Source organism: Mytilus galloprovincialis, chromosome 3, assembly GCF_965363235.1.
Source record: "Mytilus galloprovincialis chromosome 3, xbMytGall1.hap1.1, whole genome shotgun sequence".
In the NCBI taxonomy this organism is placed as follows: Eukaryota; Metazoa; Mollusca; class Bivalvia; order Mytilida; family Mytilidae; genus Mytilus; species Mytilus galloprovincialis.
This window is the reverse complement of record NC_134840.1, coordinates 52,279,543-52,349,244: the sequence shown is the minus strand read 5'-3', so window position 1 is coordinate 52,349,244 and position 69,702 is coordinate 52,279,543. Positions and strand designations below refer to the sequence as shown.

Genomic DNA, 69,702 nt, shown 5'->3' with positions numbered 1-69,702 from the left:
TTATAAAAACTAAAATAATCAGTTAAATCGCTTTAAAAAAATTGTTTGCGGGAAATGAAACAAAAGATTGACGAGAATGAGTTTAGGTTGAGCTTGGGCTCAATTCTATGACATGGGTACAGGCACACCTGGTTCTCCTGTATTCTTCATGGAATATGCAGGTGCTAGACCCAGGAGAAGAAGACTTGTTCCTGTTAAGGAGGAGCATAACATAAGAGTTACTTTCTCGCCAAACCTGATCGGGTCGAGAGATATAAATCTACTCCCCAGCGACTTCAATCACTACATAGTCTCATTAAAAAGGCACCTATTCCTAGCTAGGTATGAGAGTATCTATCAGGGGGATCAGTATGATATACCAGAGGTAACAAGAGTTTGGGCTGCTTTTGTGACAGTTCGGGATAAATATACAGGGAGTTCACAAACACGCTTTTCGTCACCACCGAGACTACTTCCGCGCTCGTTTAAACCCGCGTTGACAAGGTCACACAATCGGACAAATTGCCAAATAAGACATTGGTTAAGTCAATTTGAAAATTGTCGTACCATTAATTTGTGGACAGATGATCCGTGTGTTCGAATACTGTCGAAATTTTTTAGAGCTCAAGCTTTGCACTTATATAACATTTCGAGAACACTAGATTTTCTGACGTCAGAATTTTGCATTGTAATTTCCAAAACCGAAGGCCAATAAGGCCTTGAAAAACCGACCAATCGACTCAATGAACTACATTGCATTGTGGGCTACTACGAGTAAACTACTACTTAACACACGTGTAGTTAGAGGGGACTAATATGTTGTCTTGGACTGTCATTACCAATGTTTTTATTCTGCAAATATATTTAATGTAAAATATATGACATACTAGTAATCTTCAATTTGGATGCAAAGATTGAAAAAATACTGTTTTCGGGCTTCACGATTCACTTTCTTTTTCGCCTTTACAAATATGCAAGCTTTTCTTAATCCACGAAAATTGGTACTCACGAAAATAAATGAATCCACAGTAAACTATATGGCTCTTCCATTTTAATTTGAAAAGTGAATCATAGAAGGGTATGCTGCCATTCCTAAAATTTGATATTTCTTTTAAAATAAGTATACAGGAACTATTCAGCTGTGACTTAGTTCAATTTATTGCCTTGATAGTGCTGCAATGGTTTTATGTTACTCTGCGCATATCTTTTCATCACATTTTTTTTAAATTTCAGCAAGCTCAATAAATATGGAGGAGAAAATTATAGCATTACTGAAAGAACGTGGGATAACTGATACACAAATAAAAAACTTGAGTGATAACAAGTTGGTAAGTATTCTTAAGTTTTAACTAACACTTATTTTCGAATAACTTGGATGTAAACTTTGCAACCTAAACAATACAATACAATACAATAGTAAATTATATTGTATTACATTGCAGTGCATTGAAAAACTATACATTTGCAATACATGTATAATACAATATGGGATTATTGCATGAATATTGGGGATTATTCCATATTGATAAAATATTAGTAGGTTTTTCATATGAATGGGATTTTGAATAAATAAGCATATTCACCTGCGGAAAAAGGATATTCACCGCGCAAAACGTCGCGTGCTTTTACGTGTATAATTTTGGTAAAAAAAACGTTTGATGTACAATTGGTTTTGGTAAATATTTTCCATTACATTAATTTCTCTCGGAATATGGAATAATACATTTAATACTGTCTTTTGTTTCGGTAAATATGTGGTTTTATTGACTTTTGAAAAAAAACTAATATTCACTTCGGCCGTTGGCCTCATTGAATATAATTTTTTTCAAAAGTCAACAAAACCACACATTTACCTCACCAAAAGACAGTAATTGTATAATATTGTCCCTAGTAGAATTTTCTATCACGCGAGCTTGCACCAATGAATGTGTTTGTAGATACTATATGTTTTTATGTTCTGTTAAATTGTTCCTTTTAAAATTGTTATACGATGATGACTGATGTACCCATATTTTGACTATTTTATTTATTAGGGCCCCGCCTTTAGGCGGGGCGCCCTATAGTGATCAGTATGTCCGTCCGTAACACTTTGTGTCCGCTCCATATCTAGAGAACCATTATGATTTTATACTATATACTTTACATGTTTATTAACCACCACCAGAGGTGTGTGTCATGATGTATGTTCAAATTCCTAGGTCCAAGGTCAAAAACTTTGGTTTCAGTTGACAACCCCGTGTCCTGTGGTGTAGATCGTGTCCGCTCCATATCTTGATACCCGTTATGATTTCAAAGTTTATACTTGACATCCATTTTAACCACCACCAGAGGGCGTGTCATGATGTATGTACAACATCCTAGGTCAAAGGTCAAGGTAAAATAAACTTTGGTTTCAGTTGACAAACCTGTGTCCTCACAGTGGTGAAGATCGTGTCCGTTCTATTATATCTTGAGAACTGTTATGATTTCAAATATTATACTTGACATCCATTTTAACCAACACCAGAGAGTGGGTCATGATGTATGTACAACTTCCTAGGTCAAAGGTCTGTCTGTCTGTTGGTCTGTCCATCGCTAACAAATTTGATCCACACTATATTTTGAGAGGACAGCTGTTATTATTTCATACTTTATACCTGACAAACATTTTCAACTTAACATATATATTAACCAACACCAGAGAATGTGTCATAATATATGCATCCTAGGTCAAAAGTCAGTCCGTCGGTCTGTTCATCTGTTCTTTGCTCTTAACAAATTGTGTCCGCTCTACCTCTCGAGAACCGTTAATATTTCATACTTTATACTTGGTGGGTCATAATTCTAAAAATATGTGACAAATATCAATTGGGCAGCACCTTTAAACATATTGTTCAAACATCAATTCATATATCCAGAAGTCACCTTAGAGTAGTCAACAATGAGTTCACATCATGCAGTCATATCAATATTATACTATGAAAGTAAGTTGAGAATATTTATCAGTTTTAACTTAAAATCTTAGAATAAAATCACACATGAGACTATGTAATAACTTCAAATAACGCTTCATATCAGATTATCCATACAACTTATTTACCCCACCTTATTGACAGCGGGGCCAACAGAGATGGCTCCCATCTCAATGGTATCTAGTTGTGTCTGTTTAGTTAACGCATCAATGTAAATATAACGGAATTTGATGAGGCTGTCATTAAAGTGAGAGGGTTAGCGCTATCAAACCAGGTTTTTAAAATCCACCATTTTCTACATTAGAAAATGCCTGTACCAAGTTAGGAATATGAGTTCTTGTCCATTTGTTTTTTGATTGAGTTAAGTCTGCCAATTGATATTTTATCGTATGTTTTTATATGTTGTGATGTTATGCTATTGTTTCAGAAAAAGGGAGAAGGTTTGGGCCCATTAAAACGTTTAATCCCGCTGCAAATGTTTGCACCTGTCCTAAGTCAGGAATCTGATGTACAGTAGTTGTCGTTTGTTTATGTAATATATTCGTGTTTCTCGTTTCTCGTTTTGTTTATATAGATTAGACCGTTGGTTTTCCCGTTTGAATGGTTTTACACTAGTAATTTTGGGGCCCTTTATAGCTTGTTGTTCGGTGTGAGCCAAGGCTCCGTGTTGAAGGCCGTACTTTAACCTATAATGGTTTAATTTTTAAATTGTTATTTGGATGGAGAGTTGTCTCATTGGCACTCACACCACATCTTCCTATATCTATTTGTTATTTGATTTTGCCATGTGATTGTGGACTTTCCGAATAGAATTTCCTCTAAGTTCAGTATTTTTGTGATTTTACCTTTTACGAGTGCAATATCTGTTCTACGAGGGACAATATATTCACCCTTTTAATGTATAATTATATAATATTTGAAATTGAAACATGGTTTTAACTAAGATTTTGTCATTGATGACGTCATGAATTTTGAAGATAAATCACTAACTTTTGGTTACTTTCTGTGGGAAATATATTATATTCCTATGCAATAAAAAACAATATAATGCACAATGGTATTGTGTTGTATTGTTTAGTATCATCTTGTATTGCAATACAATACATTTGTACACTGCAATCAATGTAATACAATACATTACAATACAATACAAACTCGTGCAATTTGAATTTTCTAGGTCTTTTTTAATTTTATATTATAGATATGTTAATTATCAAATAAAGCTGGCTAAGAATTATTTTTTTGTGGATCAAATGGTTAATGCCTTGAATGTCGACATCCTTTCATCAAGAAAAATAACTGCTTCGGTCCCTAGTTCCACCGACTGACTTTAAAAAAAATGCTGATAAGTTCTTATGATTTTTTATTACAGAGATTAATAGTTTGGTTACTTGTTTGTATTTAGAAATAGACATACAATCATCATCCGTATATACATGTAGCTTATAACTAGATCAGTTATTATTTCTTTTACATTTAAAGAGGAAATGTTCTTTGTTACAATGTATCAGTTTCATGGCATATATTACAGTCTTCTTCTCTGTGAATATTGAAATATTAACCCGTCTCTATTAGGCCAAAATAAATAAATAGTGTGTTTCCGGTTTCCCGACCCTACCTCCGTTTCTGACGCCGACCCTAAACATTTTATTGACAAAAATAAAAAAAATATCAAAAATCCGGATTTTTCGGTCTGTCCGGATCCGACTCTTCGTTTAGATCTACAGATCTTCAAAACGTTTGATAGCAATGACCAATACGGATAAGTCAAGCGTTTCAAGAACCAAGATTTAAAATAAACAAGCATGGCTTTGACTGAACAACCGTGCAGCATATTAGCTGTCAAATATGCAAAATGTAATCACATGGTTGCAAAATATTTAAGAGTAAAATGAGTTCAATTTACTGTTAAAATCCACAGTGACTCGGTAAAAATCCTAGGATTTTTCAAAATACAGACATGGATAGTAAACTGCACACTGCAATAGTCGTGTCAACGTCAAATACAAATAGACAGGAAATACTAAAAATTGACGACAAGGGGCAGACAATGTGTAAAAAGAAATAGAAAGCTTTCTCCAGTAGGCAGACATGGTGTATGATTCATGTTCATTTATAAATGAATCTGCCCCTGCACCATGTCTACTTTTTATTCTTTTAAATTTTCTCAGGCTGGTCCCACAACAGTTTATAAGGAAAAGAAGAAGAAAGAGAAGGAAAAAAATCATGTCCTATTAAAATATCTACAATTTTTTTCCATAAATTTAATAAGAAAAATTCTCACTTTTCTCAAAACCTAAATTTTAACAATATTGTCAGAACCCCACTCTTCAAGATTAAATTCTGTCAACGGGTCAAACATCAAAACACATCTGTTCATTAAATAAAGAGGGTGCAAGAGTACTACCCCTCGAACAATCATAATAAGTCGCTGCTTAGCATCAATTTGCAGTGTTTTTACTACTAAAAAAAGGGGTAGGAATCTGTTCCCACATGTATACCCTGTGTGACAGAAAACAGAAAATTAAAAAAGCTGTAGATTTGAGTACTATTATCAAAGAAGCATGCAGGCACATCAAATGAGTTTTTCTGCTGTCATCGATAGAAAAAAATAAAAAGTTTTCATAAAATAAAATGTTTTACCTACCTACCCTACCTAATTTTTTTCGGGTTGAAATAGGAAACACGCTATTTATTTATTTTGGCCTTAGCATGATCAGAAGGTAATAATCATTCATCTAGAAGTTTTTGTGAAGGACTTTCTTATCTAATGGTCGTTCTGAAGAAGATGGAGTAGTGGTTGGTTCAGAGAGGAACATTTTGCTCCAGTACAATTATGTTTTAGCCGGTAGGGGACTATGTATTGTTAATTCAGGTTTTTCCAAGCTCCAAAAATGAAGCAAGCCTCTACATTTTTCTAGTAACAGATGTTGTTTATCCCTTAACAATGATAAATGCATGTCATAATTATGTCTGTTATTTTTTTTAGATTGATCGTGATATATTGCAAGCCATTCCAGATGATTCGTTGAAAGAATATATTCCATTAGCTGGCGATCGGTTTGTCTTAAGAGAATTTTGTAAGAAGGGACCGAAAACCAAAAAAAACACACTAATCAAGAAGTTGCGTAAAAGATTAAATATTCAGAAAGTGGATTCAGACTCCGATGAGGAACCAGTAAAAAAATCACATTTGATTGGGAACGCAAATGCCTGGAAAAAAACCAAAAAGGTCTCAATCGGCTGGCTGAACTATGACGTGTCTGCCAGCCAATTCCGACAACTGAAAATGCATGGTGGAAGTACAAGAAAATTCGATTTTCATAAAGATGATGGCACGGAAGCAGTCTTGGTAAAAGGCAAGTCCGTATTTTTCCCTGGTGGAGTGAGTAAGATAGGACACATAAATGATTTTGAAATAGAATTGAGAGATTTTTCACATGAATTGATCAAATCAGAAGACACCATTGAAGAATGGTACGACAAAACTGGGGTTTCCATGTTAAGGTTTTACATTTCAACCAAACCTATAGATAAAGAACTTCCATCTACACCTAAAAATAAAGAACTTTCAACTACACATAAAAATAAAGAACTTTCAACAACACCTAAAAATAAAAAAGCAAGCATAAAACCATCAGCATTGGACACAGACCAGTCTGACAATTCCTTACCAGATCCAGAACTTGATTTTTTCTTTGGAAGCATTGATAATATTCCACCTTTACCTCCTATTGAAATCTTTGAAAGTGATCATGAGCTATATGACCCAGAAATAGCTTTCCGCACTGACAATGTTCCAAGAGAAAACAATAATGATGTGACATTAAGATATGTCCCTAATACAAGTACGCCATTAGCAGACCGTGATATAAGTTCACATTTAACATTCCAAAATGTTGGACCAGATCTCGAAAATGAGGATATTCCAACATCTGCCTCTCTTAAAATACACAGAGGAAGTTTATCAATGATGGAGATGATATGTTATTTCAAAGATCCATCCTTGATAAACAACCCGGTTTCAATTATTCGGGTCCTTCCGAACGGGGAGAAGGAAATTGCAGAGGATACAGGTGGTGTGTTGAGAGATGTGTTGAGCGAATTTTGGGGCTATTTTCTAGAGAATTGTACACTAGGTAAGACATTTAAAATTCCAAGTCTCAGACATGATTTTGGCTATATGGAGTGGAAGTCTGTTGCCCGCATCATGATGTATGGATATAAGTTTAGTGGCTATTGGCCTATTCAATTGGCCAAGACATTTATGGAACAATGTATAGCTCCAGGTGATGAAATTGAGACAAAAGAATTGATGAGTGACTTTTATCAATTTGTATCGGTACCAGATAGAGAAGTGTTTAAGAAAGCTGTGGATGATTTTTCCAGTGTAGATATCGACGAACTGTTAGATGCACTAGAGACGCATGAATGTAAGGCCAGACCTACAGACAATAATATAAAGCTTATTTTAAAAGAAATCGCACATAAAGAAATAATCCAAGCTCCAAAGTATATCATAGATTGTTGGAAAACAGTATTTGAAGAAACCAACGCAAAATTTATAGACCTAAAGAAGTTATCTGCGCTATATGAAAAACTTCAACCAACTAATAGAAAAGTTGTTCAAATTTTAAAGTTTCCAGATTTTATGGATGCACCTTGTTCAGAAGTTTCCAATTACCTTAAGAGATTTGTGAAAAACCTTGAGACAGATACTTTGAAAAGATTTTTAAGGTTTTGTACCGGCTCAGACCTGTTGACAGCTGAATGCATCACTATTGAATTTAATAGCCTCACTGGTTTAGAGCGTAGACCAACAGCACATACTTGTGGTTGTGTTTTGAAACTGCCCAAAGTTTTCGAAGACTTTATGTCTTTTCGATCAGAGTTTGATCAAATCCTGGAACATAATTTCTGGGTGATGGATATCATATAGCTGCAACTGTTGATGAATTCTAGACATTCCTGTAGAATTTCAATACACAAATGACAATAATTTTGAGATAGAACATCTGAATTTGTTTCTGAAACTTAATCTAATTCACAAAAAGACATACTTCATTGAGAAGCAGTATCTTTGACTTTTTATAGAATATTGCAATAGTAATTTATCTTTACCTTTTTTATCACATTGTGCATAAAACCTGAAATCAGAAGGTTAAATGACATATAATAGGTAAAACAACATATACAATAGTGAGAAATTGGTTTAAATTGATGAAATCGCACTAAAATGTGATGGCAAATGAACATATGTAATGGGTCGCGGGCAATATAGATGGATACAGCAATGACAGCATATTATTTTCAGACAACTTTATGTGCAGGCAACCTATCAGATATTATGTTCATGAGCTAACACATTTTTGAGTATATATGTATATACTATTTGGGATTTCAGCTATTGTGACTAATTTTTTGTTCTTTCTAATGCTGAAACATAATTGTTTTGGTAGAATATGTAAAATGACCAACAAACAATTGCTTGTTTTATAGTAATTGATGAGATATCATTGTTTTTGTGAAGACGAAATTTTATGGTAAATACTATACTGTTTGTTGTCCATTCGTTGTCCACAGTTTGGATGATACTAAAAAAGGCTTCGATGGTAAATTATTTATATTAATTAATGTCAATTTCATTAATATCTTATTTTACCTTTTGGAGTTATAAGACTTGATTCGTTAAAAAGGGGAGCCTGTTTCCGAACCTAAACTAAAAAATATAAATTTCTGAAATCATTTCTGGATGACGGTCATATTATGACCATGAGCTGAAGGTACAGCTATTTATTTTAAAATGATAGAACATTTTCTGTTTGCTTAGTTTATATCGGTTGATGAAACATCACCATGTTATTGTAGAATGACAAAAAGTTTTTATTTTTATTTGTTATATTCTTTAATCTTAATATCAAAGGGTGTTATATGTGACAAGTTAAGCCGTTTCCGGACTTATTTGCTATTTAAGACATCTACAATATATCATATACTTGAATTACAATAATATAATATATTCGAAAATCCTGTAAGGCATATCTTAAAACATATTAATTCAGATGTCTAAATAAACATAACCTATAACATATAACATGTACTATACATGAGATGTTTTTATAAGAATTCAGATATATAATCACTGAGTTAACGAATTTATATCTGATGTACTATTTTAAAGATTTCTTTATGAATTCAGATGTCTTGTATAGCTAGTAAATATATCTAATATCAATCAAGATATATTAAATAGCGAATGAATGTTAAAACAGTTTCCCATAGCCAGATACAAATAGACTTGTGGATACTTTTAACTCTACATGTGTAAATCCTCAACTTATTTTTAACATGATTTATATTCAATCTAAGAAGATTGTTTTTTTTGTGTTCAAATAAACATTAAAGTTTGTTACATCTTTTGTTATATTGAATTTCAGGTAATATATATTGCAGTGTTTAGAAATGTGCATATATATAGAAATAATATGCTTCTGTCTGTTTGTTGCTTAGCTAGCGTGTCAAAATTCTTTTTGATCCCATTTTCATTAAACATGGTCTGTAGTATCAGAAACAGTCTTGTCACGGAACACTAAAAGGTCCATGGGAAGAACAAGAGCGACTCGTCCATTATATTTCTTTACAAATAAAAAAAAAAAAGCCGGTCCACACGAAACTCCAAATCCCGAGAAAATTCAAGATCCTCGAGTGACCTGTGCCTTTCAATCAAGCTGAGACTACTATTAGTTTCAGAATCAAGTCACAAAGACTTCTGCTGCACGCACATGTTTAAATGAACATTTGTAGAATCGATCAAAGATACAATTCAATGTTCTGATTAGCCGATTTTATTCTATCCTATTCTACCATATAGTGACCGCCTTTAACAAATTGAAGATTACATTGTATGTCTCAGGAGGAAACTTAAATTGATATATATATACATTTTTTTTAGAATATGAAAAATAAAAAAATGGTTTGTATTATTAAGTAAGATGTTATAATTGAGTTAATATTGATGCTTTGAAATTGAAGATTTGAAAGAGTCTACTGAAGTGCAGTTTACAATGTTTTCCGGAAGTTTGTTCCTCGGTAATAGTTCTTGGAATATAGGATCTTTTCTGTTCTGTGTGTTGCAGGATGGAATTTGGAAGCTGTTCGAATTATAATGCCTTGCTCGTCTTTTTTGTGGGATAAATTTATTATTTTTAGGTATTGCAACCTTTTTGTGTTCAATTTTATATAGCATTACCAATCCGGAGTCGTTTCTTCTATGAGAAAGACTGCGCCGTTCAAGATGGTGTAACATGTTACCAACGGTTGAGGTGTTTCTGATTTCTATGCCCCACCTACGATAGTAGAGGGGCATTATGTGTTTGGTCTGTGCGTACGTTCGTCTGTCCCGCTTCAGGTTAAAAGTTTTTGGTCAAGGTAGTTTTTGATTAAGCTGAAGTCCAATCAACTTGAAACTTAATACACATGTTCCTTATGATATGATCTTTCTTATTTTAAAGCCAAATTAAACTTTTGACCCCAATTTCACGGTCCACTCAACATAGAAAATGAAAGTGCAAGTTTCAGGTTAAAGCTTTTGGTCAAGGCAGTTTTTGATGAAGCTGAAGTCCAATCAACTTAAAACTTAGTACATATGTTCCCTATGATATGATCTTTCTAATAGTAATGCCTAATTATATTTTTTACCAATTTTCACGGTCCATTGACCATGGAAAATGATAGTGCGAGTGGGGCATCAGTGTACTTTGGACACATTTTTGTTTTGTTACAAAACGGGGAGCCCTCTTTTGGACCTTTCAAAGCTATCTATGTCTTGTTGTAAGTATGGATCACAAACAGAGCCAACATACTCTAGTGATAGTTTTACTAGGGACGTATATGCTTGCTCTTAAATTGATGTGTTCAGGTTTCCTCCTTAGAAAGCCTTATTTCGCAGAAAGTTAAACATAAAAATAGTGATATGGAGGCGGCGTGAGCAGACTTCTTTAAAGCTTAATAACTTATAAGGTGGAAGACCTATATACTTCATACGTTGATTATATATGCCTCATGGTACGAAGTTGCCATCAGTTACATGTCCATTGTCCTTGACCTCATTTTCATGGTTCAGTGACTTCTTGAAAAAAGTGGTTATTTCTTTTTAAAATGCATTTCTCTCTTATAATGAGTAGCATGATAAATATATTTGGTATGTGCGTACTTTGCAAGATCATCATGCCCGTCAGACAGTTTTCACCTCACCTCCACCTCATGGATCAGTAAGCAAGGTTAAGTCCATATGTTAGATACTATAAGCCATAGGTCTAGCATATTCCGTGTATCATGTATGGAATGATTCTAAGGTATTTCAAAGGGAGAAAAGTTTAACGGCTGATACTAGTAGCGGTAACAGGATGGACATGAACCTCCCGTACGCTGATTGAATTTAATTTGTAGATAATATGTTACGTATACAATGATAAAGAAGCTACGATTTTTCTTTAGAGTAATAATAAACGTTCTTAAAAAGTCTCTTTTGCAGATATCAAGGCGATCAGAAAATCGGGAAAAAAAATATTTGAATGGTCTTTTTCTGATACCGTACGCACACAAATACCCCCCCCCCCAAAATCGGCCTTAAAATAGATGTTAGGTGTGTTTATTATTAATGTTCTGAATCACAAATCCTACAAGCTTTCATTTAAAACCATTGCAACTGAAATTTCCATTGGAAATTAAAAAAAAAATTAGCATGGGTGTACTGAAAATTCGACATTTTTGGGAAATGACCGATATATATACAACCCAACAATGGTAGATCTGTAAATTTGCCTTTGGAAATTCTTGGTTCTCCTGTCGCCGGGATTCGAACCCATGCTACTGAGATTTTTTTTCCAAAATCGCCTGCACTGTAACCGGCGCGCTGGACATAAACATATAAGGTTTTGATTGGATAACAACACAGAGATGTCAGTATATATTCAGGAAACTGCCCGGGGTATATACGACGTTTTTATCCCCAATTGTAGTCAAAAGTTATCACACTGTCAGAGGCTCACAGAGGGAAAATAATGACGTGCTTCAGTAAATAATAGATGTTTGATACAAAATCACGCAATTAACGCTTTTAATACTTAAATTTAATGTTGAAATTGTTCTTATGAATTATTATATACACGATAAAATTATGTTCACAGCAAATTAGAAAATCCTTCACGTATGCCGAACATATCAGGTTGGGTTTTTCAACTTATATTTATGTGTTGTAATCAAATACCTGCACTGGAAAATAACATTAAGTCAGGGGTAATCCGTAATATATGTGTAATTCAGGTCTCAGAAAGGGTATATACTGTGACTTTCCCGGCTAAGGACTTAAATTCCCTTCGCCTTCGGCTCAGGGGATATAAACTGTTAGCCGGGAATGTTACAGTATATACCCTGTCTAAGACCTGAATAACATATAATATTTGCAAATTTTGTTCTTCCCAAGTTTGACCCATCATCATAGTTGAAATATATTTTGGGAAGCTATTGTCACCACTTGGCGTCCGTCGATTATGACCAACAAGCGACAACATGGACACATCTACTTAAAATAAACCGCATGAGCGAAGTAACAAGTTTTTGACTCGCCTGCTATGAAAGTCGTAGAAAGCCAGACATACTTTAACCTATAATGGTTTACTTTTTAAATTGCTATTTGGATGGAGAGTTGTCTCATTGGCACTCACACCACATCTTCCTATATCTATATATGAATTGCAATTCCTGCGACAGCGGCGTAAATATTTTTTTGTGATTCGGTCTGTTTCTCGGTAACTGCAAGTGATAGGCCAATGGTATTTGGTCTATGGAACACTTCGCAGGTTTGTTTAGGTCAGTCTGACACCTGTCATTGACCTCATTCATTTTCATGACCCATTGACCGACCAGGTTGAAAATTTTTATGTTTTTTTATTCAATGTAACTATGAGTGGTAAATGAATGTATTGATCTATCGAATCGGCTGAAGATGCACATGTCACCTGACCGTAACCTTATTTTCATGGTCCACCAACTATGTTAACAACCTGTTAAAGTCTGTTTCAGTAACTAAATGGTAGGTCAATGATATTTGGTCAATGGATTCATCCAGGGGTGTACTGCTACTTGCCGTCTGAAACCTCTCATCTGACACTGGTCTTCAAGTTCACAGCCCATTGGTTATGTTAAACTTTTTATGATTTGTATGCCCCAAATCACATAGGTCAAGGAGGCATATAGTATTGCCCTTGTCTGGTCGTCCATACATCCGACCCTATCTTAGACTAGTAAAGTTATGCCTTTCATGTTGTTTCACATATACTTTATATGGGATAGCAATGATATTTGGTCAGTAGATAGACCTTGGGTAGTTCACCAAACAAAAAGATCACTTTGATCTACATTTTACACATGAGTGACTCGGTAAAATTTTTGCGTTTTTTTTAATTTCTCAGATACTAGAATTTATATTACCTGTCCCAAGTCAGGAGCCTGTTGTTCAGGGGTCAGACCACAATTCACATCCCTATCTATTCTACCGATTTTTTTAATTTTCAGATTTATTACGATTTTTTTCTAAACTTTCTAACACCCGCTGCATTTTTTCGCCTGTCCCAAGTCAGGAGCCTCTGGCCTTTGTTAGTCTTATATCATTTTAATTTTAGTTTCTTGTGTAGAAATTGGAAATTACGGTATGGCGTTTATTATCACTGAACTAGTATATATTTGTTTAGGGGCCAGCTGAAGGACGCCTTCAGATGCGGGAATTTCTTGCTACATTGAAGACCTGTGGTGACCTTCTGCTGTTGTTTTTTCTATGGTCGGATTGTTGTCTCTTTGACACATTCCCCATTCCATACTCAATTTTATATCTTAAATTGTACATGAATCACCTTTCTACATATAAATTTTCAACCCATGTTTTAAGTCTACTACGAAAGAATTGCTTTCTGGAAGACAATAACTACTGAAATAACCCCTTGTTTTCTGGAAATCTTAAATAAGTTTACTGTGTAGAATGCATATACTGATATATATTTTTTTATTTTCATTTGTTACCTATTCTGACATCGGACTTCTTTTGAACTTAGTTTTACTATGCGTGTTGTTGTGTGTTTTTTCTCTCCATACGCTAGTAGTATTAGATGGTGGGGGTTGGGATTTCAAAATACACGTTCAACCCCTGCGGCATTGTTGCGCCAGTCCCAGGTCGAGAGCCTCTAGCCTTTGTTAGTCTTGCATGATTATCAATGTTAGTTTCTTGTGTATATTTCGGAGTTTACTAGTATGACGCACAGGGACTTGGTTAGCAGATTAAAATTTTGTAAATCAATGTTTTTAATTAATTTTCTTATTATTTCCTGTCTATTTGCATTACTATATTAACGTATTTGACGTTGCCATCACTAGGTTTTTTCAGTATATGGATATGGATAGTAAACTGCACATTGCCAGAAAACAAAGAAATAGTGATGGCAACGCTAAATACGTTAATATAGTTCTATCCATATCCATATACTGAAAAAAATCTAGGTTTTTTTCAGTATATGGATGTGGATAGTAAACTGCACATTGCCAGAAAACAAAGAAATAGTGATGGCAACGTTAAATACGTTCATATAGTAATGCATATGAAATAGACAGGAAATAATAACAAAAGTAATTAAAAACATTGATTTACAAAATTTTAATCTGCTAACCGAGTCCCTGTGGTATGACGTCCATTATCACTGAGCTGGTAGACAATTTTGTTAAGGGACCGATAAAGCACGCCTCTAGGTGAGGGAGTTTTTCGGTGCATTTATGACCCGACAATTATTCGTTCAAAGTTCATATTTAGGATTTTGTATATTTTTATAATATTTGCTTTTTTATCAATTATTCCGAGTCCTCATTGCGTTTTAATAATTTATCAGTTTATTGTATTCTACGCTATTCAAAAGTTACTTGTATTTTACACTTAACTATAATCCTTTCATTTAGATTAATTATCAAAGATTTATATCTGTCTTTAAGATAAAAGGTTTTGTAACAAAGAACATAGATAATTTGACACTAAGTGATAACTGCCGAAAGCCATTCTTGACAAACTTATACGAAGCATGTTTTTAATCCTTATTCCCGCTTTCGGCAAAACGCGAATTAATATTATTTATTAAAAGATATTTGATTGGTTCCTTTTCCGTATGTCAATCAGTCTTTTGTATTTCTATTTTGTATTTATTTTTATGTTGTTATTCAGTTATGTTTTGATATTTGAATTATATGGATGTGAAATAAATATGTAAACTTTCAAGCGACTTGGACTTTATCTAAACTACCGCTAGTTTCCCCCGAAACTAAGGAATATGAGAGAGGTGACCAACAACCTGGTCATACATTTAAGACCCATTGGTAGCCTTATAAATACATATAAAAGGTACCAGGCTTATTATTAGAATTACGCCAGACGCACATTTCGACTGTAAAAGACTCATGAGTGGCGACCGAATCGAAAAACAGAAAGGCAAAATATAGTACAAGTATAACGTGTTGATCGTCGGGAGTTACAGCTGAGCGGTGAAGCTCGTAATGTGACCTTTAATTGCTTACTTAAACTACACTGTGACGTAGGTGGAGAGTTGTCTCATTGGCACTCATACCAAATTATCTTCATTTTCTTTGTTCAGTGGACCGTGAAATTGGGGTCAAAACTCTTATTTTGTATTAAAATTAGAAAGATCATATTATAAGGAACATGTGTACTAAGTTTCAAGTTGATTGGACTTCAACTTTATCAAAAACTACCTTGACCAAAAACTATACCCTGAAGTGGGACGAACAGACGGACGGACGGACGTACAGACCAGAAAACATAAAGCCCCTCTAGTATCGTAGGTGGGTCATAACTTTGAATCCTTCAAATAATTGAATTTGCCTCATTTATCTTTTGGTCAACACAGAACGAAACATGAACTATCTAGAGACTGAAAACAGTATTGTAGTATTGTATTATTTTTTGGTTTTAAAAGCACTATATTGATTTTACTGAGTATACGTCTGATTTTCAATGCTTATTTCAAAATTTTACATGTTGAAACAGAACGAATATCAATATCATCATGTGGGCTTCTCGGTCATGGTGTTCACATTCACATTGTATCAGCTATATATCTTCATGAAATAAATCCCTCAGGATTTTGTACAGTGCAATTGCTGTATCAAGGCTGGTTGGTAATGAAAGAGCGTTTTCCTTCATGTAAATTCCACATAGATCCCATATGTCTTCATCACAAACTTGATCTTGACGAAAGATGCATTCAGTTTTACAGACATCGATTTTATCTTGATCCACTTCGATTCTGTAACTTCGAGTTTCATATGAAGTCGGAATCATATACATGACCATAGGTCTGCCATGTGGACAATTCTGGTTTTTTGTAGGGCGAATCTGATGTATATTCCAGGTTGTCATCACGTCATTCAATTCGTTCTAAAATAAAAATGAAAGACATTCAATAAAACAGATGATATCTCTGCTAATTTGTCAAAATCAACAATGTGAATCTGATTTAAATTTCGATTTCTTACAACACTCAAATTCAAAGAATAATGGTACACGGACTTATATAAGCTGCAAACAAGCAGCTTAAGAACGTCGTCGTTCGACCTGTTACAAACTATGCATGCACTTGAAAAGTACAAGTAACTTAAGGAGCCGATTATTTTAACTCTGAGGGGAGGGGTATGTTTTTGCCGTCAAATATAATTAGACAATGAAAAAAGAAAAAAGAAATATTCTGAGTAAAAATAACGTCAAAATACATAAAAAATCGGTCACGCCGCGTAAAAAAATACTTCAAAAAAAAAGGGAAATGAACATGAACTGCCCCCGTTCAATCAAGTTAAATGGGTCTGGCCTTTATCCTTCATTAAAAAAATTCGACAGAAAATTACACGAGTTTAAATCCATTTTTTTAAACAAACAATAAAAAGCAGCACAAAAGTCCACTCTGGCTTATTGACAAGTTATGTTAAACATATCTGGACTATGTTGAGATATAAATTAAATATGTCGGAGTTATTTCGAATCTTGACTATTAACCCCGCATGCATGACAACGAGGTAGCAACACACATATACCTTCCCAACATATTACCCTTGTATATGAAACCAGACAGCCTGCTGATTTGGCATAGCCAGGAACAATATACACTGCTCGTAAAGCTGGTTACCCGTAGATTTCTTTATGCTAATATAACTTATAAGCCCATTTTCCGTCTGAAAAAGGCATGCTCATAAGGATTAGCTTTTAATGTACAATTAACGTATACTCATTAAGCGCACAGTACCTGGTACAAATGGAACGATGAGCACAGGGAAAATTCTAAGTTTGGATGTAACACACATTCTGATTATCTGAAAGTGGTTTTTTTACTATAAGTCATATACATAATTTTATAAACGTGAACATGACGTCATCAGCGGTTTTGTTCTCATTATTTGCTTCTTATCGAAACAACATCTAACATGTGATAAGGTACTACGCGAGTTATTAGGATGGAGCACAATTTGTATGTTATTTCTAAACTATTTGGCAGAGAAAAAAAATAGAAGAGTAATTTCTTATATGAACGGGTTCAGTTAAGTCGGTTCACGTGATATGAAGTTTCAGTTTTAAAGACCATATTGATAAACTGTCAAAAATATTTAATTTATATACGCTCGCTTCGAAATAGTTGTTTTAAAAACGGTTCCACTACTCACCAAGACTCGCAAAATCTTACTGTTTCTAAAGTTTGTGCTAATGAATTATATATATACTTTGACAGTATGCGTATATTGGTTTATTATTATTATTATTATTATACCGAATAATTAAACTTCCAATCTCTTACATATTTGTAAGTCACTAAGATAAAATAGGAACTGTACTATTATTTTTCTTAATTGAAATTTTATGGATCTTGTACTGATATCCCTTATATAGTGCAATATAATGTATGCAATGTGGGCTTTGCTCATTGTTGAAGGCCGTATGATGACCTATAGTTGTTAATGGGTGTGTCATTTTGGACTCTTGAGGACAGTTGTCTCATTGGCAATCATACCACATCTTCTGTTTTATATACTTTGAGTCAACATATATCTGGAAAACCGAAGTTGTCAGCTGGTAACCTATTATCATTTCGCAACGATATTAAAATAGAATCGTTAGTAGAAAAAAATAGAGGTTCAGTTTTGTTAAAAATATGTAATTAGAGCAGTAACTTACCTGAAGCACAGACATGCAACAATACTGTATCAAATTCTTATCAAGAAGATCGCCATTATATAGACCATCATCTACCAAGACACCGAGCTTTTCAATCCAAACCTGACAGCACTGGCGTCTCAAAATGTACCAAAAACTCTCTATTCTTTGATTTCCTGTGCTTGGTCCGTAAATAAAACTTTCTTTTTCAGCTAGAAAGTTTTGAAACGCTGCTACATGACCATTTTCTGTTCCATGGTCTCCACGTACTCGAGAAGGACACCCTTTTATCTTGCTAACAGCCTCCATATAGTAGCCTGCAATAATTCTGGGATTACTACTGGTTGAATATGCATTTAGCCAAATAAGTTGTCTGGAGAATCCATCAAGGCAGCCATTTATGCAGAGACCATACCGTTTTAGTTTATCATACGAATCAAGATGCCACACGAAATCTGGGCCCCTTGCAAAATAATGTCTCCGTCTTAATCTTTTCTTTGAACGCATCTTAACGCCAACAGGATCAAGAAGCTTCATCATCATTTCAACTGTATCACGAGGAACATTTAGTCCATTCTGGGTGCACTGAAGGTGCATCCAGCGGTATCCGTAATCAGCACCACTCGAAATCTTGTCTTGTATGAAGAGCGCTGCTTCCAATACATCTGTCTTTGACTTGCGCCGCCTTAATCCGGCCCCCTTTAGTGTCCTCTTTAAGGTTCTCATACTAATGACAATCCCATGTTGTTCAGCGAGGAACTTTAAGATGTATTTGTACTCAAATCCCAAACGAAAATAGAATTTACAGATAGATGTTCTATCAATATCCATTTTAATCTGAAATAAAAAAAAATAGACAGAGATTAGCACTCAACCGTTAATAGTCCCGAGCAGCCAATAACCTATTCAAAACTGCATTAATTTTCATATTGGACCCCCGTTTTATTTTTACAGCTAATGCTTGTGTATGGGAAATATATGGTTTATGCTTAGCTGTTTAAGAATAGTGAAAATATCGACAAAGACAGTTTTAAATCTTTAAAAAAAATTATATTTGATACGTGTTTTAGCCGTTTTGTATCCAATTTGAAGTAAACAAAAATAAAATAACACATATACATTGTCTCATTTCTATTCACTATGTACTATATAGATGTAGGAAGATGTGGTGTGAGTGCCAATGAGACAACTCTCTATCCAAATAATATTTTTTTTTTAAAAGTAAACCATTATAGGTCAACGTACGGCCTTCAACATGGAGCCCTGGCTCACACCGAACAGCAAGCTATAAAGGGCCCCAAAATTACTAGTGTAAAACCATTCAAACGGGAAAACTTTTATTGAGTTCTTAGCTAAATTAAAATAATTAGCTAAACTATTCCGTAATAAAGGTTATTCTGGCATTTCTTAAAGAAATTTCTTAAATTAAACGGACGATAATGCTTTATATAAACCAGTCGCAACATTGCCCCCCCCCCCCTCCCCGCGCCTGTACACCCAAAAAACTTCTTGGTCTTGTATTTTTCAAGTTTTGTGAGTTTCCTTATTGAATCCTGTTCCACTCCGTGTCCATCCTCTTTTCTAGAAATCTTGTGTCTACTGACCATTTTCATAAAATAATTTGGCTATTTACAATGAAAATTCTTAAAAACAAACCTTTCTTCTTTGTACTGTCTACCATTTCCGGAAGGCAATATACACGTGACAATGTCAAATCGAACGCGGTAACGAGAAAACCATCTCGTAATTACGACATAATTATGTTGTAATAACGACATAGCATGTCGTTATTTCGACATATTATGTCGTTATTACGACATGTTATGTCGTTATTTCGACATGTTATGTCGTAATTTCGACATATTATGTCGTAATTACGACATCATTATGTCGTTATTTCGACAAATTATGTCGTTTGAACAACATAGCGATGTCGAAATAACGACATATTATGTCGTTCTTACGACATGTTATGTCGTTATTTCAACATGTTATGTCGTTATTTCGACAGATTATGTCGTATTTACGACATCATTATGTCGTTATTTCCACAAATTATGTCGTTTAAACAACATAGCGATGTCGAAATAACGACATATTATGTCGTTATTACGACATGTTATGTCGTTATTATGACATGTTATGTCGTAATTTCGACATAATATGTCGTAATTACGACATAATTATGTCGTTCTTTCGACAAATCATGTCGTTATTACGACTTAAAATTATGTTGTTATAACGACATACTATGTCATTTTAACGACATAGCGATGTCGTTATTACGACAAACTATGTCGTAATTACGACATCTTTTTTTTTTTTTTGAATGGCCCTTATCGGCTTCCGTAGATACATATGTGTTTTCCGAAATTCAAAAGCCTCAAAACTTTTGATAGGTAGGAAATGTGAGAAATATCAGGCGAATGAGCAAATTATACGCATATAATTTTGTAAAAGAAGTGAGGTCGAATGTTTTTAAAGAAAACTTCCAAAAGGTTGCAAAGGTACCATTTGCGGGGGATTATTATTATAGCTATTTGTAGGATATTACTTGATTAGCAGTAAAAACAGAAAATCACTCAAGCGCTCATTCATCTGAGTTCAAGTAAACTACATTTCATACAGGAAAAAAAACCCACGGGACAGTTGCTATAGTACAGGTATTTCAAATTGAGTACTCTCCCTTTGATAACTGTTTGAGTATTTATTAAAGTTTCTCTGGACATTGTCAGATGCCAACATAATCAATGACTCAAACCGAAGCCAATATTCTACCAATTTTAAGATACAAAATTGTTTTGTCATTGCTCTGACATTGTTTTCTTATTTTATTGTCCAAAAACATTGACAATAGGATTAGACACAAGTTTTGCAACTTAGAACGTCTTCTCCTTCAGACATTGTTTTCTTTTAAAAGATTCTATATTGAGATTACCATTGTTTTACTTTCACTGGATCAAATGTTCGAAACAGGGACTTCAAGTTGTATTCTCTCTCTAACACTGCATTAGATTCACAAATGAATTCCATTTTTCATAAGGTTGTAACTCATTAAAGTAAAGTTGACACGGTTTTTTGGTTATTTTGTTTTTCATATTATTAAGTGTTGTAGATATATATTTTTTATTTCGTGTGTACTTGATGACGGTTGCATCAATAATACATCATCATGTGAACATTGAAAATTATGCAAACCTAATTTCTTGACACGAATGAATCTGGGATTGTTGGAGCAAGATAAACATCCGCGTTCATCCTTATTTGGGGAGGCTTTTTTGTTAAATCAGTAGTTTGTGTGTGTTATTTCATATGATCATGGTGCTGTATGTTATGCTTCGACTTTTCGACTTTTAAATTGAGACTGTTTTTTTTATGTATCGTTGTATATTCTTCATTTCGAGACATAGTCAGTCAAACTATCAAGGCAATACTAAAAACATTTGGAAACAGAGATAAAAGATAAAAAAAAATATACTTGGAGGTAGATGAATATAACAAATACTTTATATAATAACATATTTCTATGCTAATCGATATTTCAGATTGTTGGCATCTCTCCCTGCCGACATCATTAACTAGTTTTCAGTACATAAACACTGGAACGATTATCATAGATAATCTTCACACCGTATGACATGTACAGGTATAACTTTCTACCTAGCACTTCTTCTAGATGATCTACACACCGTATGCCAGATAAGTATGACTTTAGATCGTACACCGCTTCTTTCTCGAAGATCTCGTTAGGAATTTAGTATTTAATTCTAAATTTGTCCTACCGGTACCTACATTTCTTGAATTGATCATTGTTTAGTTTTAGCATTGCGTATAGTTTCATTTAAAACCAGATGCTCCGCAGGGCGCAGCTTTATACGACCGCAGAGGTTGAACCCTGAACGGTTGGGGCAAGTATGGACACAACATTCAAGCTGGATTCAGCTCTAAATTTGGATTGTGATTAAATAGTTGACACAGCATAGGTTTCTGACACAGAATGAATGTGGTCTAATAAACTTAAAATTTGTTTTTTGCCTTTGAACAATTCACTATGCTGCTGAATATTAATCCTCTCAAAAAAATGTTTGAAGAAATTTTCTTTTTATTTATGAAATCTGAAATGAGAAAAATTGAACCCCCTCTCCAATTTTTTTTCACATCCCCCTTTCCCTTATTCCAAAACTGATCTCAATTCAAATTACTAATGGAGTTTGCAACAATAACTACTCATTTAAGTACATCATAAAATATCAAAATGTAAAAAAAGTGCTTGTTATCACTGATTGGTAAAGATTGTTTTAATTTATCAGTTGGTATTAAAAGTGAATATACATTGTATATTGTATAAAACAATGATTTAAGTTGATTCAACTACTAATCTGAACAAAGAAAGATAACTCCAATTGAAAATTTCTTGCTATTGCGCAATATTGTGCAATTAGATATTTCTTGCTATTGCGCAATACTGTGCAATTGAAAATACTTGCTATTGCAAAATACTGTGCAATTGAAGATTTCTTGCTATTGCGCAATACTGTGCAATTGAAAATTTCTTGCTATTGCACAATACTGTGGAATTGAAGATTTCTTGCTATTGCTGAATACTGTGCAATTGAAAATTTCTTGCTATTGCACAATACTTTTATATAATAATTTTGGATCCTGATTTGGACCAACTTGAAAACTGGGCCCATAATCAAAAATCTAAGTACATGTTTAGATTCAGCATATCAAAGAAGCCCAAGAATTAAATTTTTGTTAAAATCAAACTTAGTTTAATTTTGGACCCTTTGGACTTTAATGTAGACCAATTTGAAAACGGGACCAAAAATTAAGAATCTACATACACAGTTAGATTTGGCATATCAAAGAACCCCAATTATTCAATTTTTGATGAAATCAAACAAAATTTAATTTTGGACCCTGATTTGGACCAACTTGAAAACTGGGCCAATAATCAAAAATCTAAGTACATTTTTAGTTTCAGCATATCACAGAACCCCAAGGATTCAATTTTTGTTAAAATTAAACAAAGTTTAATTTTGGACCCTTTGGACCTTAATGTAGACCAATTTGAAAACGGGACCAAAAATTAAGAATCTACATACACAGTTATATTCGGCTTATCAAAGAACACCAATTATTCAATTTTTGATGAAATCAAACAAAGTTTAATTTTGGGCCCTTTGGGCCCCTTAGTCCTAAACTGTTGGGACCAAAACTTCCAAAATCAATCCCAACCTTCTTTTATGGTCATAAACCTTGTGTTAAAATTTCTTAGATTTCTATTTACTTATACTAAAGTTATGGTGCGAAAACCAAGAAAAATGCCTATTTGGGTCCCTTTTTGGTCCCTTATTCCTAAACTGCTGGGATCTCAACTCCCAATATCAATCCCAACCTTCCTTTTGTGTTCATAAACCTTGTTTTCAAATTTCATTGATTTCTTTTTACTTATACTAAAGTTACTGTGCGAAAACCAAGAATAATGCTTATTTGGGCCCTTTTTTGGCCCCTTTTTCCTAAACAGTTGGAACCAAAACTCCCAAAATCAATCCCAACCTTCTTTTTGTGGTCATAAACCTTGTGTCAAAATTTCATAGATTCATATTTACTTAAACTAAAGTTATAGTGCGAAAACCAAGAAAATGCTTATTGGGGCCTTTTTTGGCCCCTTATTCCTAAACTGTTGGGACCAAAACTTCCAAAATCAATCCCAACCTTCCTTTTGTGGTCATAACCTTGTGTTTAAATTTCATAGATTTCTATTCACTTAAACTAAAGTTATAGTGCGAAAACCAAAAGTATTCGGACGACGACGACGCTGACGCCAACGTGATACCAATATACGACCAAAAAAAATTCAATTTTTGCGGTCGTATAAAAATATCTTCTTTTTGGGTATTTGGCAATAATCTGCCAATTGGCACGGATCAAATGGAAAAGGTAAGTAAAGGAGGGATTGTATGTTACTAGAATAAACAGAACTATTTCGTTTCGAACTCCACAAATTATCCAAGATATCAAGCTTCATGTCTTTTCGGAGACCAGCAAGGACTTATTTGTGAGAGCTGATGTCTTCTCTAATATAAGCTCTGCTACTGCAGGATGGTGCAAATCGTGTAATAACAGACGATGTCTGACTTGTCAAAAATTACTGAATACTCAAACATCTAATTGCGACTCCACTGAGTCCGTATACACTATATACTGCAATGTACCTTGGAAAAAACAGAATGTTGTATACCTTCTTCATAGTCGATGTGGCATGCACATTGCAGTATCTTGGCGAGAAACAGAACAGCCTCTCAATTGATATTTTATCTTGTGTTTTTCTATGTTGTGATGTTATACTATTGTCTCAGTAAAAGGGAGAAGGTTTGGTACCATAAAACGTTTAATCCCGCTGCAAATGTTTGCACCTGTCCTAAGTCAGGAATCTTATGTACAGTAGTTGTCGTTTGTTTATGTAATTTATACTTGTTTCTCGTTTTTTTTTATATAGATAAGACCGTTGGTTTTCCCGTTTGAATGGGTTTATACTTGCAATTTTGGGGCCCTTTTTAGCTTGTTGTTCGGTATGAGCAAGCCCAACAGTCCCAAAAATCAATATTGAAAAAATTACCAGCGTATTGATTCGTGATAATTTATATAACGACCAAGATCATTATTTCAGTTTGACTACCACAATTCAAGATAAAAAGATTGCATGCCTCATGAGGAGAGAATGTCACTCTCTGTATATTGAAAACCCCTGCATAATATAGTGAGGGGTCTACAGGGGACCTGTTGCAAGGCTAAACCACGATATGTTCCTATCAAATATACGCTCATTTTACCGAGGCATTGTAAATTTCCGTCAATCATGCAGATCGATCCTCTATTGCATGATTTACATATTGTATTTATTGTTTGTGTTTTTTCTCGTACTGGACATGTATGAAATATTTGCCACTGGACGTTAAGTAAACAACAAAATCAAACAATCAATCAATCAATCGAGATTTAAATTGTTCTAAGTATGACATAAAATACCTTGAATTTAATACTGAAAATATTTGAGGTAATAATAATAAAGATGAACACATAACGAAAACCAACAAATAGAAAATCTAAACTATTTATTTTCTTAAATTCACTATTACACAAAGCAGATCTATTATAATATATAGTTAGCATAATAATACTAATTGCATATATTTGGTCAAAGATTTAAAATCTTTTCAAAATTGCACTGTTCATAAAGCGTTAATATAAAAATAATTACAAACAAAGTTAATAATAACATGAAGTGAGGTATAATATGGATGGATAGTATGCAGTCAAAAAACTTTTGCAAGACAGGCACATTTTCAATAAAAACTTGAGCTTCCAAAAAATCTGTTATTAAAAAACAATAAAAGAGTCATAAATCTTATTAATTTCAAAATGTTACATTAAAAAATATAATACTCGCTTTCTGACCAATGACCTTTGACTTATGAGTCGATCTTGGTCAGTTTTAAAATCTTAAATATTTATAAAGAAAGCAAAGTCATGAATGTAAATGCTGTAAATGCTGCCTATAAGCATATGAATATCATTATATTGCCCGTTTTTCAAAATTAGCAGTGTGTGGGACTATAGTTGTGTTTTTTCTTCTTCAGTTTCAGTGTGGACTGGATCACGTTTTTTCCGATTTATCTATTCATAGACCTAATTCCACATTCCACTGTTTATTGTTTTGTTTTTATCTTAAATAAAGTCGGATAATATAACACTTCCCTCCCTGTGACCTATTAATTTAATTGTAAATACAATGTCTTTTTCTACTTATATCTTTAAATTGTTTTACTTAAACCAATATCTTTCCTTTCTTTGTATTTCATATCCTCCGGGATTTTTTTAAACTAAAATGTCCTTAAAGTATATTTTTATTCATACAATGAATAACATAACCCCATTAGAAAAAATGATTTAATCAACTTTTTTTTAATGAACATGTGAAAAAGTTCACCACACTGTTTTATTTTCTGTGTTCACAAGGTTTAAGTGAAATGGCGATACCCACCTAATACTAATTCGACTATGAGCTAGTGTCATCACCTGAGGGTATTAGATAAACTATTATAACCCTATGCAACCCGGCTAAGGAGAGCCTCGCATGAATGTAAAAAAAAACAACCCACCCAATTTTAAAATAGGAACAAATTCAATAATATTTTTAAAAGTACATCTAGTATATTGCATCTATGTTTCAAAACAGCGTCTGGTTATGATAGACATTTACATATTTAATTTTGTCTATTGCATCAAATGATTAAACCTTATTTTTATACAGCATCCATAAATCGATGTCTATATGCTATAATATACCACCAGTTGTTGCCAAGGTTATCGCATTCTACATGCTAACTGAAACATGTCTTTATGAATCAATACCTGGGGCTCGATACAGGGTTAATGTTTTCTTCTCGACACGCATCATTCATAGAAATGTCAAATGTAATTTGCATTTTCATTTTTTTTTCAAAGCTGATTCATTCCTAGTCATATGTAAATTAAGTTAAAACAATTATCAGGTAATCGTTTTTACGTTGCTAGTTTTCGTTATTTTCTCAGATTTGTAGCAAAAGATGTTGCGGTAACTAGGGGGGGGGGGGTCAAATATATTTTGAGCTCGTATGAAACGTCCTTGAAATATTGCAAAATAACTTATGAATTTGACTGAAAAATCATACATCATCTAGAAGAGTTAAAAACTAAAAATGTTTTCAAGACACTATTAAAATATTGCAGCTTATCTGACGGTGACAGTTCTTGTAGTTGTAACTGTTCGGACGGTGCTTGCGCCACCAGTAGTTGTTCGACCAATCACTATAATCCTCCGTTCAGGGATAAGGAGTATGCCAGCGATTACGGCCAGTATCCCAGCAATGACACAAAGATAGAAGGCCCAGCTTAGATTATGATCATATTCAGACGCCCAGCAAATCACTCCTATAAACGCACAGGCAGCTGTAATAAATAATAAAAATTAGAAAACTGAAAACAGTAATTCAGCAAGAGAAAATGCATCGTGTAATCTTCTATATAATTACGGATTGGGTTAAAAATCCGACAAAATCCTCTTGGTCATTTTATTATACTACAATGTACATGTTTGACCATTTACACTGTCAGTATATGTTAAATTGTTTGGTCATTTATACAAAGATGTCGTTAAATGAAATTGGATACACTGCATTTATCATGAATTTTATTAACAAATGGTCAAATCACCGAAATACCCACCTCCTAAATTATTGAAAACTGTCATTTTGCTTCGACAATAAAATGTTGGAGTAAATGTAATACACTAACACCCCATCAACCTTTAATAAGAGCGCCCTCATACGTGTATCTTATACATACTTCTGGTTGGGAATCATATTTTTAAAATGGTTTTAGATTAAATCAACGTTCTATAATAGTTAATTACCGGAATAATTTTATGTAAATTGCTTCCATTTATATACAGTATTATCCTTAATATACATGTCTTACATTTAAGGATAAAGTTATTAAAATAAGTCTAAAAATATGTCCAACAACATAAAATGAAGTTGACATAATGACAAGATTTAATGAAAGTAGTTTAATAATAAAAAAAAACTTAACTAAGAAGGAGGTACTATATCGATCCGAGTTCCCCTTTTACTGCAATAACTTTTTAGTTTCTATAAATGAAGGAATAGATGTACAGATGTACATGTATAAAAGTGTTCCAGAATAATTGTTTAAAGTTTTGTGATAGTGACAAAATTGGCACTTCAGTGGAATAAACACACTTAACGCATTTTCTAGAAAAGAAGAAGATACTAAGTTTACAACAAAAAGGAAATTTAAAATAAATTTTAAATGCACTTTAAGGTGATAAACTCAAATAAACAAAATATCAACAAAACAAATTATTGATTACAATTTCTTTTCTTGTGTTTTATCATAATATCAAGAGTTTAGAAGCCGGTATCCACTTTGAAAAATGTATGCCCCCCCCCCCCCCCCCCAAATAAAAATTTCTCTTCTTTTTGTGCTGGTCACTATTAGAAGTTTAATTGCCCCACACTTTTTAACAACAGCTACGCCACAGCACTATTGAAACGCATCAGCTAAGTTAATGTCATTCAGTAATGAATTTGTTCTCACGCCAAAAAGCATTAACAATCTGATTATTAAAGTTACAAAATTATCCAAAAAGGTTCTACAGTAGCTAGGACATACGTGTAATGTTCTTGGTCCTGATATCTGTCTCATCAGTAATCATCAGTTAGAATGATCTAAATTGGAACCGTTTCTGACGTTGTTCCACCGTTAATTACAGTAATGTTACACATCAGTTGTTACTGAGTATGATGATATAGTTATTCAACATTGTGTTTGTTATAACCGTTGCCATGGGAACATAGGGTATAGTAGAGTATTTATAAGTGGATTCACAGCTGCTCTCCTGATAGCTTTTGCTGGTACATTGATGTTATAGTTAATAAGCACGGGTTGTACCGTACAAGTCCTTGGGAAAAAGATACAAATAATTCGAAAAATAATAATTACCATAAATAAGTAAAGTTAACCCTTCTCTCAAAACCTTGCGGGAAAATATACAGAAAGAGGGCACGTTGGGCAATGTTGGTTAGAAAGATAACATTTTAACTTGCAACCTCCCCATTTGGACCCTCGAAAGTTGTTGCACGGAAGCCATTATTAATACATGTGTTTTTTTCAGTTCATTAATATGTTTTGGAGTTTAATATGAAGTCCATTTTCACAAGAACCCCACTTTTTCTAACACTTATTTATTAATTATCAATAACTGAACACAGTTGAACGCAAGGTATTAGCAGTGGCATTAAATGGTAAAATACAAATTATAAATAGGAACTTTTTGGAAGTCATCTAGTCTTGCATGTATGGAGGTTACTTTTTTTTAAATTTAAATCATGTACTTTCATTGTTCGAAGATGATGAAATTATTTTTGTCTTAACCCTCACATAGCTTATGTTGATAACCAGACCGTGGACAACATTAAAACAATATATCTAATTGTAATGTAAATTTGAAAGTGATACTAGAAAGAGACAGATTAAAGATTGAAGGATGTTCGCTTGTAACCTTTTGGAATTTTTTGTCAGATTTTCGGAATCCTCAGGTTTTATCTATTAGTATTTGAATGCCTTAATATAACAATATTTGCCCATTCACCCCCTTTTTTCTTTTTATAAATCTTTTACTTGTATAATTATAAGCCATCTGTAAAAAACTAAAATCGTTTAATAGTTTTTGAGAACTTAAACTTGTCAATGATAAAGCATGACAAACCAAGAGAGACCATTTTCCCGCCAAAAAAATCAATGGCTATTTTTTTTTTAATGTCCTCCCCCTTTTTATAAGGTTTGTATTAAGGTTTTTTTATTGTCAATCATACGTCAGTCATTTGAACAAACATATTCAACAAACACCAACATCAATATAATGTGTTAGTTGGTTTATATGGTGGAAGCTGTCTGGTATGATCAGATTCACAGGCGCTTGGATATATGATACAGATATTTAAGGTCTTTCCCCTACGTGGGGAAAGACCTTACTGTTTTTCTAATGGTTTTTTTTCCAACATTTATTCTAAATGCCCTCCCCCCGTTTCTATTGATGTCATCAAGACCAAATATGGACCATCGATAGATCTCATCATGAGGTATTACCAGATGAGGCTGTGTAGGATTTCATCATCCCCTTTAGAAGTTATCTCCCAACATGGCCCCCCCCTCGTTGTTTTTAAAGATATCATGACCTTATTTGAACCAAAGTTAGATCTCATCATGATGTGTTACCATTTGAGGCTGCTAAGGATTTCATCATTCCCTATGAGAGTTATGTCCCCTTGAAGCAATTTCTTTCTTTTGCATTTTTCTCAAAAAGTATTTAAGATAGAATCGATTTGAAAACGGCAACATGTATAAGACCAGATGGCAATGTTAATAAACATATACAATCCTTTTGTTGTTAACCGTTATAAGGAGTTATTTCCCTTGAAAAAATATACACAATTTTTGAAAAATTGTATCTCCAGAACCGGAAGTCGTAAAGACTTGGGACCTACACCAATAATCTTAAGTTCATGTGACCTTTAATTTGCACCCAAGGTCAAAGGTCACCGAGTGCAAAAAAAAATTACGCTGCAATTTCAAGCTTTCATATTAAGAAAACGATAAGAGTTTGTTGCATACTTACAGCGTATAAAATGTTCCACTCGACGAGCTCTACATTTTATACACTGAGCTCAAAAGAGTCCGACTGTCTGTTCAAAAGTTACGACGGGATGATTCTTAAAAGTATAGTATTGTGTGTATATCTTTTTAAAGGTAACATATATCAACCTACTATAAACTGCAAAGATGATCAGTAGTTCAAGACCTTCAATTTGAGGTCAATGTCAGGTCATGATGAAATTTCACCTTGACCTTCACATTATACTATGACCTTGACCTTGTGATATTTGTAAGGTCAAGTGGTCCTGAGTTGAATGGTGATAGTCCACTGTCTCTACGACTTCCGGTTCTCAAGTTTTGTATTGCATCATATATTTGATGATTAATGTATTTCTGAATCATCCAGAGCTTACCACTTAAAATGTTTTAGAAATTGAAGAGGTTGACATAGTTATATGTTTGACCAAATACCAAAAACATTCCATGGAAAAAAACACCAAAAAATCAATTTGAAATTTTCAAGTTTTGCATTGACTTTGTAAGTTTCATAACTTCTATTTATATAGTTGATATTGCATCATTATTTGCACTTTGTCAAATGGGGTCATCTGATATATCAAATTGAAGGTCTTAATAAACTCTACTTAAAAATGAAAATTTTAAACCCCCTTTTCATCCCAGGGGGACGAGTGGGGTCATTTAGTGCAAACATTCAAATTTCTCAGATGGTAAGGTTGTTGCATATCAAATGAAAGAACATAAAGCGTACATTTCAAATTTCAAATTGACGTCTCCCAAAAATGGGTTGGATGGGGTCATTGAGTGCAAAACATCAATTTTCTTTTAAGATACTAGGGTTGTTGTATATCAAATGAAAGGTCATGGTGTGTACATTTCAAATATCAAATTCCTGACCTCAAAAAATTAGTAAGATAGGGTTATTTAGTGCAAAAATCAAACTTTCTAGAACATGGCGTTGTCGCATATCAAATCAAAGCTCATATACTCTATGTTACATATATAATAATTCCGATCTCAAAAATGTAGGCGGATGAGGTCATTAAGTAATAAAAGTGAAAAGTTTCAGAAGGTATGCTTGTCGTATATCAAACGAAAGGTCGTACAAAGTACATTACGAAAACATCACTTTTACAGGAAAGACCTTTCAATTGTTTTACAAACAATTGAGATACTAGTTTTATTTTGTTGTTGATTAGATTATTTAATTTTCTATATTACATATCTATCACTTCTGTGCATGTCTCACCTAGTTTCGAGTGATTGAAACGACCCAGAGAAAACACCAAATTATACCATCCATATATATAGATCCCCGATCGTGCAAGGACTGTATAGCCAGTCAATGTCGTTAAAAACTTCCGTTTGTTGTATATAGATCAGACTGTGGACATTGACACTAGTATATATCACCAACCACAAGTATAACTTACCCTCGATAAAACTGATGACGATACATGCTAGAATGAGATCAGACCGTGGACATTGACACCAGTATATCACCAACCACAGTATAAAGTATAACTTACCCGTGATAAAACTGATGATGATGCATGCCAGAATGAGATCAGACCGTGGACATTGACAGCAATATATCACCAACCACACTGTGATAGTAATAAGTATAACTTACCTGAGATAAAACTGATGATGATACATGCCAGAATGAGATCAGACCGTGGACATTGACACCAGAGTTGAGTTCAATATCGTAGCAGCTACGTAGACGTAGCTGCTATCAATATCTATGTAACAACTAGTCTAGCTATACGTTCAATAGTCAAAATCTACGTAGCACTACGTAGCCGCTACGACATTGAACGCAACCCAGTTATCACCAATCACAGTATAAAGTATTACTTACCCGTGATAAAACTGATGATGATGCATGCCAGAATGAGATCAGACCGTGGACATTGACACCAGTATATCACCAACCACACTGTGACAGTATTAAGTATAACTTACCCGTGATAAAACTGATGATGATACATGCTAGAATGAGATCAGACCGTGGACATTGACACCAGTATATCAACAACAGAATCAGCAGGACAACAAACAGAATCACTGCTATGGCAGAAAATGCTCTTGCAGCCCCAAGTGCTGTATCTGTAAAAAAACAAATTGTTTATTAAAATAATCATGATTTAATTATGTTAATTCTACAGTACGACTTTTTTCAATTGAATTAGGACTTAGAATTGAATAATGAGAAGATAGGCCACTTTTTTTCAATGCTCTTTTTTTTTAATGAATTATAGCTTGAACAGCTGATACCTGTGTAAATGATGTTGAAATTGGTATATAGCCTATGTTGAAGGATTGTATCCAGTCATGCATATGCAAATTCACAATAAAACTGCGAAATAATCACAGCATTGTGAAAGTAAATGGGGATTTTTTTTTTAAATAAACAGCTGCTCTTAGAACACGTGTTAAGCCCTTATTGTGCATATTGCAATTGTTGCAAGAATAAAATGGGATATTTCGAATGCATTTAATTTATTAAAGCAAATAAAATGCCAGCTCTATAGGAAAACACGCCTGAAAATTAAGGTATATAAGGGGGGGGGGAATCTGAGACAAGTGCCTGTGCTGATATCGTTTAGATCAAACAGTTTGTTCAAAAGTTCCAACAGTAAAGAAAAGTTTCAACCATAACAGAAGTCATGGTACCGTACTCACAATACTGTAAAATTTGGGAGAAATAATTTTAGGAATGCTTGAGTTAGTGCACGATTTGTAAAAATAAAATCGAAGGATCAAAGTTCCGTAACTCTGGCATGGCAGTCAAAAATTAAAAAAAAGAAAACAAAGGGAGCTTTCTTCCGTTAATTCCAATTGGTGTAACAGTTATATGACAATTGGTTAAATTGAATTTGAGATATCGTTCGAAGTGTTGACGGACGGACAGACATTGTTTTACCATAATATACAATTATGACCCGCTGAGGAAATGAACCATGAACAGTTGATGCAAGTTAAATTTAAAAACACAATATTCAAGCTTGATAATCTTTGAATTGGGATTGTAATAAAAATTTGACATAATATAGGTTTTAGACACAAAATAAATGTGGTCAAAGATCTTAAAAATTTGAAATGGGAGATTTATTTACCTAGTAAGGTCTGATATCCAAAATCCAACATCAAAGTTAGATTCAGCAAAGAGAAAACACAAAAAAGGGCCGATTTTGTTAAACACTTAAGTGTCTATTTCAATTGATTCAATTAGTTTAGGTGAAAGATTTTAACTGATTTTAAGTCATGAAAAAACGCTCCGATTCAAGCTTAAATGTAAACCAGATGCTCCGCAGGGCGCAGCTTTATACGACCGCAGAGGTTGAACCCTGAACGGTTGGGGCAAGTATGGACACAACATTCAAGCTGGATTCAGCTCTAAATTTGGATTGTGATTTATTTAAATAGTTGACACAGCATAGGTTTCTTTTTATTTATGAAATCTGAAATGAGAAAAATTTAACCCCCCCCCCATTTTTTTTTTCACATCCCCCTTTCACTTTTTTCATAACTGATCTCAATTCAAATTTCTAATGGAGTTTGCAACAATAACTACTCATTTAAATACATCATAAAATATTAAAATGTAACAAAAAGTGCTTGTTATCACTGAATGGTAAAGATTGTTTTAATTTATCAGTTGGTAGTAAAAGTGAATATACATTGTGTATTGATTAAAAACAATGATTTAAGTTGATTCAACTACTATTCTGGACAAAGAAAGATAACTCCAATCAATTGAAAATTTCTTGCTATTGCACAATATTGTGCAATTAGATATTTCTTGCTATTAGGCAATACTGTGCAATTGAAAATATTTGCTATTGCACAATACTGTGCAATTGAAGATTTCTTGCTATTGCACAATACTGTGCAATTGAAAATTTCTTGCTATTGATACTGTGCAATTGAAGATTTCTTGCTATTGCTGAATACTGTGCAATTGAAAATTTCTTGCTATTGCACAATACTTAATATAATAATTTTGGATCCTGATTTGAACCAACTTGAAAACTGGGCCCATAATCAAAAATCTAAGTACATGATTAAATTCAGCATATCAAAAAATCCAAAGAATTCAATTTTTATTAAAATCAAACTTACATTTGTAGTTTAATTTTTGACCCTTTGGTATTTAATGCAGACCAATTAGAAAACGGGACTAAAAACTAAGAATCTACATACACAGTTAGATTTGGCATATCAAAGAACCCCAATTATTCAATTTTTGATAAAATCAAACAAACAAAGTTTAATTTTGGACCCTGATTTGGACCAACTTGAAAACTGGGCCAATAATCAAAAATATAAGTACATTTTTAGATTCAGCATATCAAAGAACCCCAAGGATTCAATTTTTGTTAAAATCAAACTAAGTTTAATTTTGGACCCTTTGGACCTTAATGTAGACCAATTGGAAAACGGGACCAAAAATTAAGAATCTACATACACAGTTAGATCAGGCATATCAAAGAACCCCAATTATTCAATTTTTGATGAAATCAAACAAAGTTCAATTTTGGACCCTTTGGGCCCCTTATTCCTAAAAACCTGTTGGGACCAAAACTCCCAAAATCAAACCCAACCTTCCATTTATGGTCATAAACCTTGTGTTTAAATTTCAAAGATTTCTATTTACTTATACATAAGTTATGGTGCGAAAACCAAGAATAATGCTTACTTGGGCCCCTTTTTGGCCCCTAATTCCTAAACTGTTAATACCTCAACTCCCAAAATCAATCCCAACCTTCCTTTTGTGGTCATAAACCTTGTGTTTCAATTTCATTGATTTCTATTTACTTATACTAAAGTTATTGTGCGAAAACCAAGAATAATGCTTATTTGGGCCCTTTTTTGGTCCCTAATTCCTACACTGTTTGAACTAAAACTCCCAAAATCAATCCCAACCTTCCTTTTGTGGTCATAAACCTTGTGTCAAAATTTCATAGATTTCTATTTACTTAAACTAAAGTTATAGTGCGAAAACCAAGAAAATGCTTATTTGGGCCCTTTTTGGCCCCTAATTCCTAAAATGTTGGGACCAAAACTCCCAAAATTAATCACAACCTTCCTTTTGTGGTTATAAACCTTGTGTTAAAATTTCATAGATTTCTATTCACTTTTACTAAAGTTATTGTGCGAAAACCAAGAATAATGCTTATTTGGGCCCTTTTTTGGCCCCTAATTCCTACACTGTTTGAACTAAAACTCCCAAAATCAATCCCAACCTTCCTTTTGTGGTCATAAACCTTGTGTCAAAATTTCATAGATTTCTATTAACTTAAACTAAAGTTATAGTGCGAAAACCAAGAAAATGCTTATTTGGGCCCTTTTTGGCCCCTAATTCCTAAAATGTTGGGACCAAAACTCCCAAAATCAATCCCAACCTTTCTTTTGTGGTTATAAACCTTGTGTTAAAATTTCATAGATTTCTATTCACTTTTACTAAAGTTAGAGTGCGAAAACTAAAAGTATTCGGACGACGACGCAAGACGACGCAGGACGACGACGCCAACGTGATAGCAAGCAATATACGACGAAAAATTAAAATTTTTGCAGTCGTATAAAAATCTATCAAAAGCCAAAAAACGTCACTTTTCAGATATTTTTTGTCAAAAATGTAAGTGGCCGCATCCGTGTTCATCCTCAACCTTTATATATGTTGTGTATTATCATCCAATACAACTTACAGTTCAATATTATGAACGAACACGAATGTAGCCACTTCCATTTAAGACGGAAACCGTTTAAAATTTAACTAAAATGTTAAAATTGTGATGATTTTAGTAATTTAGCATGAGTTAATGATGCTAGTACCCGATATATGTGCATTGCCTATATTTATGTAGCAGAAGCATTTCTTTCCAGTAAATAGCTAAAAGATTACATTTCACAATTTTGTAAACCTGCTATATTTTGGGGCCAAAAAGGGGTCTTACTGAACCTACTCCTTTAATTTTAGTTGAAATCAAACAAACATTAATTTTGGACCCTTCAAACCTAAATATGGACTCATTTGAAAACAGGGCCCAAAAATAAAAATATCTTAATGCACTGTCTGGAAAGAGGCGGAGCTTTATCTATATTTAATTACTACATCACAGATGTTGGTCAAATCTGTGACGTCAAATTCCCGCCAAATGCCAAGTTAGTGTTGGGCAGTTCAAATATAATGCAAAATTTACAGTATTAGAGCATCAAAGACACAAAGTGTGTGGTTCTATTGATATAGTAATGGTATCAGACCACTCCTGGGGTGTTCCCAGTGGAATATTTGTGTTTATATTGACTTTATATGGGTTCTAAGGGGGAAATTCAGTTTTTAGGTCATTTCTCAGAACAATTTTTCATGAGAATTGTAAGGAAAAAATTAAAATAGAAACTTAATGGGTACCCCCTTTGGCTTGACTTTGATATATATGATTAAAGGGTGTATTTTCTATAATACCGTGTCCCAGTTTTTGAACAATTTGTTTCTAAATGAATTTATAGGTCTCCAAAGAGGAAAGGTGAAATGAGGTTTGGCACCAAGCAGTTAAATCAATATATCTTCTTACTTGAGGCATATGTCAAAAATCTAAGACACAGTTTTGGAGATTGTATATGGTTGATTAAAGGGATGAAAACAAATTTTCACTACCATTTGACATGAATGTGCCATTTTCATCAATGTTGGAAGACCACTTATTTGGCAATGTATATATCCTGCCATATCACATGTTTCAGTACTTGTTGCTTTATAAAAGAGAAATAATAAATATGAAAAATTTGGGGAAAAAACCACAAAAATTATGGAAAAAAAGTTTGGCCCCCCCAAAATATAATTTTTGAAAAATTTTGAAGAAACAAAAATTTAAACCCCCCAAAAAATCTGAACCCCAACTTTTGTTAACCCTCTCAATTTTTTTTTTATATTTTGAAGATTATTTCCTTTACAAAAAATGAACAATTTCAGAGAATTCCATAAACTTAAAACATTTTATTATCTGGAAACTATAAAAATGTTTGTTTTAGCCCTTTTTTGAACCTTAGTTTATAAAAGTTTGGGACAACAACAACCAAACTAATCCCAGCCTTCCCTTTGTAGTAGTACAAATCCAGATAGAGCTGCAGCATACATTTAAACACAGTTGTTGTCTGAAAACCAGAAAAATGCTCGTTTTTACCCCCCTTTTCGCTCTTTATTTCTGAACGATCGGGGCAATTACCCCCAAACTCAACCTCTGCCTTCTCTTTTAGATATTGAACCTTGTGGTACAATTTCAGAGAGATCCATTCGCTTACACACAAGTTTTTGTCTGTAAACTACAAAAATGCTTGTTTTTGGCCCCCTTTTGGTCCCCAATTCCTATACTGTTAGTACCATAACCCCCACAATCCATCCCAACCTACCTTTAGTTTCATTGAACCTTCTGGTAAAATTGTATAGAGATCCATTCATTTAAACTCAAGTTATTGGCCGGAAACCGACTGTGTCTTCGGACGCGACGTCGATGCCAACGACGACATCATATCATTACAAGAACGTATTTTTTTTTGCGGTCATATACAAATTATTATAGGGTATACAGTACCCAATTACAGGTAAATAAATAAAGTGTTGAACAGACTGCATTTTTCATACAGAATTTTCAAAATCGTTGCATTCATCTGCAACTTAATTACAAAAGATTTTGCCTCCTGTTTGTTCTAAGAAAATGAGAATTGAATTTCAAGGGTTCTTTATCAAACTTAATATTATTCTTTGGTGGTTTTCTTTTTCTTTCGAGAGATGGGTATGTGCACCAAAGGCGGATTTAGGGGGTTGGGGTCCGGGTCCACCCTTTAGTGTAAAAATTTTGGTTGGTTATATAGAGAATCACTGAAGCTTGACGGGAGCAGCCCCCTCTTAGCAGTCAGTCTGGATCCGCCACTGTGCACAGGTGCATATTAAAGCAACGAGATAACATAAGGATACTAAGTAAAACAATAGTAGTATGTTTTAAATATTAATAAATTTATATTACAATATAAATGCAAATCTTACCTATACGGCCGTATTTGTAGCATCGATCACCATGGCGTAATTGTTTATATTGGTCACTGCATTGCTGCCACAAACCATTATTTGTATCTCCATATCTGTTATCCCACGATTGCCAGTACGGAGAGGCAAATCCAATAACTTCAAATACTAATCCAACACAAATAAGTGCAAAAGCTACTTTAAAATACACCGAAACAATAAACATTTTGTAATTTAACTTTCAAATTAATATCGAAGACTTGTTGCACACAACACAAATGCTCTAAGAAGGATGAATAAATTATGCAGCTTTTGTGGGACGCTGAGCAAGATGCTGTCGAGGCACAACACAGGAAACACTGTGTCTTAAATGTTTGTCAAACAAAAAGTGTCGTCTGCTAGTAAATTGATTAATGTAACACCTATGTTGTCGGGAAAGAAAAATGTCGCTATATTTCAAAATAATATTTCATGGATGTATGAATATGTGTATGTTCTATCTAGGATAGGTGGAAAAAATAAAATACAGCTTTGAAGCATATTTAAATATCGAGGCACATTAAGGGTTAATCTATCATCAAACGCCCTAAAATGTTTGATGTATGACTAACAAAAACAGTTCATTCACACTATTACGGAAAATAAAGTGTAGTTGTTAATATTTTCTGACGCCCATGTCATACACTTATATTAGTATGTAATCTGAAGAAGAAAAAATGCCTCGTTGGATAGTGTTTCTAAATTGTAATTTCTAGTTACTTAAGTTTTAGAGAAGCAATTATTGAAATTTTAGTTTCTTTTTACTTTATTTTCTCAAAATTTAATATTTTATTATAACCTGAAAATATTAAGCTGGAGAACAAATACTTGTATTCCATGACAAATTTATACTTGTTTTGCCAATCTGTGTAAGAATCAGGCAGAAAAACAAAAACCCACTCAGGTTGAAAATCATTGATTTATAATAAATTGTAAAATTGTACAAACATATAACATTCGTTTCCTTCTGTTCTGGTAATTCAAGATATAATTTGGTTGAAATGAACGTGAAATGAACAATTAATTCCGTAATTTTCTATCATTCCAATCAAAAGTTATCAAGAGATTTCTAGAACTACGTACCTGACCACCAGAAAAGAAAGACCTACGATTTCTAACTTGGTACGAGGATAACTTCAAAATTGGATAGTACGGTCGGTGTTTTTTTTTGTCATGTGTGTTTTGAAAGTTTTCTAAATAACTTGATTCTTACAAAAAGACTGGCACTTTAAAACATGATACATTGATGCTGCCTGTAGTAGTGTTTAATCACTATTATTACTATTTTCAAATTAAAAAAAATATGTACTAGATGTCATCCATTTATATATTTAGGTGATTTCAAATTGTAAGTTTTATAAAGTCCTAACTGTTCTTAAAAACTTTATGACCAAACTCAAAACTCATCGATAAAATACAACATTTACATTATCTCTCCTTTAACCTTCAAGTTGCTTCACAAATAATTATCTGATTATTCTGCATACAATATTAGTCCTTCGAACATTGGCGTATTATGGTTACGGGTACGGGGTATAGCTATGTCCGTCCGTCCATTCGTCAACACTCCGTACGTAATAACTCAAATAAGCTTTAACCAATTCTCATACAACTTAAACAGAACATTGGAATTGACGAAAATCAACTCCCTTTCGATTTTTCAAATGTTTTTCTATTAGTTTTTCCTGAGTTAAGGACCTTTAACCCTAAGATTTATGGCAACGTTTAACAAATCGCTCACGAACTTAGTCATCCTCTAAACGTTACATTTGTATGGCGATTGATAAATTCGAAAGGAAGCTCCATATTTTATTTTTATTTTTGTTTCGGTTTGTAGTTCCAAAATAACGGAACTTAAACTGTTATATACAGGTTATTTTGCAATTAAACGCGCACTTATTACAGTATTCCTGGGTTGATTTCCTAAAAACTTTAATTACTTTATTGAGGAGATGTTTTTTGGATTTTTATAAACTCTCCGATTTGTGGCTGTAGAGTTATAGGACTTGAATTGCAAAATCTAAGTAAATTTGTTTGATTGATTCAGTATTGTTCGATTGGGTCAATATATGATTAAATGTCTTCAAAAAATCCTATTTTATTCTTGCGACACTTTAAATTTGAACAATAGGGGTGGATCATGCGGTCTTTGCACACCTGTAAATTGTGATTGTGGTCATGTTTACTTAAAAAAAAAAATATATGGAAAATTCCGCGGAAAAATAAGCATGCGTAGCAAAATATTAATACGTATTGGACATAAGTATGGACAATTTATTATAGTACATTTGAGATGATAAGGGTATTGCTCGTCGTGCAGTTTCCTATTGTGGATAGTGGTCTCATTCTAGTCATTGGCAATCATACCTCATATCAATAATTTTGCGATACAAATTTCTGAAATACGAATCAATAAAAACGAGCCTATTGGGAAATACGGTTTATTCCCGATTGTCCCACTTTTTAAAATTTTGGAGTTTTGATTGTCCCACATAAAAAGTTCTGATTGTCCCACATTAAGTAAAATGTTCTTAGATAAGGTTTACTCCTGGTTTGCCCACTTTTAATTCTATCAATTATCTATTGGTAAAGAAAACAAAAAAGACAAAAGGTTTAATGAGAATACAATTGTATAGTCTGTTCCAACTTTTAAGTATAATAATAGTTTGTAAGTGTTTTATATATATTCAGGTTGTCTTTTTGTATAGTGGGCAAACCAGGATGACACCCTTTAGTTAGATAAACAAGGGAACTGGTGTTTGTTTTGCTAAATAAACAAGAATTAATTAGTACTATTGAACATTAAATCTTAATTTTAAAAGATACAAAATAATATTTTCATAAAACTATTATAAAGTATTAATTTTATAAAAGAATATAGAAACAAATCATGTTTTTTTTCAAATCATTAGATAAAAAACACTTTTAATTTAAAACTAATATTATATCTCTGATTTATGAAATATATCTACAATGTAACGTTATTTATAAAACGAATGCCAATACCATTATTTTAATAACATTTTCTCTGTAAAGTTTTCAAAGAAATATAGAAATAATGCATGCAATTTAAAAAGGTATACACTCATTTACATTCTACCCTCTATCTGGGAACAGTATATCTAACAGTCAATGTATATGTTCCTGTCTCTATGTCAAATTGTTGATGGAGAAATGTTTCCACTAGTACCTTTTCAAGTTTACTAGAGAAGTCAGAGGACATTTTTACAACATTCTCTGCGCTATTGAAGACTGCTAACACCTAATGTTAGATTCGCATGAACCATGCAACAACTTTCTTTATTGATAACGAAGCTGTCGTCTAGATTTGTACCAGATTTGTCTTTCAAATAATCATTATATTAGAGATTGTTTTACCAATATTCCTATTGTCTTTGTCATAAAGTGCAATCAACAAGACCCATCACCAACTATATAAAGAAGAACCAGACTACAATCAAAAATAAGAAGATGTAGTATGATTTCGAATGAGACAACTCTCCATCAGAGACCAAATGACACAAAAATTAACAATTATAGGTCACCATACGACCGTCAATAATGAGCAAAAACTAACGACCTAAATTATGTACTAAATAATGATCGAAAAACAAATATGTTACGCAGCAACAAACTACAACTACCAAATTACAGGCACCTGACTTAGGACAGGCAAATACAGATTGTAGCGGATTTAAACATATTTGAAGGCCCCGAACGTCCCAATAAACCGCAACAGTTTTAAAACAGTACAACATAAGAATTAACTATATAACTCAGTTGAAAAGGGCTTATCTCTTCAGATGGGTACACACAGTAATGCATGTAACCAAAATACAGAGTGGACGTGGACGGCCGCACTAATACAACAAAGACACTACATGTATATAAGTACAGATCTGAGAATACTCGCATTTTCTGACAGCTAGTTCAAAGCCAATAATAACTATTTTTTTTTAAATTATGCATCTAAGACTAAAATATGTAGATATTATTTTTTTTTCTCAATATTTTATAAGTTAAATGAACTTATAAATTATTTAAAACAGAATTTAAGGTAGAAAATTACATTTGTAAAACTATTGCAGGGAAATATAGAAGTGCTTTTGCAAAATTTCGCTGTGGTGTTGCGCCCGTAAAAGTTGAAACGGGCCGGTTTTTGAATAAAAAAATAAGAGTATTAATATTGCAGAAGGAATTATCTGTTATTGCTCTAAATTGCTTATCAGACAGATTATTTTTAATGCTCATTCAATGATGTCCATTAAAAAGCTACATATTTGAGTTGCAATTGATTTTTTACAATACATTTTAATATATAATAGTGTTATACATGCTTAGTTTATTTCCCACCAGTTTTAATGATGACTTTAATGGCTTTAAAAATGCAAGTTACAAATTATAGCAATAAAGGAAAGAAATATTTCCGATTTTGACAAAAATTCTCAACGGTCGGGTCATTTTTTATGCAAACACAACTTTTATTATTTTTTTCAAATCTATATAAATGATTTATGCTTTTTGATAGGACATTTTTCCTTTTTTCAATGGACATTTGCGTTTTTATAAAGAGACATTTGCGCTTTTCTATATGACATTTGCGCGTTAGAAACGTCAGATATAATTTATGTGTTTTTTAAGGTGGTACAATACACTACGGAACGGCTATCTCTGTAAAATAATCGCCTTTTAAGCTTCTCAATAGAGCTTTCTTACAAATTGACGAAAGGTACGTATGCTTGACGAATCATACGTAAGACTCGTTTAAGGGATCCTTTATTTTGACATATTTAAATAATAGTCGTGGAACTTCGGACAATTATTCTACATGCAACGACAGTTATTAAATTGGACTTTTCCGATATATTTATAGGATGTCGGGACGTACGATATGTTAAAATATGATACCACCAGGTCGGATGAGATAACACTACAAAATATCCTAAATATATCTAGTAGTCAGACAAAAAAAATGCCCCTAAAATACCGGGGCAATGGAAGGAATATTTTAGCGTATAATTGCGTTTTGCCTATAGTCCTCAACATTCATCAAATATTAGCCACTGGACGATAAGTGATAACTTCGCGTCTATCTTCCAAACTTGTGTATTATTAAATCGTCAGTGGCGTAGCCAGGGCTGAAACGATGTGGATGTTTCGCCGAGCGCAGCGAGGCGAAAATTTTTTTGACCTTTTTATGCAGAAAATTATTTTTAATTTAAGCACATGTACTCCTCCAAAATCCAACACTAGTTAGAATTTTGTTTAAATTCAAAATACCCACCAATTCATATATTTATATTTTTAACCAAATTTTCTTGTTTCCTCGAAACTACAATCAATCAATTCATATAAATATTTGATGTAAAGTTTACCACCCAATCTTATATTTGACATATCACAAACGGACCCCATTACAGCGGCACTTCTGTATAATTTAGGAACTTCGGAATATAGGAACTAAAGTGACTTCTCTTTCCAGGAATTTGAGTCTACAATCTTGGGGTTATGATTTTTGATTACTGAGCTAAACGCATGACAGAAAACATAAAAATACCGGGCGTCCGATTGTCCGGTCTTGTTAGCACTCTCATGTGTACAATTCTTGTCAGATTAAGTGAAGCTCATATCATAAGCAATGTCTTTGACAATTTCGAAAATAAGTCGTAATGCAAATATGTTTAACCAGTTATTACCCTTTGAAATATAAAGCGTAATTGAAATCCAATTTCATTTGCTGTGAAGCTTTTATTTCTCTTAAGATATTGAAAATAAAAAAGAAAAGGAAAAAAGTGTTTTTTTATAATATTCCCTTGTTCCTTGCCATTTGATAGATAAAATATGACATGTAATGTGCATGGCGGGGAACATTGGATCTTTGTTCTTTAATTGAAAATATAAATTAATATTTGAACCTAGATAGAAACGGGAATTCATAAGCCTAGGACTTATCACGATCTACTATTACAAATTGATGTTTTTTTATAACGTCATTTACCATATCGCAAGAAACGATATCAGGATATTATGTTTTAGTTGTTAGTTGCGATAGTCAAATGAGAAGCCATCACTCCACTAGGTTCAATTTCAAATGAAAGATGTTCACGGGTCTGTGTATCAGTCCTCACCGACACCGCTTGCCTTAGCCGATGACGTAGACTTTTTTTACGAACAAAAGTTAACTTGAAACACTATTCTGCGATTCAACTATGTTGTTTACATCAACAAAATTATCCTAAATGAAATACCAGGCTTCGAAAATAACTGGACGTTATCCTCATATCCTCAGCCTTGTTACATTTGGATACGTCCGAGTTAACCTGCTGCTATTTATTTTTTTTGGGGTCAAAATTATGTGGATGCTTGAGCATCTGAGCATACATGCAAGCTACGCCACTGATCGTCATTATAAAATCCACAATGTATATGGTGTAAAATCGTAGATTTATTTTCTTGATATACAAAATCTGTTTTTCTAGATTTATTCAACATTACTTTTTCATCATTTTTGTTTAGCAAATCTCGATATTCCACTTTGACAATTTGCTGAAAGTGTACTATAAAAAATAAAATAAATGTTAATCTTGTCGTTAAATTTAGACTAACGTACTTCAATAATGCCATTGAAAAGTTAATCGTGAAACTCGTGCTTAAAAATTTCCCGCGGAAATGTGTGTTCTCGTGGTTTACGTAAGTACGTATCGGACGTAAGTGTATTTGACACTATTTTTCTCTGTTTGATTACACAGGTATTTGGGGCATGGACCCCCCTTTTTTGGACCTCACTAAAAAAAATATTGTTTGGTGTTTTTTTTATTTATTTTCAATTTTCTACAATGTATGAACATATATCAAGTCTCAACAATCCATTGCTAGTCGATTGCAATAACTTTTTTACTATCCATACGAGCCCCAAGTGAAAAAAGAGGGCTTCTTTTTTTACTTGGGGCTCGTATGGATAGTAAAAAAGTTATTGCAATCGACTAGCAATGGATTGTTGAGACTTGATATATTTTCATACATTGTAGAAAATTGAAAATAAATAAAAAAAACACCAAACAATATTTTTTTTAGTGAGGTCCAAAAAAGGGGGGTCCATGCCCCAAATACCTGTGTTTGATTATATTAAAATCGTGTATTATTTGCGATATTATTCTTTTTTGAAAAATAAACTTGATTTAGAAAAGAATTCTGTTTTACTGGATAAAACACAGTCTCTTTTAACAGTTATTGTGGAAATGAAATACGTGCTCCCTTTACGTTCGTTCGTACCTTTCGTCAATTTGTAAGAAAGCTCTAATAGTCAACAATCAAATTTGTGTATGTCAATTAGGGAGCTACCTTTTGATTTTTTATAACTTCAATAAAGTGTGTGGTTTAAGTTTTTTTTAAAACTTTTTATATTATTGTCAAAGGGTCAAAGTAAATATTTTGTCAAGAGTTTAAGTTCAGTCTAGGTGGACGAGTGGTCTAGAGCGATGAGTTGCGGATCCAGAACTTTTCATAAGGGGGTGACCTAAGGGGGGCTCGCTCCAGTCATGCTTGAGTGATTCCCTATATAACCGACCAATTTTTCCCTACGAAAGGAGATGGGGCCCGGCCCCTCAGGGCCCCCTGGATCGGCCTATGAATCGCGGGCACAATGCAGGATGTGTTGTCTCGATATCCCAATAGCTCGAATCCCGAGAAGGGAAGAACAAAAATTTGCTTCCGCAAGTTTTCAGATTTAATATTGTTCTGCTGATATTTAGAGTAGTTAATAGAGACAACTTAAGAATAATAAAATTTCACATCTGGCAACTAGAGTGTCCGAATTACAAAATCTTTGGCCGTCATGTTTTTGTCAGATGACAACGCTTTAAAAGAGGAGGATGGAAGTAAATTCCTTTAACAACTATGACGCTTTCATCGGAGTCAAACCGAAAAGTAGGTACTTAAATTTAATTCATTAAAAATAAAATTTCGGTTTGAATCATATTCAAGTTGAAATCATCAAAAATAAGTTTTTACAACTATTCAGGCAGTAGAATAAACACAAGAGAAGAATAGTTTTCCATATTTCTCAATAATGGTATATTTTTAAATTGAATTTTAGAGCATCATTTCTTTGTTCCATCATTATAAATGTCTTTTTATCTATAATTGTTCAATTGAATACTAGTAAAGCACAACTCTATTTTTATCTGTACGGGATTACTTCAAAAGAATGTGTAAACATCTTCTTTTGAGTTAGGTAAGTAAGTTATTAACAGGTACCCTATATCACAGATCAAAAGCGCTTGTGTTCATCGTGTTAGGAGCGCAAATGCCCTTTCGTTACTGATCAATAAGAGCGCAAATGCTCTATCGTTTACTGATCAATATGAGCGCAAATTCCCTTTCGTTTACTGATCAATATGAGCGCACATGCCCTTTCATTACTGATCAATATGAGCACAAATGCCCTATCAATTACTGATCAATATGAGCGCAAATGCCCTATCGCTTACTGATAATAAAAAAGCACACACGTCTTGCACCCTTTGATATACAGCTGAATATGGTATAATAAAGGTTTCTGCTGTGTTTAAGCAAAATTTTCTAAAAAATTGCAACGAAACATATAAACTAATGCCACACTACGATTTCTCTTTTCAATGTTATTTAATTTTTTTTCTTAATGAATTTCTTCTACATTTTGTACCAAAGATTTCTTTATGTAACCTTTCGTCAATGACCTTTTGTGCGACCTTGAATAAATCAGACTGAGGAATTGAGCAGGCGTATGTTCGTTTATCCGCCTAGTGGTAGTTGTCATCTCTACATATTGTCGATAGTTATTGTTGTCATCGTAATGAGTACTAAATAGTCATAATTTCCTTATAATGTTAATGAATTTTCAGCCTTAATCCGTTGGAGATGTACAGATTGATATTTCAGATAAAAACCTATGGCCTATTTATTAGCTGACATGGGGCATTGCATTAGCTTTCAGTAATAGATACACTTACATCGGTACATTTTGTGTCGTTTTTATAAAATAAGGAAATGCGGTTTCATATGATTGACGATGATACAATTTCAAACAAAGTCTAAATAACATGAATTTTTATGGTTTATTTTGTGATCGTTATGTTTTCAGGATCTGACGATTAGTCATCTGATTTTTACAGATTTATATGTAGTTTATTTTTGTGTCTTCCTGTTGCACCTCTGTGACAAAAAAGCAAAAAAAGAACGGTCACAAATATGTTTTTAAAACTACACTATATTCTCTCTGTTCTGGTATCACATGTAGGACGTTACAATAAACAGTTAGGAATGTGGTTTTTCACATTGAGTTACAATTATTGTACAATAAAATAAACACAGCTAGCTAAAACGTAGTTATATGATTCGGAACATCAATATTGATTTTTCATGTTTATTAGGTTATTTTGAATATTTTCACATCGCGATGACCTTGAGGTCATTCCGATGTATTGCTATCGCCTAGATTTCCATTATGTAAATTGATTTTGGGATTGTAACCTATAAACATGATAAATACGCGCACATAAACAAGTGCAACATAACATTCCTTATCGTTTGATATAAATACATCTCTTCAATGAATACTGATAAAAATATTTTTGTTTACAACATAAATTAATAATATGAAAATGTTTTGTAGTTAGATACAAGTAAAACATGATTGACAATATCAATGCACACGTCAATCTCCGGCGCAGAGATCACATATCCGTTCCGTTCAATACTTTGTAACACTACACTCAATATTAAGTGCAGTATTGCGGAGCATGTATGGAACGGATATGAACTCTGCGCCGGAGATTGTGCACACGTACCAAAAAATTGTGTTAAAGCATGCGGAAGAATATCTCAAAGAACGTTTCGCGACAATACCGGTAAGGACCGGTAACTCTGTAATTATTTTTGCGGAAAAATGTGAATGCCTACTCGTATCCAATCTTTTAGAAAAATCGAGTTTTTACAGAAAAGTGTCCACCATGCACTTGCATTGCACTATTATAAGAATAGAAGAATAAAATGGTATACAAATGGATGGAAATCATAATACATGTAACTGTTATTTTAATATAATATATAACAACAAATTAGTGTATACTGATTTGTATCACTACAGTATAATAGTTATTACGGTGAAGTTGAATTTCCTGTCATTCATTCATCATCAAAGCACGAAGTTGTCACAGAAAATAATATATCTATGTACATTAACCTCAGTTTCAGGTAAAGCGATATGTGATTTTTTTTACCATCCACAAGTACTTGTGGTCATCCGATGTTCAGTACCTCAGTACTTTGATTGTCTGAGTCAAAGTCCGTATTTTTATACCCGTACTGGTCATATGTCCAGAAAATATTTCGCTCGCATTTGTCGATGTAATTGAATGATAGAAATTAGTTGAAACATATCTGGTTTTTATTTGATATCTTGATAGAAAAATGCCACTGGTTTTGGAAAAGTTGTCACAGAAATGGATTGCAATTCTACTATGGACCTAACCTTGAGAACACTTATGATATTTTCCTCTCTATTTTGACTATACTTTGTATCAAATAAATGCAGATTGTTGCCATTGACTGGTTACACGAAAAAAAGGAGATTATATTTGAATAAAACACATGACACAAGCAATAAGCTTAATTTGTTAGAAAGCAAGGAAAGAGTTAAGATGGTTTAACATTATGAGTGATACCTTAATTCAGGAGCCTGTGGTCCATATGTTTTTGATGTACTAAAACGACCGTCAGACGCCAGAACAATCTCGAATTACTGGACATTCTTCGTTTGCTAGGTTTTTTTTCTATTTGAAACCATACCTTATCAATTTCATTTTTTGAACACTTAGCTAGTTCAAATCGGTATAGGTTTCCCTTAAATAACGTCAACAACATTTCTTGAAAGTAACTTTATCAAGGAATTTTTTTTTTCTTCCGGTAAACTAGTGGTTTATAGATTATTTGATTATATCTGTTTCTATTTGTGATTTACAAACGTACCAAAAATGAATTATTTCAAGCTTTCTGGCGTTCGTTGGGAAATATATATGTCATTCAAATTTATACTATTGAAAAGCTCTGAAATTATGTCCAAAGCTCACAGCAAATTTCTACATTTCTTCCAGGGCCTTAGGGTCGAATACTAGTAGTCGAAGTAGTCCAACTTACAATACATATTTGCAAAACTATAAAGAAACGGATTTTATTTTCATTTTCGAGAGCTCAGACAACTCGTTTTTATGCTGTACGTCGACAGTGATGAGTGTTGGTGCAGTCAAATTGCATTTTACCGTATTTTCCATTGGTATATATACAGCTATTCATCGTATATCGCCTTGTTGTGGAGAGTTCATTTCTGACGTCATTAGAGACTGCAGGTTCGCGAAACTTTTTATGTGGTCTTCAACATGAAATTAAAAATGATGGGTTTCACAAAAATATGTTTCACTGGAACAGTTGTAACAGTTGCAATATATATATATATATATATTATAGAGAGAGAATAATCAAACGTTGTCTCAAATATACATTCTATTTTTATTCGGCTAGTACAGGATAGAACTGGGAAGCTGATCAAGTTTGATCCCGTTTCTAACAGTAACATTGAAAGTCATGTGACCACCATATTTTGTCTTGTTTTGGGGCCATTTTTCTACAAATGAGACGAGCTGTATCAACTCAAATCATGTTATACGTTATACACAACTGCGTGTATTTCATGCCGCAACTAGGGACAATATTTTTTTTCGGTCTGTTCGTCCGGTCTTTCGTTCGTCCGTATGTCCTGTATCGGTTAAAGTTTTTGGTCAAGGTAGTTTTTATGGAGTTGAAGTCAAATTAACTTAGTACACATGTTCCCGATGATATAATCTTCTACTTTTATTGCCAAATTAAAGTTTTCACCCCAATTTCACAGTTCACTGAATATAGAAAATTAATGTGCGCGTGGGGCATCTGTATACTTTGAACATATTCTTATTTTTTAAAACTAAACGAAAAAATTGCGTTGGTAAATCTATCAAGCCAAAATATATTTTAATATTATATTTCAAGGAACATTGCTTAAAGTTTTAACAAAATTAATAAGATAACTTTAAAAGCTAATACTTTTTATTTATTGGTGTATTGATGTACGGCGAAACATTCTGCTCCTTTTCGTCATTACTTGTCTCCCAGTGCTAGTCTAACTTTCACAAGATACTACTGTCGTGGATCTGCTCGTCTATGGAAATTGAGCACCCATCATTGAATATATCAAATTATTTTACTGTTGCTGGTGTTGAAAACAATAAAGAAACAAAATTTCAGAGTTAAGCCTTGTCAAACCTTCTTCTTTGTCAGTCAATATGATATGATTATACATGACGATTATACGTGACGATACCATGCATGTAAAGTAAAGTTGATACAAGTACTAGTAGTCTTTACTTCTCGAACCTTCGTTTATAGTATTGGATGGTTGATTAAATTATAAACTGGGAACTTTTCAAAAGCATTTTTTACAAATATTACACATGTGTTTATTATATCAAATCTATAGTTTTCTCTGATTGTGATAAACTGTCCCTTCGTATTTTCTCTACTTGGGTGATTCTTTCTATCACAAGACACCAAATAGATAATATTGGGAATATCAGCGAGATAACTACTAGAGCGAATGATAGTGACAAGTTGTGCTGCACAGTTGTTCCACATCCAATCGCCCAGCATAGAATACCAACTACAGATGTCACAACTGAAAACAAATAAATTATATTCTCATTTGATTATTAATATTATTTTATTAAATTAACAAAAAAGTAAATTAAAGAAATATATTCGGCTACGAGTAACAAAGCATCTTAAATATAAAACATAATACGACCCTCTTCGTTGTCAATTATTACAAATATAACATTTAAATAATGAACTATCAGAATAATTAAATGAAAAACAGATTTTTAAATCAGAAAATAGTAAACTTTCGTGACCTCTAATAACAAAAATGGTACTTTTCTTACTAAAATACCTGTTGTAAAAATTGCTGCGACGTTAGCAATAAATATGCTGGTGCCATACACTGGAAACTGGTGGTATACAATAAACAGCACTATACTGGTTACATATCCAACTAATGATAAACACTCAAATAACCGGACTACTGTAAAACCACTGTACGCTGAAATAAACAGCACTATACTGGTTACATATCCAACTAATGATAAACATTCAAATAACCGGACTACTGTAAAACCACTGTACGCTGAAATAAACAGCACTATACTGGTTACATATCCAACTAATGATAAACATTCAAATAACCGGACTACTGTAAAACCACTGTACGCTGAAATAAACAGCACTATACTGGTTACATATCCAACTAATGATAAACACTCAAATAACCGGACTACTGTAAAACCACTGTACGCTGAAATAAACAGCACTATACTGGTTACATATCCAACTAATGATAAACACTCAAATAACCGGACTACTGTAAAACCACTGTACGCTGAAATAAACAGCACTATACTGGTTACATATCCAACTAATGATAAACATTCAAATAACCGGACTACTGTAAAACCACTGTACGCTGAAATAAACAGCACTATACTGGTTACATATCCAACTAATGATAAACATTCAAATAACCGGACTACTGTAAAACCACTGTACGCTGAAATAAACAGCACTATACTGGTTACATATCCAACTAATGATAAACATTCAAATAACCGGACTACTGTAAAACCACTGTACGCTGAAATAAACAAAAACACATGTCATGTTCTGAACTGACCTTAGTCTAGACAAGATGTAAGTAAGTCAATCTTAGTTCACTGAATGCCAATCATATTATCCATCAGACAACAATAAAAACAAATGAAGATTCTGAGTCTGGGCAGACGTATTAAAAATGGCCAAGTCTCATGAGAAATGTCCCATTTACAATGTAAAATTGCAAAGAAACATAGATTATGTGAAAACTGGCCAAATTAAACTGATTTCGTGAAAAAGGCAACCTCTTTTTTAAAATCTTAAATAGTTCATTATTCAATGAAAAGACCGGTTCATTGTAATTTCACTTTTTCTGATTACTACATTTTTTTGTTTTATATACGCAATAATGCCCCATAAATTTATAATACATGTACAAATCATGTACAGCTTGGAGTGCAATTCGACCATTTACAATGCAGCAATTGTCGTAACGTACAATAATAACTATAATTCTAAATAAACAGCTTCAGTCACTCGGAAGAAGTAAGTTACGTAAATTAAAACAGTAAAAAATTATTATATATTGGACAAAGTTCACTATTTTTGAATTTTCAAGAAATCGTGATGGCTTGAACGAGCCTACAAATAGAACAGTGCCGTAAAAAAGTAATCATAATATTCTGATATTTCAATTACAAACTACTAAAACGTATATCCAAATTACGAGTCTGAAGTAAACAGTTAACAATGCATTTGCTCGATAAAATATATCAGAATTACGTGTGAATTTTCGTCTAGACGCCATCTTTTAAACTATCGATATGACTTCCGAAGACTGTCGATGATCACATAACCCGATATAAACATAAACATAAAAAAAGATTGATAGCGACCTCGTGCAGTCGGATTTGTCTAAGTCTGTTTGGTTTTATGTTATAGATTAAAAGTTTATTAACGTTTTTACCTGTGTAAAATGAATTTTGATGATCGAATCGGTCAACGAAATGATTCCCCTTTATTTTACTTTCAATATTGACATTCTTGTCCTTTTAAATACTGAACAAGACTAATACATGAGGAACAAATATCTTGCTAATGAGTTAAATTGAAGGACACATGAATACTGCTTCAATGAGGTCGAATTATTTACTTGCAAGTTTTAATGATATAAACAAACAAAATTGTATTCTATTTTTTCATATTTCGTAGCTAATTCCTTTTCAAGATACGACTAATGACAACCACAGTCTAAAGATAGAATTAACGGCGCGCTCATGTCATCAATTGACTGGGTCAGATTATGTGAACTTTTGTCTGTAACAATCACTTGTAATATCGTATGTGTTATAGACATTGAAACTCTGAGGTCACCAAAAGTTATAAACGCCTAAATAAATTAATACGAAAAACTAGCAGAGGACTCAATCTTGTGTGTTGAACTAAATGTTGAAAACTGAAACTTAAACCTTCTTTTTTTCTTCTCGTGCACCTGCATGTATTTTACTCTTTAATTATATTTAAATCCACAGTGGCAGACTGAGTGAGCGTAAAATCACTGTTATCGATAGACAATGACAAACACAAGGTAAAGATAAATGATTCAGTATAATTACCAACGTAATCATTTCGGTTGTCCACGCTGTTATGAAAATGATTCTGATAGACGTATGCATTAACTTGACATGTGGCGGATTAAACTATTTAAAAGTATGATTTTGAAAGGTCATTATTGCGGCTCTTTTTATGTTTACTAGTAAACTTAATTAAAGCTGTACAAAGAAATATACATAATAAACCAAAAACAGGAAAAAGGACGAAACTCCATGACGACGGTTTAAACAAAAGTACAAACAAAACATCTATAACAATCAATACCGTTTACATATATAGATATAGGAAGATATGGTATGAATGCTAATGAGACAACTGTCCATCCAAATAACAGTTTATAAAAGTAAACCATTATAGGTCAAGGTACGTCCTTCAACACGGAGCCTTGGATCACACCGAACAGCAAGCTATAAAGGGCCCCAAAAATTACTAGTGTAAAACCATTCAAACGGAAAAACCACTCGTCTAATCTATATAGAAACGAGAAAAACTTTTGAACTACATAAACAGACGACAACTATTGTACATCAGATTCCTGACTTAGGACAGGTGCAAACATTTGCAGAGGAATTAAACATTTTAATGGTACCAAACCTTCTCCTGTTTCTGAAACAATAATATACATATTAACAACATAGAAAAACACACTATAAAATATGAATTGGAAGGCTTAACTCAATAAAAAAACGCAATATATATATATATATATATATATATATATATATATATATATAGTATATAGATACAATTGATCTTTTAAGGAAGACTTTAAAATTTGAATTCTTATCTGACTCACTTAAAATGTTTGTAAGTTGTATAATGTTTCCGCTGAATACTTATAACGTAAAATGACTTGCGGAAGACGTTTGTGATTGTTCACCAAAGACATAATTGTATAAACAGGAAGGACTTGGGTGTACATGTTGATGACTCCTCTTAAAACAATGAATATCTGTATTTAGTTTTTTATTCCAACAATGAAGTGGAGTTTTGTGGCGACCGATCCTTTAGATTTAATTTTGTTCTATTGAAAAAGCTTCATTGAAAGTTGTCTTTGTTCAATTTTTTTAGTTGGAGTAACATGATAATGTGATCAGTCTAAACTTCACTATGTTTTCTGGTACTTCAAAATCCAAGGTGTCGCTCACCTTGGTCTATGTGCATATTGAACAAAGGACACAGATTGATTCATGACAAAATTGTGTTTTGGTGATGGTGATGTGTTTGTAGATCGTACTTTACTGAACATTCTTGCTTCTTACAATTTTCTCTATCTATAATAAACTTGGCCCTTTAGTTACAGAGGAAAATATTTGAATCAATGAAAATTGTTAAAAATTGGCTATAAAGGGCAATAACTCCTAACGCTATTTTACCTATGACGAAGTTGTCAATTTCATGTCAATTTCGTTAGCAACGCCGCGTGCATCCTTAGTTTCTAGCGATAATTTACCATCTCAAGCGAGTAGCATGATATGAAAAATTATCACAAAAGAAGATAAAAAGAAAAATGCACAAAATAGCGATAATGAACATTATTGCTGTTTACAGTTTATCTTTATCTATTATAGTATTCAAGATAATAACCAAAAACGGCAAAATTTCTTTAAAAATTACTAATTGGGGGCAGCAACCAAACAACAAGTTGTCCAAATCATCTGAAAATATTACAGCAGATAGATATTGACTTGATAAACAATTTAACCCCTTGACAGATTTGCTCTAAATGCTTTGGTTTAAGAGTTATAAGCCAAAATCTACATTTCCCACCTATGTTCTATTCTTAGCCATGGCGACCATCTTGGTTGGTTGGCTGAGTGACCGCACACAATTTTTAAACTAGATACCATAATAATGATTGTGGCTAAGTTTGGTTAAATTTGGCCTAGTAGTTTCAGAGGAGAAGATTTTTGTAAAAGATTACAAAAATTTACGAAAAATTGGTAAAAAATTACTATAAAGGGCAATAACTCCTTAAGTGGTACTTATTTGTAGATCTTACTTTTCTAAACATTGTTGCTGTTTACAGTTTATCTCTATCTATAACAATATTCAAGATAATAACCAAAAACGGCAAAAATTCCTTAATATTACCAATTCAAGGGCAGCAACCTAACAACCAGTTGTTCGATTCATCAGAATATTTACGGACAGATAGATCTTGACTTGATAAACAATTTTACCCCATGTCAGATTTGTTCTAAATGCTTTGGTTTCAAAGTTATAAGCCAAAATCTACATTTAACCATATGTTCTATTTTTAGCCATGGCGGCCATCTTGGTTGGTTGGCCGGGTCACCGGACAAATTTTTAAATTAGATATCCAAATGATGATTGTGGCCAAGTTTGGTTAAATTTAGCCCAGTAGTTTCAGAGGAGAAGATTTTTGTTTAACGACGACGACCCTGACCACGACGTACGACGCTGACGACGCCGGACGACGACGGACGCCAAGTGATGAGAAAAACTCACTTGGCCCTTTGGGCTAAGTGAGCTAAAAGGGGGAGGGGAGGGGAGGGGAAGGGGGACTTACCCCACCACATTATTAAGTGCATTTTTTCCAAGTTAAGGATAGCGTTGATGTCATATCATATTGTTTACCAATACATCTATCAAGCCTATTTCATCAAAGCTTTGTAAAGGTAATATTTCTACCAAACATTTCATATGTATGGATATACATTCTAACAGTTATTCTGATAACAGTATCAAAAGTATAATAAATGAAAAGAAAAGTGTATGACTTTTTTTTTACAAAGGTATATGGCCCGAGTACACAGTTATCGTATAGTCCCTAGTGTGGACAGTGTGTTACTTACTAGTACCATTTTTTTTGTATACCCCTTCCAAATTTATTTCTCCATGTTTTATGCCTTAAATGGCAAATAGGGGATGAAATTACACTGTATCAAAATTTGGGTCATGAATTTTAGAGTAAAGTAGTGATTTGGTCCAGCTGAAAAGGTTAAATATAGCACTTCGGAAGTTGTCAAAAGATTTCAAGACCCCCTTAACATTAAATTGTCCATATTTTGAGTTAGAGCCGATGAAGTTTTCTATAATTTTGATATATTTTGTCCCAAAAGTAGTACAATACACTGAAATATTTTATTTTAGATACGAAATAACTGTGCACACTCGGAACTAGTCAATGAGACAGTAACTAAACAAAACAGAAAATACGACAAAACTCCTATATTTAAGTTGTATTTGCTTCTTGCAATATATTTGAAAACCTTCTTGTGCATGGTTTATTTTCTCAGTCCATTTTTTTTTCTATACAAAAGAAGTGTTTACCTGTGTATCCTTGGCACCAGTATTTGCCTCCCATTTTAAAACAAGCTTGCCATAAACCTATACTTATTAGTCTAAAAGATTGTGTTCCCATCAAGTCGTTTTCCTCAAAGAAATTCCAAAAAGGCATAGTAAAAGCAGCAAAGTGAATCAGAAATCCTGCTATCATAAATCCAAGACAGAATTTAAGATTTTTTGTTATCTCGATCATTATGAACAATTAAAAAATATTTATGTATATTATAAACGGATATTGCTACAAAAGGTCAATAAAACTGCGGTTACTGTTCTATTTGTTTTAAGAGTAAAAAGAAAAGAGGATTAAGGTTCATATGTTCTATATTAAGTGTAAGTTGTTCCTTCTGAACACTTATATATCCATTGTAAATACAATTTTATATTGTGTCGCTATTCGAATTCGATGTTGGGTACCTTCATTTTAAAATGTCCGGTTTAAAGTTGCATTGATAAATTTGTTCATATTTCTATATATTTATACTTTAGTTTATCTTTGATTTATTAAGCAACTTGAATGAATATAAAGTTTTGCAAACAGTAAATTTACAAGTAATTGTGATAAGTCATGTATTTACATAAGTGCTAACTACTGGTACGCTCAGGGGATGAATCCTTCATTAGGAGTGGCTCTGACCATGTGTTTGTAGAGATTTGCCAAAGAATCATTCAAATAATTTGTTTAACACTTTAAATAAGAGGGGCGAAAGATACCAGAGGGACATTCAAACTCATAGATCGAAAATAAACTGACAACGCCATGGTAAAAAATGAAAAAGACAAACAGACAAATAATAGTACACACGACTTTAATTCAAATCTGCGGCCCAAGCTTCATTGGAGATAGAATGGCATGATTCTGGATTTAATGAGTAGAAAAGGGTAAATAAATAGATTCCGAGAGCAGAGAGGCACATATCAGAACATACACTTTTACCATTCTTTTTATCATAGATTTCTAATCGCCAATTCTACGCATTGCTCTCTACAAAGTTAGTATTCTAAATGGTAAAAGTGTATATTTGTTCTGATATGTGCATCTCTGATGTCACGGCTGGTAATCTACACACGCAGAACAATTGGTTCTGCAATGAAAACCGTGAGAGGATTTTCCGGTTGTGCTTGAGTGGAGTAATTGTCACCGCTTCAAAAGGTATGTACATTTCTAAATCGCAATTTTCTTATTCGACTGATCAAAATATTGAAAATCGGAGAATGCTATGCTGTGGTGAATACTTTAACGCAGAGATACGTGTATTATTTACTGTTGTACGTGGAGTTGAACTCCTGCAAAATCAGTTGCCGCACGAGAATTTGCTTTAAAAAGTGACATTTAGATTTTAAAATGGTTCTTATTACAGACCCTCAAGTTCAAATTTACTTTTTATTCGGTCAATGGGTATGCATGTCGTTTTGGGCGGCGTGTACGCTGTCCGGTGTTGATCGACATCCTAATAAATCTAAAAACCTCATATTTTCATTATGACATGCGTGAGGGGATCGGTTCTGATTGAGGACATCGTGAATGCGTGAGGGGACGTTGTAATATAATATCCAAATTATGAGTCTTTGAAAATTGCCTAAATGTGGTCAGATTGTTCATGAAAAAACACATTTGTGTGCATAAACAAAATTAATGAGATAGAATTTTGAAAAACATTGTGGGAAGATAGGTTTTACGAACAATAAAAGGAAAACATTTGTCAACAATTTGTTTCTAGCTACAAATAAAAGTTGAAAAATTTCATATCAACCCAGTATGTATTTTTTACGAAAAGAATGGATCGCGAAAACACAAATGTTGATATTTGTTTGAATATTTTGATTTATACAATACATCACAAAGTTTTCTGTATATGAATAAACAGTCTAACCAATAAATTGCAAATATGTCTCAAATAAAGGCAACAGAAGTAAACCGTTGTCGAAATTCATAAATTGATTGAGAAAAAACAAATTAGACTACAAACTAAAACTGAGGGAAACACATCAAATATAAGAGGAAAACTACGACACAACAGCAACTCAAAATTAAACTTTAACACACACAGAAACGAATTACAATTTAACAATGGCCATTTTCCTGACTTGGCACAGGACATTTTAAGAAAAATGGTGGGATGAACCCGGTTTTGTGGCATGCCAAACCTCCCGCTTCTACGGCAATGGTAAATATATCATTTAAAGACCACATTACATGACAGGACTACTATACAAATAAATGAAAGAACATATAGGACAGAGAAACTCTCCAATTAAAGCTAACAAAAGGTACCAGGTTTAAAAAACACTTATACGTCAGACGCGTCTTTCGTCCACACAAGGCTTACCAGTGACGCTCAGATAAAAAAAAAGTTCGAAAGCCAAGACAAGTACATTGAGGACCAAAACTTCCAAAAAATTGTGCCTAATACGGCTAGGGTTTCTGCCTGGAATAAGAACATCCTTGTTATTTCGAATAATTCATAATTTTGCAACCAATGATGTTTTATAAAATGACTATATAATAGATATACATGATAAAATCGAAGTGATGACTAACTACACGATAAAAACGGATACATAAAACTACCTAAACCAGCACATAAAAATTCACAGCCGAGTTAGCCAAAACCATAAACGCACAAAGTGACGTAATATATGAATTTCTTAAACAATATCCCAAAAATAGGATACTAGACAGAATTCAGAATTAGATTTGTAATACTGATATAACATTTATCAATAACAATGAATATTACAATATTAATTAATATCAAATTGTAGTAGTAAACAATACCGATTATTTACCAAATCCACGAATTTGGACACATATTTGAAATTTATTGGTAAGACTTTTATTCATAAATAGAAAACATGGTCATTTATTGTTATTTCAAAATTCTATCTCATAATTTTTATTTATGCACACAAATTTGTTTTTTCATAAACAATCTAACCATATTAAGGCAACTTTCAACGACTGATAGCTTGTATATAAAGATATGATATAAGTCCCCTCACTCATTCACGATGTCCTCAATCAGAACCGATCCCCTCACGCATGACAAAATGAAAATATGAGGTTTTTAGATTTATTAAGATGTCTATCAACACCGGACAGCGTACACGCCGCCCAAAACGACATTCATACCCATTGACCGAATACAAAGTAAATTTGAACTTGTAGGTCTGTTAAAAGAACCATTTACAAATCTAAATATCACTTTTTTAGGCAAATTCTCGTGGGGCAACTGATAATGTAGGAGTTCAACTCCACGTAAAACAGTAAATGATACATGTATCTCTTCGTTAAAGTATTCACCACAGCATAGCATTCTCCGATTTTCAATATTTTGATCAGTCGAATAAGAAAATTGCGATTTAGAAATGTACATGCCTTTTGAAGCGGTGACAATTACTCAACTCAAGCACAACCGGAAAATCCTCTCACGATTTTCATTGCAGAACCAAATGTTCTGCGTGTGTAGATTACCAGCCGTGATGTTTGAAAGTCATGTGAATGATGAAACTTTATATTTCTAAGTGGTGTGGTAGAAAAATGAAAGTAAGTAAGTAAGTAAGTAAATTTTATTTAGAGTCGGCACATATATACATAATAACAGAGAAAACATGAGCTCTGGTGAGCTCTTTAACCGACTATCACATAAAAACATGCAGCATCATGCAAATACTACCAAATAAAACTAAAAAAACATGCAATATAATGAAAGCAACTCTATTTGATTTGTGAGCCTCCAGAGTCAAAGTTCATGTGGCAAGTGCCTCTATGTGCATTGAACGGGGGAATCAGCAAATCACTTGGGATCATAAAATATAACAGACTAAAAGCATAAAAACAATAAATTAATAAATAAATATAAGCACTAGCATTTAATAGCAGATATATTAAAAAAAAATGCATAAAAAGCAGAGCAAAAGGCCAAATGTTATAAAAAGAAAGAAAGAAATTTCAGCTTTGAGACAGCACTGGGTGGAAACGACATGAACTGCAGTAACATTTTTGACCCCCACACCAGGAATTTATATAATTCCTAAACTGGTCAAAAGAAGTCATGAGTCTAGCCTCATTAGGAAGTGAGTTCCATACTTGTGCTGCCTCAAATCTAAAGGATCTTTTACCATAACTGGAGGTTCTAGGTCTAGGTACCTCAGCAGTGTTTACATACCTGAAATTATATGAACTGTTTTTTATTACAACTAAATCTTGAATAAATAAAGGACATTTTTTATTAATTATTTTAAAGGTCTCCAAGGCAATTGAGCGCATTCTACGAGTTTTTAATGATGGAAGGTTCGAAATTTGCAGGAGTGTTTCATATGAGCTCTGATGTCTTCATAAATAAATCGAAGCGCTCTTTCTTGTATTTTTTCTATTTTTCTAGTATTTTGTTCCCCACAGAAATGCCAAGTCAAAGGGCAATAACTAAAGTTAGACATAATAAAAGAGTAGTAAATTGTAAGCTTACTCAGTTTGTTTAGATGTTTCCCAATTTTTTTCAAAACATTTAATTGCCTTGCAGCCTTTTTACAAATATTTGAAATGTGTAAATTAAAGTTTAATTTAAAATCAATCGTAACTCCAAGTAGTTTAACCTCATCCTCACGTGATATAGAAATACCATTCAAATCAAACACAATCTTTTTATCATGTGTTTTTTTGCCAAGAGAGATAGCTTGAAATTTTTCTGGGTTGGCCTGCATTTTATTGGAAGAAAACCACTGTATTAAAAAAATGCTGTCTTCCTCAAGAGCAGAAATTACATCTTGTAAGGAATTTCCAGACTTTGACAAAGTATTGTCATCAGCATAATTATATAAAGAACAATTTTTTACAAAAAAGAACAAATCATTAATAAAAATATTAAATAGGATGGGTCCAAGGATAGAACCTTGTGGTACCCCTTTAAATATGACAAGCATACCACTTAAATTTTGGTTTACTTTCACACACTGTTTTCTTTTTGTTAAATAACTATATAACATATCAAGTGAGGATTTGGATAGACCATAAGCTTTTAGTTTCAGTAGCAGTAAGTCATGGGGGAGACAGTCAAATGCTTTTGACAAGTCCATAAGGATAGCTGCAAGGTATTTATTTTGATCTAAGGCTAATTTCCAATCTTCAATTACTCTTAATAAAGTTGACTGACATCCAAAACCAGATCTAAAAGCTGCCAAAAAAGGACTGAAGATTTTATCAAAGTACTGCACTAATTGTACTTCTATGGCATTTTCAAAATTTTTAGAAATAGCAGGTAATACACGTACCGGTCTATAATTTCCCTTTTCTAAAACACTATTCTTTTTGTGAATAGGTGCAACTTGAGCTTCCTTAAGACGGTCAGGGAAGGTCGATGATGATAATGACAAATTAACAATATCTGTAAGGGGTTTTTACAATAGCAGGTTTAGCAAAATGCAGTAATTTAGGTGAGATACCATCTATACCAGTGGCTTTTTTAACATTAATTTTACGTATACGTTTCTCAACAAAGTCTTGATCAATAGGGGAAAAGGTAAAATTGTTTTGATCAAGATCTGGAATATTATCTTTAATGGCCAAAATACTCGGGTGATCATCATCAACCTTTATTTGACTGCTTCCTGTATTCTTTGCAACATTTACAAAATAGTTATTAAATATCTCACACACCTCCTCCTGTTTTGTAATTAAAACATTATTTTCAGAGAGGACAGTTTTCTTTTGGTGTACTTATTTCCCTTATTTGTAAGAAAAGGTTTCACTGTTGGCCAGAAATCTTTCGACTTCGGGCCTCCAGCACACCTCTCTACAAAATATTGGTTAATGGATTTATTTTTTAATGTTGTAACATAGTTGCGTTGCCGCCAATATGTCTCCCAGTTCTTACTACCACTGAATTTTTGAAATTTATTATACAACATTTTTTTCTTATAAATGGCACTTTTAAGCTCTGCATTCATATATGGTACCTGATTTGGAAAATTTTTCCTTTCCTTAAAAGGTGCGTGTTTATCAGCTACCTCAATGAAACTTTTGCTAAAATTATCATATGCTGTATTTACATTATCAAATTCAGATATATCAAAATGCTGATTTTCTAAATCATTTAAAAAATTTGAAGCATCAAAATTCTTAAAGCTTCTGCATATCTTCTTTTTTGGTAAAATTTTAGGTAAATCACAATTTAACTGCACAGATATAAAGTTGTGCACATCACTAATTCCAGTGCCAAAATTACATATCTTTTTAAAATCACAGTCATGATTCATTAAAATCAAATCTAAAAGGGTTGCTTTAGCAATTTTTGTAAAATGAAGAAAAAGGTATGATTTACAAGACTCGTTGCACTTTATAAATAGTTACCTGAATTAAGTGTTATTATACTAGTCATGATAAACATGTACAGTATAAAACATAATCAGATGTGTGATTGATATAAAATTGAGAATGGAAATGGGGAATGTGTCAAAGAGACAACAACCCGACCAAATAAAAAACAACAGCCGAGGGTCACCAACAGGTCTTCAATGTAGCGAGAAATTCCTGCACCCGGAGGCGTCAAGAACATTACATGTACATCATTGACCGAGTAAACATTCGAAGGAAATGAGTAAGACTTAAAAATTGTTCGAAGAGCAAATAAAATGACAAGTTGATATCAGTTGTCTTTTTACCTCTTTATGTATGACAGAACGAACAAGACTAACACCAAACATTCTTAACTCCAAAAGCGCTAGCATGTACTGGGACGAAGCAGTTAACTAAGTACTTAGGTTATCTTATAAATATATACCTCTCTCTCTCTCTCTCTTTCCAACATTTATAAAAACAAAAATAAAAGTACAAAACAAAACAAATCTCAGAAAGAAAATACTATACAGTTGAAACATGGGTTTAATTGTCAATAATACCACCAAATAACAAGAGTTGTCTCCGCTTAGATACTAAAATTACAATTATTGTTAATTCAAGGTAATCTGAGTTATCTCCAATTGTTGAAGGCAAATGAATCTTTAATTTCAAAACAAGGGGACAATTTAGAATGAAGTCCTTATTTCTATTGTAAGGTGGGCACTTTTCAGTTTTGATAAGGTATTTTATAGCAAATAAATTGCACAACATAATTATATACAAGTTTGTGACATTATTGTATACCTGCCATTTCAAATCACCAGTCATATACAATTTTAAATATAAAGAACCAAAACAAACAAAAAAATATAACAGATTACTTTATATTCACTGAAATCAATTAGTCAAATTTTACAGATTTGTTTGAATATATAAACAAGCATATTCATGGTTGAGATAATCTGTCAGTTGTTTTGTTCGTTGTTTTGTTTGTTCTCAGTAAAATGCTCTAAACAAGGACAATAAAACGCAAAAGATTGGTCATTTTTTAGTGCATTCATTTTTATATTATTTTACATTAAAGTAAAGGAAGACCTTTTATACTCATCATTACAAATACGTTAGTTTTCAATATACAAACTTATATATAGTTCTAACCTTCATATATTGATAGAGAAAGGGGGGCAATAGGAGTTGTTAACCTGTTAAAAACACCTCGATTTTGACAAAAACAGTTAACAACAAATTCAAAAATGCTGATAACAGTTAACACAGTATGTTGAAAACAGTTAACAGTTTAAATTTATCTCAGATAACAGTTAACAACACATTGAAAAGGCCAAAACAGGTTAACATAAAATGGTATTGCCTGCCCCCTCTTGATAGTTTAAGAACCAAAAACGATAGCAGTTTTATGTTTACTAGACACAAGAGGAATACATGTAAATGCATACACTATTATCCACATGAACACGTTCTTACTTAATTCAAAAATTAACATTAACCGATTACATTTTTTATAATTTGATATTAGAGTTTCACAAGGCCATTTACATATCATGTTTATGAAAAACGGGACGACGCACCAGTTTCTATCGTAACTTTTCCTTTGCCTTTATTTGATGATGATGTTGCTATAGGTTCTACGTTTGTAATTATGGATTGTATAATTGAAGGCAACAGTAGAATACCGTTGTATAATTCTCATTTGGTCCGGTATTCGTGTGGTTGTAGTGAAGTCGCGGATTTTAGTAAACGTTACATTGTTTTTATTCAGAAAATGTTTTACAGCAGGGACAGAATTATTCGTTTATTATAAATTGATTAAAACAATTTTATAAATTTAATTTCAAATCAAGGGATTTATTGAAGAAGCATGATTCCACGTGGAAGAATTTAATATTCATTTGGTAATTCGAATCCAACTTTTGATAGATGTAATGTCAAACACTGGGTATGCAGTTTGAATTCTCTTAAATTCCGACATTTTCTCAATATACTGCTGAAATTATATCACCATCTAAAAATGGAAAATTAACAATAGGAAACGAAAATCGTCCCTTTTGTCGTAAATCTTTATAGTCTGGTGTTTCCCGTTTAAAACCCAAATATCTAAATCTAGGAAAGGACACTTATGATTGTTTAAATTTGAATTATTTAAAGTAAGTTCCTTGGGGTGAATTACTAAATTTTTCCATAGATATAAAGATTTGGTTTGGAAGTTTGGTTGTACCTGTAGAAAACTAATTTCAAACGGGATAGCACATCCTCATTTCTAAGGAAATGTTGTTTACCGTGCCCGGAAATTTGGAAATGATCCTGATAAACTTATTGTTCCTTTAAATAAACTTATTCTAAAAGGTTACCATTTCAACACTCAGTCTGTATTAAGATCATTTTAATTTTACTGATAACAAAATCAATTTTTATACAAATAAAAACAATATTAAATATTGTTTTTATTTGTATAAAAATTGATTTTGTTATCAGTAAAATTAAAAATTGTTTTTATTTGTATAAAAATTGATTTTGTTATCAGTAAAATTAAAAGCTAACTAAATATTACTAGTATGTTATATACATATACACATTCATAGATCTCAATTCTGTCGATAACTGTATCTTGGCATTGCACAAGGTCATTTTTTTCTCTGACTGTTTATGACGTCTTTACACTAAATTGGATGTTGGATGTGTACGGATTGATAATTTATTCTTAGATGCATGATTTTTTTATTAGTTGTTAGTGGTTTTGAACTAGCTGTCAGTTAACTGCAAGTACTCTCAGATCTGTACCTAGTGTCTTTTGTTGTTGGGATGCACAAATACCCGGCCACGTCTACTTGTATTTTTGTCCATCTGATGAGTTTAGCCTTTTTCAACTGATTTTTATAGTTCGTTCTTATGTTGTACTGTTATACCACTGTCCCAGTTTAGGGGGAGGGTTGGCATCCCGCTAACATGTTTAACCCCGCCACATTATGTATTTATGTGCCTGTCCCAAGTTAGTAGCCTGCGATTCAGTTGTTGTCGTTTGTTTATGTGTTACCTTTTTGTTTTTCGTTCTTTTTTTGTATATAAATAAGGTCGTTAGTTTTCTCGGTTGAATTGTTTTACATTGTTATTTCGGGGCCTTTGATAGCTGACTATGCGGTATGGGCTTTTCTCATTGTTAAAGGCCATACGATGACCTATAGTTGTTAATTTGTGTCATGTTGGTATGTAGTGGAGAGTTGTGTCATTTGCAATCATACCACATCTTCTTTTTTTATAATCATTGGTTCCCACAACATATACATTGCAGCATCGAGTCTGCTGACAAAGATCTTTGTTTAGAGTGCCACTGAGCTCTAAATACCAAGTGTTAATTCACATTTGGTCAGCAAGTTTGGATCCGGAAAATCATGGAAGTGTACGAAGTTTTTCTCTACTTTTTTTCGCGCGCGTTCAAAGTGTGACAATATATTTGCCCTGAGGTTGAATATATGACCACAATTCTCTTTTCTAATAATGTCAGTCTGTATTGGTTTTCGTTTTTTTGCATACCTTTTATAATTTTACAGGACGAATTATCTTTTTTTTTTTAACTTTATTTTTGTAAACTACTTTGCCTCATTTATTTTATTGTAAATTCTTTATTTTTCAGTAACATAATACATTATAAGGCATATTAAGGTACTGGAATTACAATACACGACAAAGAAAATACATATTCATTTAATTAATTGAAACTTTATAAGGAACCATGCGATTTTGGTTTTAATAAATGCTGCTTTAAACAATTTTCAATTCCGATTAATTTTCCTCTTTGTTCAGAGGATAAGAAACATACAAAACAAACTGTGCGCTTCTCCTTGTTGACCTCTTCTTAAGTTCATACGAGTCAAAGTTCCTTCAGACACTTGTCAAAAGCAAGAAGATCAAAGAAGCCAGAACATTTAAATTCTCATTCCGATATATTGATGATGTTCTTTCCTTTAACAATTCAAACGTTTCTGATCGGGTTCCATAAATATGTACCCCCCAGAAATAGAAATGAAAGACTCATTTTAAGACTTATACATTAAATTTGACATAAGCGGTCAACTCAGTACCAGAACTATGACTAACCAGACGATTTTAATTTTGAAATTAATAATTTCCCCACCTTAATAGCAGTATAACAAACACCTGCATATGGGATATACATTTCCCAACTCATTCGGCAGCTACTACTCAAGACTTTGTTAAACATCAACAATGTCTGAGTAGAAAATTGATGAACCAGGGGTATATGTCAAGGAAGGCCTCCATCATTTTTAAACAAAAAAAAAGTTCATCAGATGATAACATAAAGCTTGTTGGTAAATATTTCATGTCATCTTTACAAATAATACACGATTGTCTTGAAGTATAGATTCCAGGTACCGACGTTTTTTATCGTCTTGACAAAGTTTTATGGTATTCTTTTATTTTTCTTTGTAAATTATTACTTTTACTGTTGATTCTATTTTTGGTACTATCCATTTGACGTTTCTAGGTACTAGTACATCTCGTCATTGTGTTATTTTGCTATGGATTCTTTTGTATTCTTGTCTTTCGATTTTGCTAATGTGCTTTGTGTATATGCTCTTTGTTTTTCTTTGTTGACAATTTTTTTTTATAGTTATTATGATTATAACACAATGTTGAATGCTGTACCCCTATTTTTGCCAGTTTTACCTAGTACATGTATGTCTGTTTAATTTTTTTAACTTGAAATACATTTATTGAAAATCACCTAAATACGATTTACCTTGTATAACCGAAGGCAGTATACACAAGGGACCCTGTGTTTACATTGATCCATCGTCCAGGGATAAACAGTGAACTATGGCCGCATTTCTTTCTAACCAAAATTTTGCAAACGTTGTGTCGCGTTTGTTGTTGTTTTCCAAACGCTACGAAAGTAGAAACAAATACATCGTTTAATAAGTTTTAACTGACCCTGTTTGAACTTTCATTAATGCAGGCACATTTTGTTGGTGAACAGACTTTTTACAAACGTAGAAATAAATACTTCGTTTAATCAGGTTGAAGTTAGAAACAAATGTAGCGTTTGTACTAACAAACGACAAAAGACAAACTACAGACGCATTTTTAGCGTTTGCATAGTTTGTCAAAGTTTATGTTAACTATGCAAACGTATGTTTGAAAGAGATGATCAAAACATGTGCGCGCTTAGACGTTTGCATCGTTTGTGTTAGAAAGAAATGCACCCTTAATTATAAAACAAATCCAATTTTCTTTTTTAGCACATAAGTTACATTGAGACAAAAATTGCGTACAATAGACTATATAATTAGTTATCAAAGGTACCAGGATTATAATTAAGTACATCAGACGCGCGTTTCGTCTACATAGAGTGACCATAAGACTCATCAGTGACGCTCATATCAAAATATTTATAAAGCCAAACATGTAAAACGTTGAAGAGCATTGAGGATCCAAAAATTCCAAAAACTTGAACCAAATACGGCTAAGGTAATATATGCCTTGGATAAGAAAATCCTTAGTTTTTCGAAAAATTCAAAGTTTTGTAAACAGAAAATTTATAAAAAGACCACATAATTGATGTAACGCAGTGTTTACTACTGGACTGGTGATACCCTCGGGGACGAAACGTCCACCAGCAATGGCATCGACCCAGTGGTGTAAATAGTTATCAAGATACCAGGGTTATAATTTAGTACGCCAGACTCGAGTTTCGTCTACATAAACTCATCAGTGACGCTCATATCAAAATACTTATAAAGCCAAACAAGTACAAAGTTGAAAAGCATTGAGGATTTAAAATTCCAAAAAAGTTGTGCCAATTATTATAACATTCTACATTAGATATAATACACCAAAAGACACACTTCAAAGTACTCATAACCTTAACTATTAATTTACATTTAAAAGTGTGCTTTTAACACCTGAATTACATTATCACTGAATGTGGCGATCAGTGATTTTAATAGGTCAGATTCTTGATGTTGTTAAGGGGTCATCCATAATTGCCCTAGTATTTCTGTTTGTTTTGTTCACACATCGTTGTCAAGATAGTGAAACTTTATGTGACTGTCATATAAGTGAAAGGTTAAGCTAGCTATAAACCCAGGTTTAATCAACCATTTTCTACTATTAAAATGCCAGTACCATTTCAGGACTATGACAGTTGTTGTTCATTCGTTTGCTGTGTTTGAGCTTTTGAATTAGCCGTTTGCCAAGAGACTTTAAA

The 69,702-nt window shown here is 33.0% G+C and overlaps 1 protein-coding gene and 2 long non-coding RNA genes across 3 annotated transcripts; all 3 read right to left on the bottom strand.

Moving 5' to 3' along the window:
- Nucleotides 1-15,918: 15,918 nt before the first annotated feature.
- LOC143068269 (uncharacterized) lies at nt 15,919-19,612 on the bottom strand. Its single transcript, XR_012976147.1, has 2 exons — nt 18,202-19,612; nt 15,919-16,419 (listed from the first exon to the last, which is right to left on the bottom strand). It is a non-coding gene; the product is annotated as an uncharacterized LOC143068269 (long non-coding RNA).
- A 5,672-nt stretch (nt 19,613-25,284) lies between these two features.
- On the bottom strand, nt 25,285-38,971 carry LOC143068275 (uncharacterized). Its single transcript, XM_076242193.1, has 3 exons — nt 38,474-38,971; nt 32,392-32,535; nt 25,285-27,177 (listed from the first exon to the last, which is right to left on the bottom strand). Exons 1-3 carry the CDS (start codon nt 38,676-38,678, stop codon nt 26,960-26,962), a joined length of 567 nt encoding a protein of 188 aa, XP_076098308.1. The 5' UTR covers nt 38,679-38,971; the 3' UTR covers nt 25,285-26,959.
- An 11,619-nt stretch (nt 38,972-50,590) lies between these two features.
- Nucleotides 50,591-57,415, bottom strand: LOC143068268 (uncharacterized). Its single transcript, XR_012976146.1, has 3 exons — nt 57,113-57,415; nt 51,507-51,656; nt 50,591-51,233 (listed from the first exon to the last, which is right to left on the bottom strand). It is a non-coding gene; the product is annotated as an uncharacterized LOC143068268 (long non-coding RNA).
- Between the last annotated feature and the right edge of the window lie 12,287 nt (nt 57,416-69,702).

Excerpts from the sequence above, each read along its gene's own strand:
- LOC143068275 (XM_076242193.1), bottom strand. The coding sequence starts at position 38,678 with ATGTTTATTGTTTCGGTGTATTTTAAAGTAGCTTTTGCACTTATTTGT. Across the intron at positions 32,536-38,473 it reads CTACAAATACGGCCGTATAG|ATACAGCACTTGGGGCTGCA; the intron begins GTAAGATTTGCA and ends GTTTTTTTACAG. Across the intron at positions 27,178-32,391 it reads CATCATCAGTTTTATCACGG|CTGCCTGTGCGTTTATAGGA; the intron begins GTAAGTTATACT and ends TATTTATTACAG.